This window comes from Coregonus lavaretus (genome assembly GCF_964263955.1).
Source record: "Coregonus lavaretus genome assembly, chromosome: 37".
In the NCBI taxonomy this organism is placed as follows: Eukaryota; Metazoa; Chordata; class Actinopteri; order Salmoniformes; family Salmonidae; genus Coregonus; species Coregonus lavaretus.
Window position 1 is genome coordinate 15,420,362 of NC_140024.1, and position 70,847 is coordinate 15,491,208.

The following is a 70,847-nucleotide window of genomic DNA, read 5'->3' on the forward strand; positions in this document are numbered from 1 at the left end:
ATTAATGTGTACTTATAAAATGCACTATCCATCCTGATAAACCTGGCCTAATTTTAAAGCTTCTGGTCCAAGTGGGAGGATAAACACGCTAGTACAACACAGAGTACATGTAATATCTGCATGTAATTACTAGGTGTTTCACAGGTTTCTGCTAGTTAAAATAATAATAATAATAATAATAATAATAATATGCCATTTAGCAGACGCTTTTATCCAAAGCGACTTAAAGTCATGCGTGCATACATTTTTTGTGTATGGGTGGTCCCGGGGATCGAACCCACTACCTTGGCGTTACAAGCGCCGTGCTCTACCAGCTGAGCTACAGAGGACCAAATGAAGTGTATCTTGAGGGGTACTTACTTGTAATTAATGTGTATACAGTACATTACCCATCCTGACAACCTGGCCCTCATTTGAAAGGTTCTTGAAGTTTCACTTCATTTTTATAAGTGAATCTTATATTTCAATATTTGATTTGGACGGGCAAGGAGGTACGGTAGGGCGGGCCAGGCCCCCTAAGTCCCGACCATAATGACGGACCTAGGGCCAAGACACATTTCTTCAGCCTCCTGAGGTTGAAGAGGCGCTGTTGCTCCTTCTTCACCACGCTGTCGATGTACGGGGACCATTTCAGGTCCTCGGTGATGTGCATGTTGAGGAATTTGAAGCTTTTGACCCTCTCCACTGTAGTCCACGATCAGCTCTTTCATTTTGTTGACATTGAGGGAGAGGTTATTTTCCTGGCACCACTCCACCAGGGCTCTCACTTCCTCCCTGTAGGCTGTCTCCGTTGTTGTTGGTAATCAGGCCTACCACTGTTGTGTTGTCAGCAAACTTGATGATTGAGTTGGAGACGTGCATAGCCACGCAGTCATGAGTGAACATGGAGTACAGGAGGGGTCTGAGCACGCACCTCTGTGGGGCCCCCGTGTTGAGGATCAGCGTGGCGGAGGTGTTGTTGCCTACCTTCACTACCTGGGGTCGGCCCGTCAGGAAGTCTAGGACCCAGTTGCAGGAGTTCAGAGCCAGGGCCCTGAGCTTAGTGATGAGCTTGGAGGGCACTATGGTGTTGAAGGCTAAGCTGTAGTTGATGAACAGCATTCTCACATAGGTATTCCTCTTGTCCAGGTGGGATAGGGCAGTGTGCAGTACAATGGCGATTGCGTCGTCTGTGGATCTGTTGGGGCGGTATGCAAATTGTAGTGGGCCTAGGGTGTTGGGTAAGGTGGAGGTGATATGATCCTTAACTAGCCTCTCAAAGCACTTCATGATGATAGAAGGGCGATAGTCATTCAGTTCAGTTACCTTCACTTTTTTGGGTACAGGAACAATGGTGGATATCTTGAAGCAAGTGGGGACAACAGACTGGGATAGGGAGAGATTGAATATGTCCATAAACACTCCAGCCAGCTGGTCTGCACATGCTCTGAGGACGCGGCTTGGGATGCTGCGGGGCTGTGGCACCTGTCCTCCCCTGTTGCTGATTTGAATCTGCAGAACATTGTCTCAGGGCTGCCTTTGTATAGGGGCAGCTCATTAACCCCAATGCTTCTCAGGTGTGGGGGGCTTGGCTCAGGTCCCTAATGCTGCGTTCATAACGAAGTGGGAAGGTGGTAATTACCAGTTGTGAAGTCGTGAATACCATTTGGATGCATCCACGTCCTTTGAACTCGTTGAGAAATGGCGATTGGCCAAAAAGCTGCATCAACCATAAACTAAAAGTACAGCTATCATGCTTGTAAACAAATTATAGTGTTAAAAAACCATATGAATAGATTGCCTCTTACATTTAACTGCCGAAAACCACCTTCCCACTTGGTTATGAACGCAACTAGGTGCAGGATTCAGATACCTTTATCGTGAAAAATATGGACTTTTGGGCATTTATTGTTATGGTGATAAACTGCACTACAGGAGTGGTTAAGAACTTGGAAGGATTACTATCATCGTAGCTGCAGCTGAACGATTCTTGGGAGTGAGGGATGTAAAGGGTGAACGGCTGCATGAAGTACTGGCAGGAGCATTGGCATCCTCTCAGGTCCCCGGATCTTTGTAGGGCTCTGAGTATTTTTAGTTTTGTATACTGTTTTCGGACGTTAGAGGGCGTTATACATTTTTGTTTTCCCATTTCTGTTTTGGATTTCCACCTTTTGTTTTCTGAGTAGGCCTGAGTAGGCCTAACCCTAACCCAAAACAACTTTTCAGGATGTAGACCTCCCTAAAACCCCACTGAAGAAGAAGGAGGTTGTGAATGCAGCATTATTAAAGGTAGACTCAGCGATGTGACATAGATGCAGAAAGTAAACAGCATAGTGGGTCAATTTCAGCAACAACTAAGAGCGTTGAAGTGTGAGGCTCAACTTCTTCGCTGTTTTGGTCCCTTGGCTTCCATACTGTACACAGTGTAAAGCGAACCCATGCACATGCGCAGATACTGTGTGTGACTGTGTGAGAGCGAAGTGTGGCATCTCACTCATTTAAATCTCCGGTGCAGCTCGTGGCTACGTCATTTCACTGAGTCTACCCTGAAGAAGGCACGGTGATGCTGAAACATTGCTGGTTTACCCAATAAATTACTTGGAGTTTGTATATAGAGTGTGCGACTCTCTTTATTTATTTTTATTGCTGAATCTACCTTTAACACTCATTCCCTCATTCACTCATTTGGGGTTGGTTGTCACTATCAACTCCATTATAACTATTTGGGGGGTTGGTTGTTACAATCTAACCCATTATAACTACATTATTCGTGGACATTGCCGTTGCCAGTATACAATATATCCCAAGCTCCATTCTGGGCTTGTGCTATAAAGAGCTCCCTTCCTTGTCTCTCTCTCACACACATATTTTTTCTGTCACATACCTACACACGCAAACATGCACGTGCAAACACACGCATACACACACACAAATGTAATCAAAACGTCATATGTTGTTCTCGATGAATGAAATGCTGCATTTTGTTAGGAATATTGTTCGATCAAAGAAAGGCTTTTTCTAAGACTGTATGGTATAGGCTATTGCTTAGTTTCTAAAGGAATAAGCCACTAGCAAACATTGTGACAACCAACCCCATACTGTGTGACATCCAACCCTGCTAATAACTCCATGTTTGAATAAGGAAGATAAACATGGTCCCCATTTCAACCCAAGACCTTGGTCTTTCTATTAATGTTGAAAAGATTATTGTAAGATATACTGGTGCCTGATAATACACATGAGTAAAGAGTGTGACAACCTCAACCCCGGTCCTGGTCTCCCCCACAGCCTTGATAGTCTATACTTACCTGTGGTTGAACAAAACTTTTTGAGTGGAGTAGTTATCCAAGCAACAAATTGTGATAACTGTGCAAGGGGGTGAATCATGGTGGCACTTTACCGGGCTATCAAGTAGGTCCCGACATTAATACGAATTCAGTTTCTCACAAGATATAAAAATAATACATAAGTGATTGGTATTTCCTGTAACTTTCTGAAGAAGCAATGGCATGGGAATGCCTGTCTGTGTGGTGCACGCTTGTCTATCACTTTGTGTAGCCAGTTAGCCAGTTCGCTCAACCTTATTCATGGTTTCCTTGCACATAAAGGTGGTGGAATTATGAGGGAATTAAGTCAAGATCAGAATATGTTTATCTGTAGACACACTGGTCCGCCACGCCTCCATGTCTTAGATCTCCACCTTGAAAGAAAAGTGGGGTGAATAGCATGCTATTTTCATGCTTAAATTCAAGGTCAGAATATGCATAGAGGAAAAGTGCATCAAAATAAATAACATTCTATTTATGGCTTAACTGGGGTCGGAATCAGGCCTTAGGTGCGGAATTAAATGAGAACCACACACATTTAAAAAAAAGTGTTAGTTTAAAAATTTTTGGGATTTTATTTATGCGTTGACATGGACTCAGAACATCTAATTTTGATGTTTCTTTATAAATAATTGGAATTTTGAGAGTTAATAACTGAATCCGAAACCAGGAAAAGTAAAACAGAGAAACTCAATTTGGGAAAAATCTCAACGGAATTGGGGGGAGGTATGACATGTCTTGTATGACAAATGGTGTGTTGTGTTCTTCTGTCTTGGAATATTAGTCACCCATCATCAGCTCCTACAAGATCATAGAAATCACGTTCAGTCCTTCAACCCCCTCCCTCATACCCGCTCTCAAATTTTTCTCCTTCTTTATATTCCGGCTCATTCTTGTTTTATTGCGAGGAAGAGGCCCTCTTTGTTTGTGCTGTTGTCTCTTTAGGATGGGGATGTTAGGTGGGAAATTCTAGTTTTGGTTTTGGAAGGAGAAGTGGGGGCATCTGGTTGGGTGTACTCACCAGATACCCTTATTCACCCCTAGTCCCTCATCCTCTGTCCCTTGGGGGGCCACATGCACTGTGGGGTGTCCTGGGCACCGTTAGCCTTTTGTCTGTCAAACAATGCCCCCCCCCCCCCCCCCCAACACTGGATAGGGACAGCACAGCGGCTTGGGCTTTCATGTTGTTCATTGTGCATTCATAGCATAAGGCTGTCCCTGACCCCCATTGCACCCCGTTTCCACACACACAACCAATGGATCACGGGTTGTCTCTCCAATGTGACCCACAGACCAGGGTATAACTTCGACCTTGGCTTGATCCAATACTCTGACCATAACTGTTCCATATTATGTCAACAACGTGGGTAATTTTTTTTTTAATGAACTCTGTTATTTATATGTCGCTTTGGATAAAAATAATCTGTTAAGTGAACTAAATAGTACCATACCATACTACCATGGTAATAGTACCATATTATTTCATTGTGCTGCCCCTGCATCTTGAAGCATTGCCACATTTTGGCCTCCATGCTGAATTGGGGTGAGGGGGATGCTACCCCAATTGGATGTCCCACTCCAGTCTTCTCTGTATGGGCTGGGCCTCCTAGGAAGGCTTCTTTGTGGTTTATAACCACGGTAGACAGAAATAGGTCAGGCTGTCATTTTGTGTTTGACCATCACACCTCTAGCCTCTGATCCAGTGGTAGGATGCAGAGGTATAGCACACACATGCACGCGCACACTCACACACACATTCAGACACAAAAACACACACATTTTAAATACTTCATTTGAATCCACAAATTACATTACAATCCAAAGACCACACTGTCAGTCTAAAGTACAAGGCCAAGACTGCCACACACACACACACACACACACACACACACACACACACACACAAACAAACACAAATACACAGACACACAACCCTAACCCTAATTATAAACCCAATCCTAAAGCTAACCCCTATGCCTAAAATAGGCTTTGTTCTCTTGGGGACCTGGGAAATGTCCCCACGAGTGAGAATTTTCCTTGTTTTACTATCCTTGTGGGGAATTTACCTGGTTAAATAAAGGTGAAATAAAATACAATATTTTTGGGGGGGAGATTTCTGGTACCCATGATTTCTGGTCATTTCAATCTTACACATGGGGACTCCCTAAAAACCCACCACTTCAATACAAGTGACTTTTTTGTAGAATGTTAGGAGAGCATTTTCGCTAACCCTAACCCTTTTCCTAACCTTAACCTAATTATTCTAACCTGCTACGTTAATTCTAGTGACCTGCTACGAAAAAGTTGTAGCTGTATCGAAGTGGCATGTTTTTAGGGAATCTCCTTACACATGAGTGACTTATAGAGGATAGGGGCTTTGCAAAGTTGTGGAAAAGAGTCCTTGACTTGTAAAAATGATGTATACTGTTAATCTTGTCTGTGGGTGAATGGGTTATTGGTCATTCTCTACATTGTCCCAGAAATGTGAATGTCATCTTGACATAGTTCTGAAAGACATTCTAATACCGTATTTTATCCAAGACACTGGGTCAATATACACTGAGTGTACAAAACATATAATATTGAGTACCCCCTGCCCCCCCCCCCCCCCCCCCCTTTGCCCTCAGAACAGCCTCAATTTGTCGGGGCATGGACTCTACAAGGTGTCTAAAGCATTACACAGGGATGCTGGCCCATGTTGACTCCAATGCTTCCCACAGTTGTGTCAAGTTGGCTGGATGTTATTTGGGTAGTGTAGACCATTCTTGATACACACAGGAAACAGTTGAGCGTGAAAAAGCCAGCAGCGTTGCAGTTCTTGACACAAACCGGTGTGCCTGGCACCTACTACCATTCACGCTCTGAATGGCACACATACACAATCTATGTTTCAATTGTCTCAAGGCTTGAAAATAATTTTTTTACCTGTCTCCTCTCCTTCATCTACACTGATTTAAGTGAATTTAACGAGTGACATCAATAAGGGATTATAGCGTTCACCTGGATTCATCTGGTCAGTCTATGCCATGGAAAGAGCAGCTGTCCTTAATGTTTTGTACACTCAGTGTACACTACAATATCGTTTCATTTTGCACAGTATCATGACACTCCTTTATGTGCGACGCTCCCTTAGCGCTAACGTGATTTCATTGGCTAAGATGAAGATCTGACCCGCTGCTCCTTGCTTCGTTCGCTGTCAAATTCGCTGTACGCGAGGCATTCGTGAACAGGAAGAAAAATGCTTGATTCTGTTGGATGAAAGATGCAGTAGGAGAGAGTTTCTAAACAGCCTTTCGAATATTAGTTAAATAAATGCCCTGAGTGATTAGCTAACGTTATATTGCTTGCTTCATACAATATATCGATGAAACTAACTCAATTTGAACAGCATTCCAATGTTGGAATATTGCCTTGATGATAACTCACTAACTCATTGGTAAGTACACATCCATTCATCGCGACGTTTGTGAGAGGAGATAGCTAATTTAGGTACTGTACTGTAGCTAGCTAGTCTGCTGCAAATCGGGTTAGCTAGCTAGCTAACGTTAGTTATCTCTTGCCACCTAACGTTTAGTTGATGGAAGCCGGTTAGCCACTAGCATCGTTGTTTTAGTTATAGTTATATGCATGTACCTAATGTACAGTATTGATTCATTAGCTAACGTTAACATTCAGCTGGTATCAGATACCTAACGTTAACTACCTAGTTAGTTACCTTGTTGTTCTAACTACTGTAGCTAGCTAAAGTAACTGGGTGGTTGGCCAAAGTTGCCAATCCAGTGGCGGAGGTCTAATCGAAACCGGCTTGCATTTCCTGCTAACTAGGTATTTTGCACTCATAAACAATCTGATCAAATCAAATTGGAGTAGGAACTGTAAGAGATATAGCTAGCTACTCTACTGTAGCTTCGTATCCGTGTGCAATGCATACAGTAGGTTATGGTACAGTGAGTAGGTATGTATTTTTCGTCTCACTTTCCCGTGGTGTCCTCTCTTTGCAGACGCTCCCTACGCTTCAAATCATCCCAGCTTTCAGCCCGCCTCCAACGGCTCGAGCACAGGACCTCATTGCTGGGTGGCTGCTTACTGTGTTCTGGCTCACGGGGAGACGAACTGGACCGACCACTGACACCGTAGTCGGCACAGCTTTCCCAGGGTTGCAACTCTCCCTGCGGTTGCACAGGACTAGGACGGTCGAGGGCATAGGCCCAGTGCTCGACAGCATTTAGGGAAACCTCCCATTCACTATCTCATCCAACCAATTCAGAGTGGTTATGGAGTTGGAGGTGAGCCGAACCGAGCTGGAAGGTCCCGATGCTCCCCAGTCTCTGAGACACGAGAGGAGCCTCGGACTGCTCACCACGAAGTTCGTTACTTTGCTGCAGGAAGCGAAAGACGGGGTGCTCGATCTCAAAGTAGTGAGTGATGATGGGCTTCATCTCTTTTGACTGTCTTGACTGTGAGAATTATTAGCTATGGGTTGTTTATGTTTTAGTGTCGTCGCAAAGTCTGCAATCTTATGACCTATATAAGTCTAAGGACTGCCTGGTTTGGTTGAAATTGATATTGCTGCATAGTGCTGTAACAGATGTGCAACAAACTCCGAGGAGATGCAGTCTGTGGAATATGACATAGACACAAACACCAGCGTTTCCGTTAGAAACATTTGTGACATGCCTCGTAAACAACAGGTGTAGACTAACTGTGTAATGCTTAAAGGGATACTTCGTGATTTCGGCAATGATGCCCATTATCTACTTCCCCAGAATCAGATGAACTCGTGGATACCATTTTTATGTCTCTGTGTCCAGTATGAAGGACGTTTGAGGTAGTTTCGCGAGCCAATGCTAACTAGCGTTAGCGCAATGACTGGAAGTCTATGGGTATCTGCTAGCATGCTAGCAGATACCACAGACTTCCACTCATTATGCTAACGCTATTTACCAATTGTGCTAGCACTAGTTATCAAATTCCTTCAAACTGCACGCAGAGACATTAAAATGGTATCCACAAGTTCATCTGACTCTGGGGAAGTAGATAAAGGGCCTCATTGCTAAAATCCCGAAGTATCCCTTTAAATGGCGAATGGGAGGCATGCTTCAATTACCAGTTGAGAAATTAAAAAATAGTTGCTATTTTTAATCATGGCCATCAAAACAGTTTTTAACACGTGATTGCATTTACAATTGTTGCGCAATGACACTCCAGCAGCAACGAGCTGAGGATCTGCAGCAGCAGCTCTAGCGCTGTCTTACAAGGGATCTTCCGCTCCAAATGGGCTCTGTAATAAGATACATGACGACTAACGAAAATACACACGTCCCAATTTAATTCCCCTAAATTTTGTAAATTAAAGCTGCACGATGCAGAAATCGATCCACCATTTCCTGGTTGCAAAAATTCTAATAGTTCGCCTAATTTCAATTTATGTGACAAAACAAGCAAGTATAGTGTAGAGAATCATTATACCATCTAAACCGCTGTGATATATATTTTCCATAACCAAAAATATTGTATTTTCAGCAGTTTGAAGCTGGTGTACAAAACTGAAAGTAAAAGATGAAAAAACGAAACTTAAGAACAGGAAGCATAGAAATAGCGCACATAGAACAGATCTACCGCTTCTTAGACTTGCTTTCAATGAGAATGACAGATCTGTAACTCACATTTCTATGTGAATTTGGTCGCGTTGCCCAAAAAGTTACATATTGCAGCTTTAACCTATAGACCGATGAGCATGACGGTCAAATGTATTTCCATCAACTGATATTTCAATCAATGAATAAAAATTATTATTTTGTAATGGGATGGCTTTTTCTCCCGGGCAATTTGACCAGCAACAATTTTATTTATCGGCATTTCATTTTTTTTATCGGACAAAAGCTGGCAATTACACATGCACTGCGATCGTGATGATTTATACTCTAAAATAAAATAGAAGCTTAAACTCTAATATAAAACAGTATAAAACTAAGTGTAAAACTGTTACATTATCTAGGTTAATGTCAGTAAGGAGTTTGAGAAATAAAAGAGAGGGTAAAACACTGAAAGAGAGTGTGTGTAAAAGAGAGACAAGCCGTGTCTCATCGCTCAGCGGGTGGCTTTGTCACGGTCTGTCATTATTGTCCGCATTGTTTAGTCCCCCCTCTGATAGGCACATAGGGTTGTGACCTCTCCTATTACTGGCTACCAGGGCTATGACCCATCCAGTGATTGGTTGACAGGCCTCAGTCTCACAGACTCTGACCTTTGTGATTTGTTATTAACCCCACGCTGGATGATGCATCCCCCCCCTAAGGAGAATAGCCTTGGTAGGGACATTTGGGTGCTTGCGTTTTAAAATAATTCATTAAGTTATTTTGCTCCTGATGAGAGAGGGTGACCTTTGACAGTTGCGTTGTGAGTAATGTTGTTTTTCCTGCTCTTGTAGGCAGCAGACACCCTGGCCGTCAGACAGAAGAGGCGCATCTATGACATCACCAATGTGCTGGAGGGCATCGGCCTGATCGAGAAGAAGTCCAAGAACAGTATTCAGTGGAAGTGAGTAAGTGTGTGTATGTTCGCGCGCTTGTATGTGTGTAGGTATGCACGCAGTATGTGCTTACATTTCTCTACACTCTCTGTCTAAGGGGAGTTGGGCCAGGCTGTAACACAAGGGAGATTGGTGACAGGCTGATTGACCTGAAGTCGGAGCTTGAAGATCTGGATATGAGGGAAAGTGAGCTGGATCAGCAGAGGGTGTGGGTCCAACAAAGCATCAAGAACGTGACCGAGGACACACACAATAGTCCATATCCTTACTATGTACCCACATACTCATACCTACACCAACATCTAAATTGTTACCCCAACCTAACCTTACATAGGTATCCATGTCAGTCCACAGTTCACACCATTAGAAACGTATTGAAAAGAGCTGCAGCTCCATCTTGTCTGTACAATAGCAGAGGATACACTTGCCAGCGTTAACACTGTTATAATACTCTGTTAAGTGTAAAGGTGCGTGTCTGACCTTAACTCTGACCAACTCTGGCCTATGTTAACCATGAGGACATCTGCAGCTGCTTCAAAGATGATACCCTCTTGGCGGTGCGTGCGCCCTCTGGTACGCAGCTGGAGGTGCCCATACCTGAAGCTGTAAGTTCGATTAGTTTCTGCCTCCTCCTCCTCCTCCCCCTAGTCAGTCTGTGTCAGTCTTCTGTGTGTGTTTGTCTCCACTTTTAGGTGCAAAACGGTCAGAGGAGGTATCAGATCCATCTGAAGAGCACTTCTGGGCCCATTGATGTAATGCTTATCAACAAGGACCCAGTTAACTCCACCCCCATGGTGCTGCCAGTCCCACCCCCTGAGGAAATGCTGCAGAACGCCAAGTCTGCTGCAGCCTCTGCTGACACAACCACTGCCACTAACACACCCACCCACACATATGTCAAGACCACCCAGAGTCTGGCCACCGGCAAGCCTAAAGCAAATACAGCAGCTAAGCCATCAGGTGACCTCACTGTTATATCTCTCATGGTCTGCTAAACTCTCAATACAATATCGTTGAATTGTCCCATGTCCACCTCTGTGTCCATATAACTCTCTCTCTCGCTCACTCCCTCTCTCTCCCTCTCCTGACCAGACACCCCCAGCACTGAAAAACCTGATCAGCAACCACCATTGGATACCCGGTCCCTCCAGTCTTCTGCTTCATTGGACAACAACTCGACTGTCTTTGAACCAATCAAATCCGATTCATCTGACTGTGAGTTAGAATTCAGTTTATCTGTGTGTGCGCGTGTGCATGTTGTGTGGTAGCAGCAATCGGGTTGGGCGATATTACGATAGTATCGGATATCGAAGATGATTGGCAGCCAGCGTCGACGGAGACGACATTGTGATGCGACAGATGATGTATAGCCTATTTCAACTTGACTGCATAACCTATTTCAATTAATATGTTATAAACAATTTACAGAATGCAAGAGAACAATTTAGACAGAGCTAAGATTTTCACCAAAGTGCCGCAAAATGTCCAGTCAGAAAATGTTATTTTTTTCCTCTCAATGTTGGATGATCTGGGCCCTATAGCCGAAGCCTATTTTATTTTTTATCGCAGACACTCAGGTGTGTAATTATTTTAAAAGCCAAATGTTGTCTCTTCTCTCCATTTGATATGAATATGACTTACGTTTTTATGCATGCTGGCTTTCTCCCGCAGTGCTACTTCATGATCTAACGGCGTTCTAGGCTATCTCAAAGTTGTAGCTTGTTTTTGAATAATGAGATGTAGAACAAACAAAAGCAAGATAGAAAAATCCAACGAGTCGTTTGAACAAACCTTACAGCTGAACAAAGCTTAGTCTATTGTCAAATGATGCATGCAACTCTCCTCCTTGCCGTTGTGAACCAAACGGCTAAAAGCCAAATCCTACTAATTAAAATAGCCTATCAAAAGCATGAAGTTAAAATGATGAAGACTATTTCCCAAATAGGCTATTCTAATGAAGTGTTTAACATCCTAAAGTTGCAGCTTTCAAATGGAAACATTTGTGAAAAGTAGTTTATAGGCAATTCTCTATCACAGCTTTATTTTGAATGACAAATATTACAGGCAACAATAAGTGAAATTGAGCAAACAATAACAAGATGGAAAAATCAAATGAGAAGTCAAAATAACTTACAGCTGAGCAAAGCTTATGAAAGAAACGATGTGTAGAGTTGGCCTATTTCCATAGCCTATTATTAGCAATGCAGGCTACAACCTACCTATACAACGTATAGAAGCCTAGGCCTAATAAGAGAGGAAGATTAGGTACAAATGTGAATCATTGAATAATTATCCAGTTCTGAGGACAGCAGAGTTGCATGCTCTGCAGCCGGCCCTTGATGATTTACAACCCATCACAGGACGTACAGCCAGCTAGGATCCTTGACTGTCACTTGTGCTTCGGCACACAGACTAGGGCAGGGCGATATATCGAATTTCTAATTTATGTTTTTGCGCGATATTCCAAATGCCTGTATCTCAGAATAGTGTTTATGTCCTTTTGTTGTCTTTTTGGTCCCGTCTCCTTCGCTCCTTCTGTGCTGTGTGCACCTTCCCATTTACACCAGAGATCTACAGTGGGGAGAACAAGTATTTGATACACTGCCGATTTTGCAGGTTTTCCTACTTACAAAGCATGTAGAGGTCTGTAATTTTTATCATAGGTACAGTTCAACTGTGAGAGACGGAATCTAAAACAAAAATCCAGAAAATCACATTGTATGATTTTTAAGTAATTAATTTGCATTTTATTGCATGACATAAGTATTTGATCACCTACCAAACAGTAAGAATTCCGGCTCTCACAGACCTGTTGGTTTTTCTTTAAGAAGCCCTCCTGTTCTCCACTCATTACCTCTATTAACTGCACCTGTTTGAGCTCGTTACCTGTATAAAAGACACCTGTCCACACACTCAATCAAACAGACTCCAACCTCTCCACAATGGCCAAAACCAGAGAGCTGTGTAAGGACATCAGGGATAAAATTGTAGACCTGCACAAGGCTGGGATTTGCTACAGGACAATAGGCAAGCAACTTGGTGAGAAGGCAACAACTGTTGGCGTAATTATTAGAAAATGGAAGAAGTTCAAGATGACGGTCAATCACCCTCGGTCTGGGGCTCCATGCAAGATCTCACCTCGTGGGGCATCAATGATCATGAGGAAGGTGAGGGATCAGCCCAGAACTACACGGCAGGACCTGGTCAATGACCTGAAGAGAGCTGGGACCACAGTCTCAAAGAAAATCATTAGTAACACACTACGCCGTCATGGATTAAAATCCTGCAGCGCACGCAAGGTTCCCCTGCTCAAGCCAGCGCATGTCCAGGCCCGTCTGAAGTTTGTCAATGACCATCTGGATGATCCAGAGGAGGAATGGGAGAAGGTCATGTGGTCTGATGAGACAAAAATAGAGCTTTTTGGCCTAAACTCCACTCGCCGTGTTTGGAGGAAGAAGAATGATGAGTACAACCCCAAGAACACCATCCCAACTGTGAAGCATGGAGGTGGAAACATCATTCTTTGGGGATGCTTTTCTGCAAAGGGGACAGGACGACTGCACCGTATTGAGGGGAGGATGGATGGGGCAATGTATCGCGAGATCTTGGCCAACAACCTCCTTCCCTCAGGAAGAGCATTGAAGATGGGTCGTGGCTGGGTTTTCCAGCATGACAACGACCCGAAACACACAGCCAGGGCAACTAAGGAGTGGCTCCGTAAAAAGCACCTCAAGGTCCTGGAGTGGCCTAGCCAGTCTCCAGACCTGAACCCAATAGAAAATCTTTGGAGGGAGCTGAAAGTCCGTATTGCCCAGCGACAGCCCCGAAACCTGAAGGATCTGGAGAAGGTCTGTATGGAGGTGTGGGCCAAAATCCCTGCTGCAGTGTGTGCAAACCTGGTCAAGACCTACAGGAAACGTATGATCTCTGTAATTGCAAACAAAGGTTTCTGTACCAAATATTAAGTTCTGCTTTTCTGATGTATCAAACACTTATGTCATGCAATAAAATGCCAATTTAATTACTTAAAAATCATACAATGTGATTTTCTGGATTTTTGTTTTAGATTCCGTCTCTCACAGTTGAAGTGTACCTATGATAAAAATTACAGACCTCTATATGCTTTGTAAGTAAGAAACACTGCCGATTTTGCAGGTTATCAAATACTTGTTCTCCCCACTGTATATATAATGACAAGATACTAATGTCTCTTCCCTAACAATGGGAGTCATTGTCCCAAAGGTGGGATGGCAGGTGACAAGCTTAGGTCCAAAATAAGCCCATAGAAACGCATTGGGTTTATTTTGGACAGATTTTTGCGAGTGAAACATTTGTCAACATTTGTCAAACCTCTCACTTCGCCTCTTCCTCTCTGTTTACACATACACACCAAGCCCCTCTCCCTGCCACTCACAACAACAAAGATGAGAGATCACTTCTTCCTCTCTGACAAGCGGGCTTCAACTCGCTATTTGCATTTGAGGTTTGGTCCAACAGAATCGGTCATATGGACACCGAAATACCTTGAGACATTATTTTACTGTAATTATTTTACTTTCTAACGGTACCCTTTTTATGTCTCAACTCCTCAAATTGCGCGCAGAGCAGACACTACTAAAAACGGGAGTATCAATGAACATTTCATTCTGCTCAGTTTGTCACACGCGCATTGCGGTACCATGTACCGCTAGCAGCATTTTAGTCAAATATTGTTATGCTAGCTGTCTAATTTGTTTATGAGACCTGTGTAAATGTTCTATAATGCCTGCTACAAGAAGTTAGTCATTATTAGTGAATGTGCATTATGCATGGTTCTGGTAAAATTTGTAACAAAAAGGCAATTTTCATAGACTGACTTGAAAGCCAGATCAGTGATTATTGCAAAAAAGCATGTTAAATTATTTAGATACAATTATATTATTAGTGGGTCTTATGGTTGTGGAAGGCTTATTTTTAGCCTAGGTAGAATTTCACAAGCCCTGAATTCATTCGATTATTGCTGACTGTTTGAAATGCAGTGTTATTTGCCCTTTAATTGTACAACAAAGCTTATTTTGAGAAAACATTTGTAAAAAATCAAAGAATCGAGATGATTTTTAGGCTATGTCGCCCAGACCTAATACCGGCACACACCTCTTTGGTGCCACAGCTCCAACCGAGAGGAATACACTATTAAAAAAGATTGGGCTCCAAAATATATTTTGTCATGATTCCTCTCGTCCCTCCCGTAGCATGCGAGCTCGCTAGAGGTCCTTTTTTGCAGATTAAAAAAAAATAATATTTGTTTAACCTTAAAAAAAAATAAACATTAATTAAATTGTGGGGTTGGCCAATAGGGGACGATACCATCGTACATCACAATGTTTTATGGGTACTTAATCACGATAGGACAATGGTTGACATCGCCCAACCATAAGCAGCAATGTGATGGAGGGAGATAAACCTTGGCACTGGGCTAGTACTCCAACGGTCTCTCACAAACACACACGTAACGTACATTGTTTATCTGTTTAGTAAGCACACACTTCCGACCACTGTTTTTTTTACATTAAAACCCTGGCTATGCCCAATGCACTGTAACACAGGAAGCATCTGTGTGGCAACAAATGATGTACAATGCCTGCCTGCTATAGAAATGTGTGTGTGTGTGTGTGTGCAAGCTGTTTTATTTTTGCTTGTTTAATAAATGTACACAGGAAAACGGTGTGTGAAAGGGCTCTACCTTATAAAAACAACCTCTCGTGTGCTTGTATGGTGTTCATATTGTGCCTTGTGTTTTTCAGTGCTGGATTTCCCCAAATACTTTTCTGACATGTTTGACCCCGCTAAAGGTACTGTTTGTGACTGCATGTGTGTGTGCATGTGTATCGTGTCTTAAACGTTATTTAAATGTATCCAAACAGACCCTTGCATTGTATTTCAGGTAATTAAGTTAATGATAAACCGTGTCTTTATGTGTACAGCAGACACTCTCTCACCCCCCCCCCCCTCTCTCTCTCTGTAGAGATGGTGAGTGCAGATCTACTAGAGGAACTTATGGCTTCAGAAGGTGAGTCTAAAACGGATGATGTTATAACCACCTTTACTTTGACTAGATGATTCCAGTTATTCATGTATATATCCCACTCTCTCCCACTCTCTCTGCCAGTGTTCTCTCCACTCCTCCGCCTCTCTCCTCCCCCGGGGGACCATGACTACATCTATAACCTGGATGAGAGCGAGGGCCTCTGCGACCTCTTCGACATCCCCATCCTCAACCTTTGACCTATGAACCATGGGTAATCAGGCTCACATGAAGAGGCCTTTTTAAAGAAAGAAAATAACACTTTTTTAAAACAATTCTTTGAGGACTAACAAACAGATGAAGTGGTCTATTTTTGGAGTCTTGTAGTAGAAGCTGAATTGATGAACAGTTTTTGATAATTTTCATACTCTTTATTTTTGTCGCGTCCCCTTCGTTGATGTCTGAACAGGAAGTAATTTAGGTGATGCAACTTATCCTGGAGAGCAGCCCTCCCTTACTGGCTTATAGGCTTTAATGATGTTGTGGAATATATTTTTGGATCTGTGCTACTGAAGCGGCAGTGGATGTGTTTTTAAAAGTTGAGTTGTGCTACATTTGGAGCGAGTAAAGATGGCTTGGGTTGAGGAAAGGAAATGAATGGGATGCTCAAGGCAAAATCAACCACTACACCTAGGCACTTATGTACATCTGAAACTGTTGGATAGGTAGAGCTATTACCATATTGTAGACCTAGGGGTAGGGAGGGATAGGTGCTGTGAGGAGCTGCAATGAGCTGTACATGTGAGGAGTGCAGCTACTCCAGTGCCCACATAGTGGTGCTAGAGTCACAGCAGGAAGAGAAGATCAGCTCCCTCACCTGCCGCACCATAGTCTCTCCTCAGGCACACAAGACCAGCCACAACACCAGCCACAACACCACAATATACTGACAACAACATGTAAATCCATTAAAAGCCTTTACCAGTCCTAATCTATTGATACTATTGATGAGGCTTACAGTTCTCTTCAGTTGCTGGTGCATTTTATATCTTGTCTGTTTCTCCCTCAAAGTGTATGTGTGTGTGTGAGCATGGGGAGAGGTTTTTTATTTGTAATTTTCACAAGTCTCAACTCTGAATTCTATTGTAAAATGCTCTTTATTTTGGTGTATTTTTATACTGAACTGACACTGTCAAGGAACAGTACATATATATTTTGTCTGTCTCTGTGTTTTGACATCCTTATCCAGATTCAACTATGATGATATGTGTTTGTTCAGGAAGTTCAGTAGTGAATATTTTTCTAATGTAGTGTCAAATCTGCTGTTTCATTTGTATTGTTTGGTTGTATTGCATATTTCTGTTTGTAACCTGCTCATGTTCTGATGAGTAAGTTCTCATGAGTTCACATCAGGGGTGAACTGGAACCAGAAATCGGTCTGGGAATTTTTGTCACCCCGGCCTATCTGTTCGGGGACGTATATTTTTGGTCAGAGTCTGTGAAATGGGACGTGTGTGTGTGTGTGTGTGCGTGCGTGCACGTCTTGTATCAAGCTCCTGTTTTGTAGCTTGTTGTGGGAGAGGAAAAGTTAAATAGAAAGGCTGAACTATTCTACAGGTGATATGTTGGTTGTATACATAAATGTGTTTATTTTTCTATATCAGGAATATACTAATTGTAACCCCTATCTCCTCCAATTCTACAATGTATAAGTTGCAGATTGACATACATGCACCAGTCTTTGTTATCCTATGTGCAAACAACCTCAGCATGCAGCCACAAATCCACTGAGTAAACCTGCCTATGTTTTTATACGCTAAGTGAGGCTCAGAGAATATTTGTTTTAGAAATGGGCGGTCACTCCTGATTACCGGTATGAATTTAAAAGATTATATTAAAACCTTTTTGAATTTTGTCTTTCTTTTATTGCATCACACAACAGGCACACCTTTGTCTACTTAGTTGACACCATGAGGAGCATAATATTATGTTAAGTGGCTGGCATGGCATGTGGCTGGCAAGTGGCCAGTATCTTTCAAACAGGCTGAGGCAATTTAGATTGGGTCAAGGATACTTTGGAGTTCAGTGGTGTAAAGTACTTAAGTAAAAATTATTTAAAGTACAACTTAAGTAGTTTTTTGGGACAACTTTTACTTCATTACATTCCTAAAGAAAATAATGTACTTTTGGTCCATACATTTTCTCTGACACCCAAAAGTACTCGTTACATTTTGAATGCTTAGCAGGACAGAAAAATTGTCAAATTCACGCACTTATCAAGAGAATATCCTGGACATCCCTACCTGCTTGCTACATTCTTTAGGGCTATCTGACTGAAGGTGAAATAGACCGACATTTGAGCTTGGTTGAAGCAGTGTACCTAAAGTAGCAGAGCAGTTTCACAATTGAAGAAGAGGGTAGTGTGTACGGCCCAGTACATCACTGGGACAGAGCTCCCTGCCATCCAGGACCTCTATACCAGGCAGTGTCAGAGGAAGGCCCTAAAAATTGTCAAAGACTCCACCCACCCAAGTCATAGACTGTTCTCTCTGCTACCGCATGGCAAGCGGTACCGGATCGCAAAGTCTGAGACCAAAAGGCTCCTGGACAGCTTCTACCCCCAAGCCATAAGACTGCTGAACAGTTAATCAAATGGCTACCTGGACTATTTGCATTGACCCCCTGTTTTTTGCACTGCCTCTATGCACACTCAGACTCTACCCACACGCTCACACATACTATACTGACACTCCAACACACACACACTATATATGCTCATACACATGCATATTGACTCCTCACACTTTCACACTTTTCACATATGCTGCTGCTACTCTGTTTATTATCTGTCCTGATTGCCTAGTCACTTTTAGCCCTACCTACATGTACATATTACATCAATTACCTCGTACCCCTGCACATTGACTCGGTACCGGTACTCCTTGCACAGTATATAGCCTCGTTCAAAAAGTTGAATGAACTCCATTTGAATGCAATTTTTAGTGGTGAACACTGTGTTCAACCACAGGTTCGTAATCCCCTAATAGGCTAAATAGGCTAGTCAATATCAAGACTGTAAACTCAGAATAAGCAAATATCCCTTCTCATAAACACTGTCTGACTGCTAGTGTTCAAAGCAGTCCAATGTGTGTGGGTGGGGTCTAAGAGTCAGCAAATATCCCTGGGTGGTGTGGTTGGTATCTTTAAATGGTGAAGAACACATTTCCTGCCTCCCAGTCACCATGATAGGGTCTGTGATGTTGTTGCTCTTTTTCCTCCTTCTGTTCTTCTTCATCAGGGTCCGCCGACCTAAAAACTTCCCCCCAGGACCCCGTCCCCTGCCCATCCTCGGCAATCTGCTACAGCTGGACCCTGTCAACCCCCTCAAAGACCTGGAAAGGGTAAGAGAACTTTACAAAAAATCCACAAACCTGGAAAAGTTTGGTTTACACTCGGTTGATTTGTGTGTCATATACTGTATGTTGTCAGTGATTGAATAGTTAACAGTAATTTGGTTTTGTTTGAAGTTGCCCAAACTGTGTGAACCAATATATGTTTTTGTAGCGTCCTCACAGACCTTTTAGCTTGAACAAACAACATATATTTTTTACAAGACTTTCAACTAAAGCAGCTTAGATACTAACTAAAATGCTATTGTGATTCATGTCAGAACAGCAACAGCCACTAAACTGTGATTGATCCTAGAATAGGTCAGATTCCGACAGGTTCCATCAGGCCTAAATCAACATGCACTGTGACTTTTGAAACAAAGTCCACTTAGTTCAGTGTGTTTAGAGATACAGTATCATTCATTGACAACCCTCAAAAGGTTATTGATGGGGATTTGTTTTATTACAGAAGTTTGTTCATCGATATTAATTTAACCCAGATAGAGAGAAGGAGTGTCAATGATACAATACAATAACTTTTCACAGGAGGTTGGTGGCACCTTAATTGGGGAGGACGGGCTCGTGGTAATGGCTGGAGCGTAATAGGTGGAATGGTATCAAATTCATCATTCCATTCGCTCCGTTCCAGCCATTATTATGAGCCGTCCTCCCCTCAGCAGCCTCCGCTGGAACTGTCAGTAGTTGGATGCTATGGTTTAGTCTCATCTTCAGATGTGTCTGACTTGTCACACAACTTACTGTTCGGCTTGGGAACTTTCTCTCCCTCTCTCTACCTCTGTGTTTCAGCTGAAGAGGCGCTATGGTAACGTGTTCAGTCTGTACATCGGATCACGGCCTGTCGTAGTTCTGAATGGCCTTGAGGCGGTTCGTGAGGCACTGGTGACGCGCACAGCGGAATTTTCAGGACGACCAAACCATCTCATGATCAGCGACATCACAGAAGGCAAAGGTATTGAGTTCTTGATCCCTAGTGTCCCCTAGGCTGGTCCTGGGTCAGTTTTATAATTTGTGATATAATATTGGTGTAGGTAGAGGTGGCCTTAAATCAGTTTAGATGAATGCAGAGCACAAACACACACTGCCTTGTCGGTACTGTGTGAACTGCGTATGTATCAGTGGAGGCTGCTGAGGGGAGGACGGCTCATAGTAATGGCTGGAATGGAGTCAAAGGAATGGTATCAACCACAGGGAAACAACATCTTTGATACCATTCCATTGACTCCATTCCAGACATTATTATGAGCCGTCCTCCCCTCAGCAGCCTCCACTGGTATGTATGTATGTGTGTGTGTGTGTGTGTGTGTGGGTATCTAACAGATGTGATCATACATCGTAACTCTCTTGCGTTGTGTTCTTAAAGAAATTCCCAGCCAGTTAATTGGTGTTTACTCACTTGCACACAGACTGTATATCAGACGGGGCATTTTGAAATCAAACATCATAACAATGACAAAAATAGTACAAAATACAATAGGTACCGTACACACACATAATATACATACTGTATACATATACACATATACATATACAGCGCATTCTGAAAGTATTCAGACCCCCTGACTTTTTCCACATTTTGTTATGTTACAGCCTTATTCTAAAATGGATTAAATTGTTTTTTTTCCCTCAACAATCTACACACATTACCTCATAATGACAAATCAAAACGGGTTTTTAGACATTTTTGCAAATTTATAGCAAATAGAAAATGGAAAGATCCACATTTACATACAGTACCAGTCAAAAGTTTGGACACACCTACTCATTCAAGGGTTTTTCTTTATTTTTACTATTTTTACCTTGTAGGATAATAGTGAAGACATCAAAACTATGAAATAACACATATGGAATCATGTAGTAACCAAAAAAGTGTTAAACAAATCAGAATATATTTTATATTTGAGATTCTTCAAATAGCCACCCGTTGCCTTGATGACAACTTTGCACACTCTTGGCATTCTCTCAACCAGCTTCACCTGGAATGCTTTTCCAAGAGTCTTGAAGGAGTTCCCACATATGCTGAGCACTTGTTGGCTGCTTTTCCTTCACTCTGCCGTCTGACTCATCCCAAACCATCTCAATTGGGTTGAGGTCGGGTGATTGTGGAGGCCAGGTCATCTGATGCAGCACTCCATCACTCTCCTTCTTGGTCAAATAGCCCTTACACAGCCTGAAGGTGTGTTGGGTCATTGTCCTGTTGAAAAACAAATGATAGTCCCACTAAGCCCAAACCAGATGGGATGGCATATCGCTGCAGAATGCTGTGGTAGTCATGCTGGTTAAGTGTGCCTTGAATTCTAAATAAATCACAGACAGTGTCACCAGCAAAGCACCCCCACACCATAACACCTCCTCCTCCATGCTTTACAGTGAGAACTACACATGCGGAGATCATCCGTTCACCCACACCGCGTCTCACAAAGACACGGCGGTTTGAACCAAAAAATCTTAAATTTCCATCCTTTTCTTTGGCTGTCCTCATGAGAGCCAGTTTCATCATAGCACTTGATGGTTTTTGCGACTGCACTTGAAGAAACTTTCAAAGTTCTTGAAATGTTTCCGTATTGACTGACCTTCATGTCTTAAAGTAATGATGGACTGTCGTTTCGCTTTCCTTATTTGAGCTGTTCTTGTCATAATATGACACTTGAAACCCTACCTCTTTAAGGAATACCTGGAATAGTATAAAGTAATCCTTCTACCCCCCCCCCCCCCCCCCTCCCCCACCCCTTCATAAAAAAAGAAAGAAGAAAAGTGGTTGTCCCACTGGCTATCATAAGTTGAATGCACCAATTTGTAAGTTGCTCTGGATAAGAGCGTCTGCTAAATGATGTAAATGTAAATGTAAATAATATGGACTTGGTCTTTTACCAAATAGGGCTGTCTTCTGTATACCCCCCCTACCTTGTCACAACACAACTGATTGGATCAAACGCATTAAGAAGGAAAGAAATTCCACAAATTAACTTTTAACAAGGCACACCTGTTAATTGAAATGCATTCCAGGTGACTACCTCATGAAGCTGGTTGAGAGAATGCCAAGAGTGTGCAAAGCTGTCATCAAGGCAAAGGGTGGCTACTTTGAAGAATCTCAAATATAAAATATGTTTTGATTTGTTAATACTTTTGTGGTTACTACATGATTCCATACATGTTATTTCATAGTTTTGATGTCTTCACTATTATTATACAATGTAGAAAATAGTAAAAATAAAGAAAAATCCTGGAATGAGTAGGTGTGTCCAATATTTTTGACTGGTACAGTATATATATCAAGCATATGTAGACATCAGGAAATTTACATAGTGAACTTGTACACATTGTAATATTATACAGTATTTCAGAGCGTGACCTACTGCTTGCATGTCAATATCAGACTGGGAAGAACTGACGTTCGCAATCTCCCCCTATCTGCAAGCATAGCCAATGACAATACACCTTATTGGCATCTGACTTGAACCAACCAATAGAAACACATAAACATTGAATATATATTTCTGCAGTGGCAAGTGGAAACATAACCAACCCTGTTACATGTGTTTATCAGGGGTCATCATGGCAGATTTTGGCTCCAGCTGGAGGGACCACCGGCGCTTTGCTCTGACCACGCTGAGAAACTTTGGTCTGGGCAAACGCTCCATGGAAGAGCGCATCCTCGAGGAGGTCTCCCACATCTGCTCTGAGCTGGAACGCAATGCTGGTACAGCCACACACACACAACGTACCACATAGTCATCACCATACATGTTATTGTCATTATCACCACATAGTCAGTATCCAGACTAAAATTCCACAATATCAACCAATTATCGTTACAATATTTACAATACTGTGTTAACATTGGGTATAAAGAATGTGGTGATTTTTTACTCTATCTATCCTATCAGTGTGTTCAATACAGAAGCTCTATTATCGGTGCTCTTCTCTTGTCTGTGTGTATTGCCTGGTTCGGTGATCGTTGCTGTGTCCTAGCAGGCAGTTCGATGGACCCTCAGCACTTGTTCCATCTAGCGGCGTCGAACATCATCTGCTCACTGATTTACGGGGAAAGGTTTGAATACGACAACCCGGTCTTCCTCACCCTCATCAGTAGGATACAGGATTTAACCAAAATTGCTATCGGACCTTGGGCCATGGTACAGAACACTATTATCACTACTGCTGCTGCTACTCCACTACTTTTAATTGAAATAATATATATATATATATATATATATATATATATATATATATATATAATAGAAAACCAGGGTCGTTCCACCAATAGAGTGCCTTTTATGTCCCTCAGACATTATGTGTGTACATTTTTATGAAACACTCAATTGAACAGTTCGATCACATACATCTATTCTCTAACTAAACTAATCCATGTCAAAATAATCCAATAGCAGTGTGTTTTCATTCAAATAAGTTATTTGTTTTCTCTGGAAATCCCCATTTTGGGATGTACCACGTCACGTTTGCCCAACTTCTAGGGAAGCCCAACATTTTTCAAGTTGCACCATCATCAAATCAAATAACATTTTACTGGTCGCGTACACATACAGTACCAGTCAAAAGTTTGGACACCTACTCATTCAAGGGAATTTCTTTATTTCTACTATTTTTTACGTTGTAGAATAATAGTGAAGACATCAAAACTATGAAATAACACATATGGAATCATATAGTAACCCAAAAAGTGTTAAACAAATCAAAATATATTTTATATTTGAGATTCTTCAAATAGCCACCCCTTGCCTTGATGACAGCTTTGCACACTCTTGGCATTCTCTCAACCAGCTTCACCTGGAATGCTTTTCCAAGAGTCTTGAAGGAGTTCCCACATATGCTGAGCACTTGTTGGCTGCTTTTCCTTCACTCTGCCGTCTGACTCATCCCAAACCATCTCAATTGGGTTGAGGTCGGGGGATTGTGGAGGCCAGGTCATCTGATGCAGCACTCCATCACTCTCCTTCTTGGTCAAATAGCCCTTACACAGCCTGGAGGTGTGTTGGGTCATTGTCCTGTTGAAAAACAAATGATAGTCCCACTAAGCCCAAACCAGATGGGATGGCATATCGCTGCAGAATGCTGTGGTAGTCATGCTGGTTAAGTGTGCCTTGAATTCTAAATATAGCACAGACAGTGTAACCAGCAAAGCACCCCCACACCAAAACACCTCCTCCTCCATGCTTTACAGTGGGAACTACACATGCGGAGATCATCCGTTCACCCACACCGCGTCTCACAAAGACACAGCGGTTTGAACCAAAAAATCTCAAATTTGGACTCCAGACCAAAGGACACATTTCCACCGGTATAATGTCCATTGCTCATGTTTCTTGGCCCAAGCAGGTCTCTTCTTCTTATTGGTGTCCGTTAGTAGTGGTTTCTTTGCAGCAATTCGAACATGACCATTTTTTATTTCAAAATTATTTTCTATTTAACCATTTTCAGGTCTTGCCATAGACTTCAAGTAGATTTAAGTCAAAACTGTAACTCGGCCACTCAGGAACATTCACTGTCTTCTTGGTAAGCAACTCCAGTGTAGATTTGGCCTTGTGTTTTATCTTATTGTCCTGCTGAAAGGTGAAATCATTTCCCAGTTTCTGGTGGAAAGCATACTGTACCAGGTTTTCATCTAGGATTTTGCTCCATTCTGTTTATTTTTTATCCTTAAAAATTCCCCAGTCCTTAACAATTACAAGCATGCCCATAACATGATGCAGCCACTAATTGGCTTGAAAATATGGAGAGTGGTAGTCAGTAATGTGTTGTATTGGATTTGCCCCAAACATAACACTTTGTATTCAGGACAAAACATGAATTGCTTTGCCACATTTCTTGCAGTATTACTTTAGTGCCTTGTTGCAAACAGGATGCATGTTTTTGAATATTTTTATACTATACTATACTATACAGGCTTCTTTCTTTTCACTCTGTCAATTAGGTTAGTATTGTGGAGTAACTACAATGTTGTTGATCCATCCTCAGTTTTCTCCTATCACAGCTATTAAACTCTGTAACTGTCTGATGGCGCCGGAGGGGATGGCTGCCGTTTTACGGGCTCCTAACCAATTGTGCTATTCTGTGTGTTTTTTTGCATTGTTTGTCACTTTTTTCGTACTTAATGTTTCTGCCACTGTCTCTTATGATCGAAAAGAGATTCTGGACATCAGAACAGCGATAACTCACCTCGGACTGGACGAAGATGTTTTCTTTAACGAATCGGAGGTGAAAGATTTACAGCTCCTCCGGACCAGGCCCAAATCCCCGTCATTTGCATGAAGAGGAGATGCCGATTCAGGGGGCGCAGATCTGGATGCTTGGTGAGAATTCGTCGGAGAGTAGATAATCCACCTTCACCATCCGTCCTACTGGCGAACGTGCGATCACTGGCGAATAAACTGGATGAGCTCCGTTCGAGACTATCCTACCAACGGGACATTAAAAACTGTAATATCTTATGTTTTAAGTATTTAGTCAGCCACCAATTGTGCAAGTTCTCCCACTTAAAAAGATGAGAGAGGCCTGTAATTTTCATCATAGGTACACGTCAACTATGACAGACAAAATTAGATTAAAAAAAAATAAAAAATCACATTGTAGGATTTTTTATGAATTTATTTGCAAATTATGGTGGAAAATAAGTATTTGGTCAATAACAAAAGTTTCTCAATACTTTGTTATATACCCTTTGTTGGCAATGACACAGGTCAAACGTTTTCTGTAAGTCTTCACAAGGTTTTCACACACTGTTGCTGGTATTTTGGCCCATTCCTCCATGCAGATCTCCTCTAGAGCAGTGATGTTTTGGGGCTGTCGCTGGGCAACACGGACTTTCAACTCCCTCCAAAGATTTTCTATGGGGTTGAGATCTGGAGACTGGCTAGGCCACTCCAGGACCTTGAAATGCTTCTTACGAAGCCACTCCTTCGTTGCCCGGGCGGTGTGTTTGGGATCATTGTCATGCTGAAAGACCCAACCACGTTTCATCTTCAATGCCCTTGCTGATGGAAGGAGGTTTTCACTCAAAATCTCACGATACATTGCCCCATTCATTCTTTCCTTTACACGGATCAGTCGTCCTGGTCCCTTTGCAGAAAAACAGCCCCAAAGCATGATGTTTCCAACCCCATGCTTCACAGTAGGTATGGTGTTCTTTGGATGCAACTCAGCATTCTTTGTCCTCCAAACACGACGAGTTGAGTTTTTACCAAAAAAGTTCTATTTTGGTTTCATCTGACCATATGACATTCTCCCAATCCTCTTCTGGATCATCCAAATGCACTCTAGCAAACTTCAGACGGGCCTGGACATGTACTGGCTTAAGCAGGAGGACACGTCTGGCACTGTGGATTTGAGTCCCTGGCGGCGTAGTGTGTTACTGATGGTAGGCTTTGTTACTTTGGTCCCAGCTCTCTGCAGGTCATTCACTAGGTCCCCCCGTGTGGTTCTGGGATTTTTGCTCACCGTTCTTGTGATCATTTTGACCCCACGGGGTGAGATCTTGCGTGGAGCCCCAGATCGAGGGAGATTATCAGTGGTCTTGTATGTCTTCCATTTCCTAATAATTGCTTCCACAGTTGATTTCTTCAAACCAAGCTGCTTACCTATTGCAGATGCAGTCTTCCCAGCCTGGTGCAGGTCTACAATTTTGTTTCTGGTGTCCTTTGACAGCTCTTTGATCTTGGCCATAGTGGAGTTTGGAGTGTGACTGTTTGAGGTTGTGGACAGGTGTCTTTTATACTGATAACAAGTTCAAACAGGTGCCATTAATACAGGTAACGAGTGGAGGACAGAGGAGCCTCTTAAAGAAGAAGTTACAGGTCTGTGAGAGCCAGAAATCTTGCTTGTTTGTAGGTGACCAAATACTTATTTTCCACCATAATTTGCAAATAAATTCATAAAAAACCCTACAATGTGATTTTCTGGATTTTTTTCTTCTCAATTTGTCTGTCATAGTTGACGTGTACCTATGATGAAAATTACAGGCCTCTCTCATCTTTTTAAGTGGGAGAACTTGCACAATTGGTGGCTGACTAAATACTTTTTTCCCCCACTGTACAGTTGGCTGGGTTTTCCGTGCATCGGCAAGACAGAACAGCAACCTTCGCTAAGATGAGAGGTGGTGGTCTGTGTCTATTTGTCAATGACAGCTGGTGCGCAATCTCTAATATTAAGGAAGTCTCAAGGTTTTGCTCGCCTGAGGTAGAGTACCTCATTATAAGCTGTATAACACACTATTTACCATATTTGCATATATATTTTTCGTAGCTTTCAAGGAGCGGGACACTAATCCGGATGCTTATAAGAAATCCGCCATGCCCTCCGACGAACCATCAAAAAGGCAAAGCAGGACTAAGATTGAATCCTACTACACCGGCTCTGAAGCTCGTTGGATATGGCAGGGCTTGCAAACTATTACGGATTACAAAGGGAAACCCAGCCGTGAGCTGCCAAGTGACACAAGTATCTATAAATCACTGCTAGGCAAATCCCCGCCTTATCTTAGCTCATTGGTCACCATAGCAACACCCACCCGTAGTATGCGCTCCAGCAGGTATATCTCACTGGTCATCCCCAAAGCCAACACCTCCTTTGGCCGCCATTCCTTCCAGTTCTCTGCTGCCAATGACTGGAACGAATTGCAAAAATATCTGAAGCTGGAGACTCTTATCTCCCTCACTAACTTTAAGCATCAGTTGTCAGAGCACCTTACCGATCACTGCACCTTTACACAGCCCATCTGAAATTAGACCACCCAACTACCTCATCCCTATATTGTTATTTATTTTGCTCATTTGCACCCCAGTATCTCTATTTGCACATAATCTCTTGCACATCTATCATTCCAGTGTTAATACTAATTGTAATTATTTTGCACTATAGCCTATTTATTGCCTTACCTCCATAACTTGCTACATTTGCACACACTGTATATATATTTTCTGTTGTATTTTTTGACTTTATGTTTTGTTTTACCCCATATGTAACTCTGTGTTGTTGTTTTTATCGCACTGCTTCGCTTTATCTTGGCCAGGTTGCAGTTGTAAATGAGAACTTGTTCTCAACTGGCTTACCTGGTTAAATAAAGGTGAAAAAAAATAAAAAATAAAAAATAAAACAAGTCTACCAGATGAGCTAAATGCCTTCTATGCTCGCTTCGAGGCAAGCAACACTGAATCATGCATGAGAGAACCAGCTGTTCCGGACGACTGTGTGATCACGCTCGCCGTAGTCGATGTGAGTAAGACCTTTAAACAGGTCAACATTCACAAGGCCGCAGGGCCAGACGGATTACCAGGACGCATACTCAGCGCATGCCCTGACCAACTGGAAAGTGTCTTCACTGACATTTTCAACCTCTCCCTGACTGAGTCTGTAATACCTACATGTTTCAAGCAGACCATCATAGTCCCTGTGGCCAAGAACGCCAAGGTAACCTGTCTAAATGACTACCGCCCTGTAGCACTCACATCTGTAGCCATGAAGTGCCTTGAAAGGCTGGTCATGGCTCACATCAACACCATCATCCCAGAAAACCTAGACCCACTACAATTCGCATACCGCCCCAACAGATCCACAGAAGACTCCCCACTGTACTTACCCACCTGGAAGAAAGGAACAGCTATGTGAGAATGCTGTTCGTTGACTACAGCTCAGTGTTCAACACCATAGTGCCCTAAAAGCTAATCATTAAGCTAAGGCCCCTTGGACTAAACAACTCCCTTTGCAACTGGATCCTGGACTTCCTGATGGGCCGCCCCCAGGTGGTAAGGGTAGGCAACAACACATCTGCCATGCTGATCCTCAACATGGGGGCCCCTCAGGGGTGCGTGCTTAGTCCCCTCCTGTACTACCTGTTCACCCACGACTGCGTGGCCACGCACGACTCCAACACCATCATTAAGTTTGCCGACAAAACAATTGGGGTAGGACTGAACACCAATAACAATGAGACAGCCTACAGGGAGGAGGTCAGAGACCTGGCAGTGTGGTGCCAAGACAACAACCTCTCCCTCAACGTGAGCAAGACAAAATAGTTGATCGTGGACTACAGGAAAAGGGGGGGCCGAGCACACCCTCATTCACATCGATGGGGCTGTAGAGGAGGTCGAGAGCTTCAAGTTCCTTGGCGTCCAGATCACTAACGAACTATCATGGTCCAAACACACCAAGACAGTCGTGAAGAGGGCATGACAACGCCAATTCCCCCTCAGGAGACTGAAAATATGGTATGGGTCCTCAGATCCTCAAAATGTTCTACACTAGGTCTACACTTGTTGTCTTCGGCACATGTGACAAATAAAATTAGATTAGATTTGATTAGATTTTTAAGTCACCATTGGCCTCATGGTGAAATTCCTGAGCGGTTTCCTTCCTCTCCGGGATCTGAGTTAGGAAGGACGCCTGTGTCTTTGTAATGACTGGGTGTATTGATACGCCATCCAAAGTGTAATTAATAACTTCACCAGAGGAGGCTGGTGGGAGGCGCTATATGTGTTGATAAAACGTAGTCTCCTGAGTTGGGCAGTGGTCTAAGGCACTGCATCGCAGTGCTAACTCTGCCACTAGAGATCCTGGTTCGAATCCAGGCTCTGTCGCAGCCGGCCGCGACCGGGAGACTCATGGGCGGCGCACAATTGGCCCAGCGTCGTCCAGGGTAGGGGAGGGAATGGCCGGCAGGGATGTAGCTCAGTTGATAGAGCATGGCGTTTGCAACGCCAGGGTTGTGGGTTTGATTCCCACGGGGGGCCAGTATAAAACAATATATATATGTATTCACTAACTGTAAGTCGCTCTGGATAAGAGCATCTGCTAAATGACTAAAATGTAATTGTAAAGCCCTAGTTATTTTGTTGCTTTGGGAAAGTAATATCTAAAGATTCTTACTTATTTACTGTGATTAGTGATTTTGTCAATATACATATACACTGAGTATACAAAACATTAACATTAAGAACACCTGCTCTTTCCATGACATAGACTGACCAGGTGAATCCAGGTGAAAGCTATGATCCCTTATTGATGTCACTTATTAAATCCACTTCAATCAGTGGAGATGAGGTCTACAGACAATTGAGACATGGATTGTGTATGTGTGCCATTTAGAGGATGAATCAGCAAGACAAAATATTTAAGTGCCTTGGAGTATGATGGAGTATGATAGTAGGTGCCAGGTGCACCGGTTTGCGTCAAGAACTGCAACACTGCTGGGTTTTTCAAGCTCAACAATTTCCCGTGTGTATCAAGAATGGCCCACCAGACAACTTGACATAACTGTGGGAAGCATTGGAGTCAACATGGGCCAGCATCCCTGTGGAACGCTTTCGAAACCTTGTAGAATCTCCGAAAATGTTCCTAATGTTTGGTATACTCAGTGTACATCAGTCCCTCAGCTCAAACCTGTAACGTCAACTGAACCCTTGTTTGAATATGGTAAAACTGTTCCTCGTTCAATTATCATTTAAAAAGAAACATTGAACATCTAATAGTCAAATCATAGTGTAAAAGCAAATGAGTTGGTTCTACTCTTTTTGGCAATTTTCTGGTGTTTTGTGGTGGAAAACTGAGCATGTCGAGCATAACACGTTCTAACAAGTTCAAATGTTTTGGTAGGCTTGTATTCAATTGCCCCTCCCTATTGCACACAACAAGCTTCAATTCCCGCAGTAACAAGGGGAGTTATGGCTGATTTACTTTCTCTTTAATAGTCACTTTTATTGTCATTTTTCTTAATAGTACCATGAGATGGGAAAATATGTTTATTATGAAGTTGAACATATGTTCTTTATGACAGAATGTTAAAATCAGGTGAAATAGATATTTAGTTTTGGCAAAATTACACTATCCAAAAGACACTCTATTTGTTGAATGACACATAGTGCCTTTAGTTGTAATCAGCCTGAGATCAGAAGAAGGCTTCAAGAAGCTAATTTATTTAGCTAAACCACACATATATAGCTATATTGCTCTGTCACTTTGATCTGCTGATCTATCTCTTGTAGTTCTATGAACTCATACCTGCCCTGAGGGCCCTACCCTTGCCCTTCAAGAAAGCCTTCCACATCTATGATGAAATCAAAGAACATGCACAGAAGGCTGTGACCCGCCACAAAAGTTCAAGGGTCACAGGAGAGCCCAGGGACCTCATTGACTGCTACCTTGACCAGATTGACAAGGTAACTAATCAGGAGAGAAATAGACCTATGCAAGTTCAGTAAACAGACAGACATTTTCAAAGTCAAACTTAGTAGTTGTGTTGTGCTGGCGCTCTAACCAAAAATTGGGTGCTCAGTCCTAGGAATGTGTCTGTGTCTGTGTTTGTGTTTGTGTATGTCTCAGACTGGTGATGGAGGCTCCACATTTAATGATGTTCAGATGGTGTTTCTACTAATTTATCTTTTCATTGCTGGGACAGACACCACTTCCAACACCCTCCGCTGTGCCATTCTACACCTGATGACCAACCAACACATACAGGGTGAGTAAATACACATACAACACACATACTGGTACACATTTTGTGTATGGTACACAAAGACTGTGTGTGTTCCAGAACGCTGTCACTGGGAAATTGAGGACGTTCTTGAGGGACGTTCATATGCCTCGTTTGAGGACCGACACGCCATGCCGTATGTTCAAGCCGTGATCCACGAGTCACAGCGGATGGCTGACACTGTTCCTCTTAGCGTGTTCCATATGACCTCCTGCAACACGCAACTACACGGCTACCAGCTGCCCCAGGTGAGCATTGATATGACAACTGATACTGTTACGTAACCGATTAACTAGCCTACTGATTTTGCTACACTCGTTATGTCTAGGTGTCCTAGGCCTAGCTAAATGGTCTGTAACCTAATTTAATGTGTGCGTTAATGTGAGAAGTAAACGTATCCGGACCAGGTGTTGAATGCATGTGCCCCAGGAGACAGCCAAGTTCCGAGTTCAGGGCCAGCTCTGTCTTGACCTCTTGAGTCTGCCAGCCCAAGCGGATTATCAGTTGTTGTTCAAAGTGGTGACCAAAATACATACACACTACCAGTCAAAAGTTTGGACACACCTACTCATTCAAGGGTTTTTCTTTATATTTACTATTTTTTACATTGTAGAATAATAGTGAAGACATCAAAACTATGAAATAACACATATGGAATCATGTAGTAACCAAGAAAAGTGTTAAACAAATCAAAATATATTTTATATTTGAGATTCTTCAAATAGCCACCCTTTGCCTTGATGACAGCTTTGCACACTCTTGGCATTCGCTCAACCAGCTTCATGAGGTAGTCACCTGGAATGCATTTCAATTAACAGGTGTGCCTTCTTAAAAGTTAATTTGTGGAATTTGTTTCCTTCTTCATGTGTTTGAGCCAATCAGTTGGGTTGTGACAAGGTAAGGGTGGTATACAGAACATAGCCCTATGGACCAAGTCCATATTATGGCAAGAAAAGCTCAAATAAGCAAAGAGAAATGACAGTCCATCATTACTTAAAGATATGAAGGTCAGTCAATACGGAACATTTCAAGAACTTTGAACGTTTCTTCAAGTGCAGTCGCAAAAATATTCAAGCGCTATGATGAAACTGGCTCTCATGAGGACCGCCACAGGAATGGAAGACCCAGAGTTACCTCTGCTGCAGAGAATAAGTTCATTAGAGTTACCAGCCTCAGAAATTGCAGCCCAAATAAATGCTTCACAGAGTTCAAGTCACAGAAACATCTCATCATCAACTGTTCAGAAGGGACTGTGTGAATCAGGCCTTCATGGTCGAATTGCTGCAAAGAAACCCCTGCTAAAGGACACCAAGAAGAAGAAGAGACCTGCTTGGGCCAAGAATCACAAGGAATGGACATTAAGGTGGAAATTTGTCCCTTGGTCTGGAGTCCAAATTGGAGATTTTTGGTTCCAACCGCTGTGTCTTTGTGACGCGGTGTGGGGGAACGGATGATCTCCACATGTGTAGTTCCCACCATAAAGCATGGAGGAGGAGGTGTTATGGTGTGGGGGTGCTTTGCTGGTGACACTCTCTGTGATTTATTTAGAATTCAAGGCACACTTAACCAGTATGGCTACCACAGCATTCTGCAACGATACGCCATCCCATCTGGTTTGGGCTTAGTGGGACTATCATTTGTTTTTCAACAGGACAATTACCCAACACACCTCCAGCCTGTGTAAGGGCTTTTTACCAAGAAGGAGAGTGATGGAGCACTGCATCAGATGACCTGGCCTCCACAATCCCCCGACAACCCAAATGAGATGGTTTGGGATGAGTCGGACGGCAGAGTGAAGGAAAAGCAGCCAACAAGTGCTCAGTATGTGTGGGAACTCCTTCAAACTCTTGGAAAAGCATTCCAGGTGAAGCTGGTTGAGAGAATGCCAAGAGTGTGCAAAGCTGTCATCAAGGCAAAGGGTGGCTATTTGAAGAATCTCAAATATAAAATATATTTTGATTTGTTTAACACTTTTTTGGTTTCTAAATGATTCCATATGTGTTATTTCATAGTTTTGATGTCTTCACTATTATTCTACAAAGTAGAAAAGAGCAAAAATGGAAAAAGCCTTGAATGAGTAGGTATGTCCAAACTTTTGACTGGTACTGTATATGCAAAAATGGTTCTAAGGTCACCAGTGGCAGCATATTGTTATGATATGGGGAGTGGTTTAGTGGTAGCAAATAGACAGTACACACTACCACTTCCACACCTCATCCCTAGGGCACTGCAGCAACCGGGTCCTTGATAAGCACAACAGTGCAGGCATTCAAGGGCATAGTCAATCCGTGAGAGAGAGGTGGCTTTGGAGCTTCTCGGCCTGCTAGTCTTTGTTTTGTTTTAGTTAACCTCTTTATTTTTGGACATGTATTTTGGTAAGTGTCCTGGGCTAGAGTGAGTGATGTCATGATGGGTAAAGAATGTAGGCTATACCTGAGATATCATCTGTGTAACCTCCCCATTTCTCAGTCATATGAGTACATCTCCTTCTCTAGTTCTCACCCTAACTACACTTTCCTCTTTGGTTCCAGGGCACGATGGTGATTCCTAACCTGTCCTCTGTGCTCCATGAAGAGGGCCAGTGGAAGTTCCCTCAGGAGTTCAACCCTGACAACTTCCTCAACGAGGATGGCGAGTTTGTGAAACCAGAGGCCTTTCTGCCATTCTCAGCAGGTACAGAGAGAGAGGTAGAGCGAGAGCGAGAGAGAGAGAAAGAGAGAGAGGATGCATAGAGACTGAACAAGAGAGTTCGTGTTGATATAAGATATATAAGAGTGTTTATACAGTGCATTCGGAAAGTATTCAGACCCCTTGACCTTTGACATTTTGTTACGTTACAGCCTTATTCTAAAATGTATTAAATATTTTTTTCCTGATCAATCTACATACAATACCCCAGAATGACAAAGCAAAAACTGGTTTTTATAAATTTTAGGACATTTATTAAAAATAAAAAAGATAAATACCTTAATTACGTAAGTAATAGACCCTTTGCTATGAGACTCGAAATTGAGCTCAGGTGCATCCTGTTTCCTTTGATCATCCTTGAGATGTTTCTACAACTTGATTGGAGTCCACCTGTGGTAAATTCAATTAATTGGACATGATTTGGAAAGGCACACACCTGTCTATATAAGGTCCCACAGTTGACAGTGCATGTCAGAGCAAAAACTAAGCCATGAGGTCGAAGGAATTGTCCGTAGAGCTCAGAGACAGGATTGTATCGAGGCACAGATCTGGGGAAGGGTACCAAAACATTTCTGCAGCATTGAAGGTCCCCAAGGACACAGTGGCCTCCATCATTCTTAAATGGAAGAAGTTTGGAACCACCAAGACTCTTCCTAGAGCTGTCTGCCTGGCCAAACTGAGCAATCAGGGGAGAAGGGCCTTGGTCAGGGAGGTGACTAACAACCCGATGGTCACTCTGACAGAGCTCCAGAGTTCCTCTGTGGAGATGGGAGAACCTTACAGAAGAACAATCATCTGTGCAGCACTCCACCAATCAGGCCTTTATGGTCGAGTGGCCAGACAGAAGCCACTCCACAGTAAAGGCACATGACAGTCCGCTACGAGTTGGCCAAAAGGCACCTAAAGGACTCTCAGACCATGAGAAACAAGATTCTCTGGTTTGATTAAATCAAGATTGAAGTCTTTGGCCTGAAGGCCAAGCATCACGTCTGGAGGAAACCTGGCACCATCCCTACGGTGACGCATGGTGGTGGCAGCATCATGCTGTGGAGATGTTCAGCGGCAGGGACTTGGAGACTAGTCAGGATCGAGGGAAAGATGAACAGAGCAAAGTACAGAGAGATCCTTGATGAAAACCTGCTCCAGAGCGCTCAGGACCTCAGTCTGGGGCGAAGGTTCACCTTTCAACAGGACAACAACCCTAAGCACACAGCCAAGACAATGCAGGAGTGGCTTCGGGACAAGTCTCTGAATGTCCTTGAGTGGCCCATCCAGAGCCCGGACTTGAACCCGATCGAACATCTCTGAAGAGACCTGAACATAACTGTGCAGCGACGCTCCCAATCCAACCTGACAGAGATTGAGAGGATCTGCAGAGAAGAATGGAGAAACTCCCCAAATACAGGTGTGCCAAGCTTGTAGCGTCATACCCAAGAAGACTCAAGGCTGTAATCGCTGCCAAAGGTGCTTCAACAAAGTACTGAGTAAAGGGTCCCAATACTTATGTAAATGTGATATTTTATTTATTTTTTATTTATACATTTGCAAGACTTTCTAACCTGTTTTTGCTTTGTCATTATGGGGTATTGTGTGTAGATTTATGAGAATGATGGAGGTCACTGTGTTCTTAGGGACATTCAATTCTGCAGACATTTTTTGGTACCCTTCCCCAGATCTGTGCCTCGACACAATCCTGTCTCAGAGCTCTACGGACAATTCCTTCGACCTCATGGCTTGGTTTTTGCTCTGACATGCACTGTTAACTGTGGGACCTTATGACAGGTGTGTGCCTTTCCAAATCATGTCCAATCAATTGAATTTACCACAGATGGACACCAATCAAGTTGTAGAAACATCTCAAGGATGATCAATGGAAACAGGATGCACCAGAGCTCAATTTCGAGTCTCATAGCAAAGGGTCTGAATACTTATGTAATTAAGGTATTTCTGTATAATTTCTAAACACCTGTTTTTGCTTTGTCATTCTGGGGTATTGTGTGTAGATTGATGAGGAAAAAACAATTTAATCAATTTTAGAATAAGGCTGCAATGTAGCAAAATGTGGAAAAAGTAAAGGGGTCTGAAAACTTTCCGAATGCACTGTAAATAGAAAAGGCTTGTCCACCATGTTTATTACAGCATGTGTATGAGGGTGTTGTCAACATAAATAACTGTGTGTGTGTGTTTGTGTGTTTGTGTTCCTCAGGCTCTCGTGTATGCCTGGGAGAAGGGTTAGCGCGCATGGAGCTCTTTCTGATACTGGTGACCTTGCTTCGACGTTTCCAATTTGTCTGGCCTGAACAAGAAGGTGCACCTGACTTCCGCCAGATTTTTGGCATAGCACAGGCGCAAAAACCCTACCGCCTGGGAGTGCGCCTGAGGAGCAGCCAGTGATGGTGAACTACACACAGTTTTCATTTAGGGTCAATATCACTAAAGCAGCACATTAAACAATGCTGTACCCTCCATTGAGTGCCTTATAGTTTTTGCTAAACACATTTTGTGACCTGTGAAGGACAGACTAAATAAAATGACCTCTTTTCATGTGAAACAAATGAACCTCCTCAACAGGGAAACATCATGTAACATGTAGAATTATGTAATATTCTGCAGCCAGTCCAGAAATAAATGGGATAGTGATTTTTTGTGTTTTATTTCCTCCTACCTATGACCCTTCAAACCACATTCCATACAGAGACACAGCAAACATACACAGACACAGATGCGATGCAAACATTTCTAATGAAACTATAGAATAGAACGAAATGTAAAAGTCCTAAAAACAACACTCAAACAAAACAACCTTCTAAGTATTTTTATTTCTTTATTAATTTTAAAAGAAAATACACAAAGCCCTCTGAACATACAGAAAGCTTGTTGACTGTAGAAACGGTCTATACAAAGGTGTGTAAAAGTAATCTTTAAGTCAGAGATCAATCTAATAAACAAATTGTTTGTTTTTTCAAAGCACAAGTACAGTAGCTACTCACCTTTTATTTGTTATATTATTATTAACCTTTATTTAAACAGGGAGTCACATTGAGATAAAACTATTTTACAAGAGAGCCCTGTATAAGTTTACAAATAAAACCCAATACATAAATAAAACACAACAGCCCTACAAAACACATTATAATAAAACACATAATACACAACATTAAATATATTTAAGAAAAGCAATCGCATTCTGTAACATAAAAGTCTCCAATCAATAATTTTCAATGCCTGAAAGGCACCAGAAAATCTAATTGCAAGGAATTATGTGTATTGTTCCACACATAAGAGCCAAAAAAAACTACAAGCAGATTTGACCAATTCTGTGGAGACCAAAGGGATCTCCAGTTATCCATACCTGAGAACGAGTTTGGTCATTTATACGTCTAAAATTAATCAATGAAGTAATGTACAGAGGAAGTTTCTGCAAGACTGCTTTGTAAATAAATAAAAGACAGAGAGGTCCATCCCACATGTTTGTAAAGAATACAATGATGAGTCATAAAACATTCCCCAGTGATAAAACGTATTGCTGAATGGAATACTGAGTCCAATGGTTTCAAAACAGAGGCTGCCGCGTGCATATAAATAATGTCACAGTTAATGTCACCATAGTCTATTACAGGAAGAAGCGTTGTTTGAACAATCTTCCTTCTATTTTCAAAACTGAGGCAGGATTTATTTCTATATAAAAAAACAATTGTAGATCTCAGCTTCTTTGTCAAGTTTTCAATGTGTGTTTCAAAAGACAACTTGTCATCAATCCAGATACCCAAGTACTTATAGTGAGTAACAGTGGCGGCTCCTGAAAAAATTCTCAGGGGGGGCAATTTTTCTGATGATTTAGGTGACCTACACACATTTTTAAAAAGATATGTCCAGCAACAACATGAAGACAGGGGCAGCATATAAGTCAATACCAGAAGCATTTATTGACTGATCTCAAAAGTGTTGGCTTACCAGGGTTGGTGGAGCCCTCAGTTTCATCTTTGCCTCGCAAAGCTAACTCAAACACTCCGCAAAACTTCACACACTGGATTAGCCGGCTGAGGATGTGGCGGTTCTTGCTAATGTCGTAGTAAATATATTTGTTATAGTGAATATGGAATATGATATGTTGAGTAAAATGTTGTGCTAAGATCTATTTAGGTCAGGAGCTGGTTATAAGTTCTGTTCCTATCCAATAACAATGGACAAAAGGGTCCTATCTTGTCAGCCTTGTCAGTTTCAGTTCTCCAGTAAACTTGTGATTATCAACACTAACCTCATCGTTGTGGCGGCGGACAGCTAGCCTGTATCCCTCATCCAGTTGAGTGGGAATGTTCACTCTCCCCAAAGCAGACAATCTCAAACAGCTATCCATGTGGGTCTTTGACAGCTCATGTTTCTTAATCTTTCCTGAAAGATGGTGCATGTCCGTTACACACCAGTCGCTGTCCAAGCGGTGCTGTCTGCCGTGCCGCCTTCAGGGTGAAAGAGTAAGCAGGGGGTAGCAGAAGACTGCATTAGCTACATCGCAGCCTGCTAGCCAGGTTTTTCGTTCGTACCAATTTTTGGAAAATCCTCGGGTGTAGGACTTCCCCCCTTTAGTAGAAACCTGTTGAATTATTAAATTTGGTCTGGGAGGTCCTAATTGTTTCGTTGCCAATTTATCTTCATTTGTTCGCCGACAAAAAGGAACTTCTTTCAAAGACACAATCGAGTTGCACTGAAGCCTAGCCATTTTGATAGAAGTAGTGAATTGATTGACGCTGCTACCCGCTCTTTTCTTAGTTACGTTCATGGTTATATGTTACGTATGACGAAAGCGCGTAAGTGCAAGCCCTCAGAAACCCATAGAGATTGTATTGAAAGCTCTGATATTTGAAAAAAATAGATTTTACATGGGAGTCTATGACAGACTTCTGGGCGATTTTCAACCTGACTGAAATCGCCCCAAAAGGGGGGGGGGGCCATTTGAAGCACGACTTTAGCCTGATTGGACATTTAGTGGCACTGTGGCAGATCAGACGTCTAGATTACAACACTGATAACTACTGTTGCCGTGATATAATTGATTAGAAAAAAAATCCCTTCCTTTTCCCGTTTGGCAGTGCGTCGCCCATATCGCCCTATTGAACACACCGCCCCTGGTGAGTAACTTACTCAATTTGGGCTCCATTTGGAGTGCAAATACGCAAGTCCTCAGGGTCAACATTACGAGACCTAGAGAACAGCATAAATGTGGTTTTATTTGCATTTAATACTAATTTAAGATCAGTATGGGATTTCTGGATTGAGTCAAAATCATGCTGAAGGTCACGAATGGCCTGCTGCACTGAAGAGGCACAGGAATAAATAACTGTCATCTGCGTAGAGTTTAATGTTACAGGTGTTAACAGTATTTCCAATGTCATTTATATACAATGTGAGCAACAATGGCCCCAAAATCGAACCCTGGGGTACCCCTTTAAGTACTTCAAGAAATGTGGATTTAACCCTGTCTATCATAATAGCATGAGTTCTGTCACTAAGATAATTCTGAAACCACAAACAGGCGTCAGTGCCAAGGCCTAACACAGACAATTTACTCAATAAGATAGAATGATCAACTGTATCAAAAGCTTTTGACAAATCTATAAATATGGCAGCACAATTCATCTTAGCATCCAAAGCATTGACAAGATAATTTACAACTGATGTGGTTGCAGTAATAGTACCGTGCCCTGGTCTAAACCTTGATTGATGTACATTCAAAATACAGATAAAAAAGAACGAAGTTGCTCATTCACCAATGATTCAAGAATCTTAGCTAGACAAGAAAGCCTTGATATGGGACGATAGTTGTCAAGATTACAACAATCACCTCCCTTGTGTAGTGGCAGCACATAAGGAATATTTCCTGATAACACAGTTAAATTAAAGATGTGGGTTATTACACCAACAATGAGGGATGCTGCACACTTGAGCAGACCTGGATCCAAATGTTCGGCCCCTGTAGATGTCTTAATGTCTAACGCTAACAACACATCAAGGACTTAATTGTCTGTGAATTGCCGAAACGAAAAACCCTGACCGACGTTTTCAAAATTATTCAGTAAAATTCCCCAATTAACATCCAGTACATTGTCAAAGTGAGTAGGTTTTTGAATACTATCAAAGAGAGAGCCTGCAGAAATAAAATGTTGATTAAATTCATTATATCACATTAATTTGTAAGGGAAGAGTAGAGGAAGTACAACCCTTTAATGATTTCACAGTTTTCCATTTCCATTACAGTCAGCTAGAGTGTTAATATAATAATCAGATTTAGCTTTCAAACAAGTTTTACATATACAGTGCCTTGCAAAAGTATTCACCCCCCTTGGCATTTTTCCTATTTTGTTGCCTTACAACCTGGAATTCAAAACTGCTCCAGCTCCTTCAAGTTGGATGGGTTCCACTGGTGTACAGCAATCTTTAAGTCATACCACAGATTCTCAATTGGATTGAGGTCTGGGCTTTGACTAGGCCATTCCAAGACATTTAAATGTTTCCCCTAAACCACTCGAGTGTTGCTTTAGCAGTATGCTTAGGGTCATTATCCTGCTGGAAGGTGAACCTCCATCCCAGTCTCAAATCTCTGGAAGACTGAAACAGGTTTCCCTCAATAATTTCCCTGTATTTAGCGCCATCCATCATTCCTTCAATTCTGACCAGTTTCCCAGTCCCTGCCGATGAAAAACATGGTGTTCTCGGGGTGATGAGAGGTGTTGGGTTTGCGCCAGACATAGCATTTTCCTTGATGGCCAAAAAGCTCAATTTTTGTCTCATCTGACCAGAGTACCTTCTTCCATATGTTTGAGGAGTCTCCCACATGCCTTTTGGAGAACACCAAACGTGTTTGCTTATTTTCTTCTTTAAGCAATGGCTTTTTTTCTGGTCACTCTTCCGTAAAGCCCAGCTCTGTGGAGTGTACGGCTTAAAGTGGTCCTATGGACAGATACTCCAATCTCCGCTGTGGAGCTTTGCAGCTCCTTCAGGGTCATCTTTGGTGTCTTTGTTGCCTCTGATTAATGCTCTCCTTGCCTGGTCTGTGAGTTTTGGTGGGTGGCCCTCTCTTGGCAGGTTTGTTGTTGTGCCATATTCTTTCAATTTTTTAAGAATGGATGTTCAAAGTTTCTGATATTCTTTTATAACCCAACCCTGATCTGTACTTCTCCACAACTTTGTCCCTGACCTGTGTGGAGAGCTCCTTGGTCTTCATGGTGCCACTTGATTGGTGGTGCCCCTTGCTTAGTGGTGTTGCAGACTCTGGGGCATTTCAGAACAGGTGTATGCAGTGAGGTAAAAAAGTATTTGATCCCCTGCTGATTTTGTACGTTTGCCCACTGACAAAGACATGATCAGTCTATAATTTTAATGGTAGGTGTATTTGAACAGTGAGAGACTGAATAACAACAACAAAAATTCAGAAAAACGCATGTCAAAAATGTTATAAATGTATTTGCATTTTAATGAGGGAAATAAGTATTTGACCCCTCTGCAAAACATGACTTAATACTTGGTGGCAAAACCCTTGTTGGCAATCACAGAGGTCGGACATTTCTTGTAGTTGGCCACCAGGTTTGCACACATCTCAGGATGGATTTTGTTCCAGTCCTCTTTGCAGATCTTCTCCAAGTCATTAAGGTTTCAAGGCTGATGTTTGGCAACTCGAACCTTCAGCTCCCTCCACAGATTTTCTATGGGATTAAGGTCTGGAGACTGGCTAGGCCACTCCAGGACCTTAATGTGCTTCTTCTTGAGCCACTCCTTTGTTGCCTTGGCCGTGTGTTTTGGGTCATTGTCATGCTGGAATACCCATCCATGACCCATTTTCAATGCCCTGGCTGAGGGAAGGAGGTTCTCACCCAAGATTTGACGGTACATGGCCCCGTCCATCGTCCCTTTGATGCGGTGAAGTTGTCCTGTCCCCTTAGCAGAAAAACACCCCCAAAACATTATGTTTCCACCTCCATGTTTGACGGTGGGGATGGTGTTCTTGGGGTCATAGGCAGCATTCCTCCTCCTCCAAACACGGCGAGTTGAGTTGATGCCAAAGAGCTCCATTTTGGTCTCATCTGACCACAACACTTTCACCCAGTTGTCCTCTGAATCATTCAGATGTTCATTGGCAAACTTCAGACGGGCCTATATATGTGCTTTCTTGAGCAGGGGGACCTTGCGGGCGCTGCAGGATTTCATTCCTTCACGGCGTAGTGTGTTACCAATTGTTTTCTTGGTGACTATGGTCCCAGCTGCCTTAAGATCATTGACAAGATCCTCCCATGTAGTTCTAGGCTGATTCCTCACCGTTCTCATGATCATTGCAACTCCACGAGGTGAGATCTTGCATGGAGCCCCAGGCCGAGGGAGATTGACAGTTCTTTTGTGTTTCTTCCATTTGCGAATAATCACACCAACTGTTGTCACCTTCTCACCAAGCTGCTTGGCGATGGTCTTATAGCCCATTCCAGCCTTGTGTAGGTCTACAATCTTGTCCCTGACATCCTTGGAGAGCTCTTTAGTCTTGGCCATGGTGGAGAGTTTGGAATCTGATTGATTATTTGCTTCTGTGGACAGGTGTCTTTTATACAGGTAACAAACTGAGATTAGGAGCACTCCCTTTAAGAGTGTGCTCCTGATCTCAGCTCGTTACCTGTATAAAAGACACCTGGGAGCCAGAAATCTTTCTGATTGAGAGGGGGTCAAATACTTATTTCCCTCACCCTCATTAAAATGCAAATCAATTTATAACATTTTTGACATGCGTTTTTCTGGATTTCTTTGTTGTTATTCTGTCTCTCACTGTTCTAATAAACCTACCATTAAAATTATAGACTGATCATTTCTTTGTCAGTGGGCAAATGTACAAAATCAGCAGGGGATCAAATACTTTTTTCCCTCACTGTATATACTGAGGTCATGTGACAGGTCATGTGACACTTAGATTGCACACAGGTGGACTTTATTTAACTAATTATGTGACAAGGTAATTGGTTGCACCAGATCTTATTTAGGGGCTTCATAGCAAAGGGGGTGAATACATATGCACGCACCACTTTTCCGTTATTTATTTTTTATAATTTTTTGAAACAAGTTATTTTTTTCATTCCACTTCACCAATTTTGACTATTTTGTGTATGTCCATTACATGAAATCCAAATAAAATCCATTTAAATTACAGGTTGTAATGCAACAAAATAGGAAAAACGCCAAGGGGGATGAATACTTTTGCAAGGCACTGTAGCATCAAAACCACCACCTTTGCCCATTCTATCAGTCCTGAAAACTTTAAAACCATCAATAGTAACCTCAGAATCCACAATCTTCTCAGATAACCATGTTTCTGATAAAATAGAAATATCTGGATCTGCCTGGGAAGGCAAGATCTTGATGTAGTCCATTTTTGGCAAAAGGCTGCGAACATTTAGGTGCATGAATTTCAAACCTTTTTTGGATTTGAAATCATCTGGAGTGTCAATAAAATCCGGATCATTACCTGCCAACCTATTATTCATAACCAAAGGCTGCATAGCAATGGAAATTAAATGGTCAAAATTGACCCCAATCCGCCCTACATATTGTTTATCTATCATTGTTTGCTGGGGGCATTGAGACGTAATAATAGAAGGGATTACCTGAGACAGCAGCGGCTTCACTTTACAATACAAATTAGTAAAAGTGCTAATGGCAATACCCTCCTTTCTAGCCATAGCAGGGCTAGTAAAAGAGCATAATAGTCAATTTCTCAGAGCTACCTTGTAGTGATTAGATAGTGTCCATGCAACAAGGTGATTTGGGTGAATTCCATCATCCCTGAAAAGTATCAAAATTGTCGATAAAAGTAATGCCTGCGGATCTACTGAATCTGCCACTTCTATGACCAAGCGGAGGAAGAGGGCCAGAGATGAACGGACACTTCTTTAAGTCTTTCACCTTGTTAACAAGGTCTTTAAAATATTTTTTAAACTGCTCCAATCTGGCCATCTTAATGCCATTCGACCTTAACATACATAAGACAATACTTGTCCAATCGTTTTACATTATCAAGTTCTCCAATCATTTTACACTACCAAGTTCTCCAATCATTTTACACTACCAAGTTCTCCAATCGTTTTACACTACCAAGTTATCCAATCGTTTTACACTACCTAAGTTACCAAGAAACGTAAAAAGTTACAAGCCATCATCAATGTTTTACAAAATAAAATGCATTATTATTTCCATACCATTATTTTAGAGAAACAGACAAATGATGCTACCCTCTGCCTATTAGCTACTTAGTTTATTCAAGCATGTCCCAAAATACAACATTGCCCTTTAAGAAAAACCTGACTTGCTTTTCAAAGATGTCTAGAAATGTAGGAAGCAATCACTCCCCTATTGCTGACTACAAATGATCTATAACTGGGCTAATAACTCACTAACTAGCAAAGGATATGAGCAAAATGTGCACACTTGGCTACCTGCAGCTCTCGCTTTGATCTCAAAACAAGCACATCTACTCATGACCGCTCATGCTGTAAACACAGTCCATTTCAAAGTAAATGGCACAGATCCATATATGACAATGGTCTATTTGTATATGCAGTACCAGTCAAAAGTTTGGACACACCTACTCATTCAAGGGTTTTTCTTTATTTTTACTATTTTCTACATTGTAGAATAATAGTGAAGACATCAAAACTATGAAATAACACATATGGAATCATGTAGCAACCAAAAAAGTGTTAAACAAATCAAAATATATTTTATATTTGATATTCTTCAAATAGCCACCCTTTGCCTTGATGACAGCTTTGCACACTCTTGGCATTCTCTCAACAGCTTTTTGAAGGAGGCCAGGTCAGTGTAGTGCTCTTTGCAGTACTTCTGAGCCTGCTGCCAGGTAATTTCTTGTTCCACATAGATGTACTCCTTCTCCAGACTGGAAACTACTGCAAACAGAGCAGTAATGAGGAGCCCAGTGAAGCTGATCTTCCTCTGCATGATGCCCCAGTGCTCAATCCCGGTGGAGTGAATCTCAGCCCTTTGCTGCTCTTGATCTATTATGTACCTGACATCAAGTACCTGTACACACCCACCAAACGGTTGGCTCAGTGCCTGTGCCCGTACAGCCCATCAATCAGAGAGGTCTCTCAGTACCTGTGCCTGTTCAGCCCACCAACGAGGAAGCTCTCTTTTGTGACATGTGAAGGATAGCTGAAGTCAAATGACCTCTTTTCCTGCTAAACAAATTAAGCTCCTCAACAGGTAAACATCACGTAACCTGTCAAGGTCACAAGGAGAAGCTCAGACTGTACCCACATTGTCTTTGTAGGTCCTATTAGTAAAATTAGAGAGCTCAGTACATTTGAATTTAGTCTCTAACAGTTTCTTAATGTGGTCCAAGAACATTGTTGACACAATAAGGGTAATATAATGATTCATAAAATCGCCAGGAATTGGCCTACAGATGCTTTGGAAAATAAAGCTGTTATAACATAGGTGTAAGAGGGTCCAGCACGGTCTCATAGAATAGACATAACATAGTAAATGTAAATCCAGGACATTCAAATTAATATGAAATGGATCGGTGGGCGTATAACCCTAAAGGTTGTGGGTTCGAATCTCATCACGGACAACATTTTAGCTAATTAGCAACTTGCCAACTACTTATTATTTTTTAGCTACTTTGCAACTACTTAGCATGTTAGCTAACCCTTCCCCTAATCCTATCCTTTAAAAAAAAAAATGTTTATTTTATTTAACCTTTATTTAACCAGGTAAGCCAGTTGAGAACAAGTTCTCATTTACAACTGCGACCTGGCCAAGATAAAGCAAAGCAGTGCGATAAAAACAACAACACAGAGTTACATATGGGGTAAAACAAAACATAAAGTCAAAAATACCACATAAAATATATATACCGTGTGTGCAAATGTAGCAAGTTATGGAGGTAAGGCAATAAATAGGCCATAGTGCAAAATAATTAAAATTAGTATTAACACTGGAATGATAGATGTGCAAGAGATGATGTGCAAATAGAGATACTGAGGTGCAAATGAGCAAAATAAATAATATGGGGATGAGGTAGTTGAGTGGGCTAATTTCAGAAGGGCTGTGTACAGGTGCAGTGATCAGTAAGGTGCTCTGACAACTGATGCTTAAAGTTAGTGAGGGAGATAAGAGTCTCCAGCTTCAGAGATTTTTGCAGTTCATTCCAGTCATTGGCAGCAGAGAACTGGAAGGAATGGCGGCCAAAGGAGGTTTTGGCTTTGGGGATAACCAGTGAGATATACCTACTGGAGCGCATACTACGGGTGGGTGTTGCTATGGTGACCAATGAGCTAAGATAAGGCGGAGATTTGCCTAGCAGTGATTTCTAGATGGCCTGGAGCCAGTGGGTTTGGCGACGAATATGTAGTGAGGACCAGCCAACAAGAGTGTACAGGTCATAGTGGTGGGTAGTATATGGGGCTTTGGTGACAAAACGGATGGCACTGTGATAGACTACATCCAATTTGCTGAGTAGAGTGTTGGAGGCTATTTTGTAAATGACATTGCCGAAGTCAAGGATCGGTAGGATAGTCAGTTTTACGAGGGCATGTTTGGCAGCATGAGTGAAGGAGGCTTTGTTGCGAAAAAGGAAGCCGAATCTAGATTTAACTTTGGATCGGAGATGCTTAATGTGAGTCTGGAAGGAGAGTTTACAGTCTAACCAGACACCTAGGTATTTATAGTTGTCCACATACTCTAGGTCAGACCCGTCGAGAGTAATGATTCTAGTCGGGTGGGCGGGTGCCAGCAGCGTTCGATTGAAGAGCATGCATTTAGTTTTACTAGTGTTTAAGAGCAGTTGGAGGCTACGGAAGGAGTGTTGTATGGCATTGAAGCTCGTTTGGAGGTTTGTTAACACAGTGTCCAATGAAGGGCCAGATGTATACAAAATGGTGTCGTCTGCGTAGAGGTGGATCTGAGAGTCACCAGCAGCAAGAGCGACATCATTGATATACACAGAGAAAAGAGTCGGCCCAAGAATTGAACCCTGTGGCACCCCCATAGAGACTGCCATAGGTCCAGACAACAGGCCCTCCGATTTGACACATTGAACTCTATCTGAGAAGTAGTTGGTGAACCAGGCAAGGCAGTCATTTGAGAAACCAAGGCTATTTACTCTGCCAATAAGAATGCGGTGGTTGACCGAGTCGAAAGCCTTGGCCAGGTCGATGAAGACTGTCTATTATCGATCACGGTTATAATATCGTTTAGGACCTTGAGTGTGGCTGAGGTGCACCCATGACCAGCTCGGAAACCGGATTGCATAGCGGAGAAGGTACGGCTGTACCACTTGTTCACTTTGAAAATGCATCCTTAAATCATCCCTACCTTGAAATAATCCCTGATCTGACATGACTAGATTGGTGAAAGCTATTTGGAAGAACCCTTGTCTTCACCCATCCAACCAGTGATTATTTCAAGAGGGGCGGATGGATGGATCATAGAGATAGATACAGAATCTATCTCAATGGGAAGGATGCCCTCTTCAAGTATTCAAACAGGTCCCTTGTCTCTCCAGCGCCCTCTGTTTTGAAGGCCTCTCCTGTGCACTGTGTGTTCTGCAGGGACACAGAGAGAGAGGCTGGGTGTCACGGTTTCGGCCGAGGCTGCCTCTCTTCCTTGTTCGGGCAGGCTTCGGCGTTCGTTGTCTCCGGATACTAGCTGCCACCGTTGCATGTTTCTATGTTCGTTTGCTTTTGTCTGTTTGTTGTGACACCTGTTCTCGTTTAGTGTAATTAGTGTCCTATAAGTTTCTCGTTGTGTTTGTCTAGTGTTGTGTGTGATTGATTTATTTTTGTCGTGTGTTGTGCTTGTCGAATTACTTATTCGCTCGGTTGAGCTTTACTCCACTGTGTTGGAGCGTTTTACGCACCTGTGTAGTGCGCCTTTTGTTTTGTCGCCTTCGTGCGTAGTTTCGCCTTCGGGCAAGTTTGTTCGATTTTTCCTTGTTGGAAATTGCACTAAAGTCTTTTGGACTATACTTCGGTGTCCTGCGCTTGATTCCACCACTACACCCACCTACAGCATTACTGACACTGGGCCTATCCTGTGTCTCATTATATATTCCTTTAGCCAACTGAACCCCACAGTGCTGACTGACTGCTCTTCCCTATGGCATCAATAATACAAAAGGAAGTTATTGTTCCACCACAGGCCACAGTGACACAGAGTTAAAGGGCCAGGGGGGCAGGGAGGGGTCCTTTCACTTGCCCCACTCAGGTTACGGGGCCTGCAGACAGCGGTCTGACACCAGGGAGCCTGCCGCTGTGGCCCAGTGCAGGGCCTGATTGTGTGGCTGCAGTGACCGGAGGATGGATGTGTCTGCTCTATGACAGCCCACAGAGAGGCGCTGGCTTGGCCCTTTGGGTAAACTTATACCTCCACAGACCCAGAGTCACACAGGATGAGCCCTGGCTGAGAGACAGCTCAATAGAGAATTAGTCAGTGGGAGACATGGGACAGCTAGAGAATGGGAGAGATAGTCTGGGTGTGATTAATACCATTCAGATTTTCACCCTGCTTGTGCAGCAAGCTGACAGTCCTGACCTTGGTATTGTTTCAAAACAACATTGAAATAAACATATTAGGTGCAAAGAACTATTGAAATATAGCAAAATAAGTTTTTTAAAATTATTTCCAAAAGTGGGTTGTTTCAAATATCATGGGAAAATGTAAACCTGGTATAGTAAATGCCCTGATAGAAGGGACCACCTCTACACTATGACATGGTCATAGAGGTTTGATCAAGTTGATTTTATTTTATACACATGCAACCTTAGCGCCGTACAGACAACACTTTATCCATTGTCCTGTCCATTCCATGGCTGCTGTCCTCCATTGCATTAAACTCACCTTAGAAAACAGTCTGCTGGCACAAGATAGGGGGATACCACTAAAATATGAGGCTAAGCTATGGTCCTAATGCATCCAACTGGTTCTCAGGGTCTGGGTTAGCAAGTGCACAAAACAGAGAGGGAGAGTAGGGGTGGGAGGGGCTGACAGGGAAACAGAGAGAGGGAGAGAAGTTGAAAGTGAGAGGGACAGACAGAGAGAAAAGAGGTCATATAATGTTTTAGTGCACATTTATACCTGGAAGTTGAAGAGATATTCACAAAGCCTAATAAACAAATTATCAAGGATTTGAGGAATTGAATGGAGCATCATTGGTGAGTACCATACATTCTAATTCTCTTTATACTCCTTTTGATATTGCAAATAACTGCAGTTTAGCATTTTTTGGGACGTCAAACAAATATGGATAGAGATGCATAGGTGGCAAATGTTAACCTATCTTCATACTCTCATCATTTCTATATTTGGATATTTGAATATTTCTTAACATGGATAGATAAACAACTTATTTAGTACCAGTATTTGTATTCCTTCTGTGCATTTCATATTTCAAAGTCTCACTCAAAACTGCTTCAAGTTCATAGAAAGGATAAAGAATATACCTCAGTTGATTGAAATCCATGGTAATACACCTATATTGTGAGAGGGAAGGTGGTCAGGTGACGGTGGCCTGTCATTAAGGTTTAATGTCCACTCTACAGTGAGACACTCTACTCCCCGTGTCCACCCCACTGACCCCAACCCATTGCCAGAGGAAGGCTGTAACAGGGGATGCAGTCCAAATACAGGGATATGACATCACTCACACAGGCCACAGACACAGAGACAGATGTGACATCACTGTGACATAATCAGCACTGGCTTGGAGGTGGTAGAGAAGATGGCGGTGTTTAGAGCCATGCGCATCACACTGTTGGTTGTTTTACTGGGCCATACATCCACCAAGAGTTCAGGTGAGGAGACTATAGCTTACCATTTCTTGTTATGATGTAGTGTAATGGTGTGATGATGCCTTGATATTAATCATGTTTGCGCTATCATGCTCAAAATATGGCTTTTCAACATCATTTTCAGCAAGTAAAATAGAGGATCAAAGAGAGCCCATTTTCAAGGAGTTGGTATCAATATGGCGTAAAGGAGGGGGGTGGTATCCCAGCAAAGAGCCTGCCTCCCTGGAGAGAACCCAAGACCAGCAGATCCACAGCGTGGTGAGGAGCATAATGGGAGGTCTGAAGACCCTGGGCCTGCTGCCCAGTACGAGCATGGGCCTCCCCTCCCTCCAGAAGCCTGTGGACAGGCACCGTCTGTCAGGCTTCCTCTACAATATCTCCATGTACCTCCAGGAGATGGGTGCTGAGCTGGAGGAGCGACAGCTTGTCTCTGACGAGGAACAACTGTGGGAGAAGGTCCTGCAGTCCTTTATCCAGTCAGAGGGGGGTGCTGCGCTGAACCAGTGGGACAGCCGGGTGCCCCCCAGGCCCAGCGTCAGACTCCAGGACTGGTTCCTGTCCCTGAGAGGCAGCCCCCACTGGGACGGGCTGCTGGGGCTGCTGCAGAGCCTCATGTCCCTGTCTGAGCGGCAGCCCCACAGGCCCCTGCTGGACTTCCTATCCCAGAACTGGAGGACAGTGAGTGCCCTGCTGGAGGCGGCCCTGCAGGCGCTGGTCAGCGGGACCTATGGCCAGGCCAGTGCCGGGGTGCAGGGCTTCATCTGTGCCCTGAGGGGCCGCAGTGAATGTGCCTTCAGCGTCAGCTGGCTAACACAGTTCCTCCGCTTCATGGAGACGCGCAACTGGAAGCCCGTGGTGAACCTGCACCCTGCAGGGATGGGGGCCGACCAGAGAGGGGGCTCGCCTGCTTTTGGGCGCCTGAAACCATTCAGCATGCCCCCCAAGGCCATGAGAGAGGAGGGGTTGTCTGGGAATGCCACTCAAGGGGACGTTGAGGACAGAAGGGACATGGGGGGAGACCTGGACTCCATTCAGACACTGCTCCTGCAGGCTTTATTGCGCTCTGATGGGGGGCAGAGGGCGGGGCAGCTGGCAGAGCAAAACCCTGCCCTGCTGCAGGGATTGGACGGCCTGAGAAGGGGATTCTTGCACAGGGTGGGCAGCTCAGTGTATCTCAACCTGAGGAGAAAGGTGTCCCGCGTTACCATGGCACTGCTTGATGATGTCAGCAGCGTGGTGGACGTGCCACAGCCCAAACATAAGGGCAGATGCTCCGTAGGTGAGTCCATGATGCTCCCCATTCACCGGAAGGTTGGGGTCAGTTCCATTTCAATTTAGTCAATTCAGTGGATGAGCTGAAATTCAATGTATGAATGGAATACTTCCAATTTCTTTCCTTGAGGATTTTTTTACTCAAGGATTCTCATCTTGTAATTTGACTGAATTCAACTAGAATTGAGCCTCAACCCTGGTGGCTAGCTATACTGAACAAAAATATAAACTCAACATGCAACAATTTCAAAGATTTTACTGAGTTACACTTCATAGAAGGAAATCAGTCAATTGAAATAAATTCATTAGGCCCTAATCTATGGATTTCACATGACTGGGCAGGGGCACAGCCATCGGTGGGGGGAGCCAGGCCCAGCCCAGCCAATCAGAATGAGTTTTTTACAGACAGAAATGTTTGTTCAGTATACATGCTGCTCTTATAAAACACATGTCAGAGACAGGTCATACATGTTGATCAAAGTCTCTTGAATTTCATTTCCCTTCATACTAAGCTGATAATATGTCTCAAACAGCTCTTACTCATTAGTCATGAATGATTTAGACTGAAACACATGACACATGAGAGTGTTTGTTTGGACTGACACTGCTTTAAAATCATAATGGCCATGTTAGTCATTGAGAGGATCGGTGTTACCCTGCATCCCATGCCCTGGCTAATCTCTTTGCCCTCTCATTGATGCCAGTAACACTATCTCCTGAGCATTGAGAGCCCAGCTATGCTGTTACATCAGGCCCGATTGTATGGTGCAAGTCGCTTTTTCCACCATTCATCTACCATACTATTCACTAGCTCTATTCCACAGTCTGTGATTTTCCATTAAAGTCCCTTTTATCTATCTTTTCAAAGGTGACCTGAGACAGCTAATCTTATGGTAAGTAATAGAGAAAAAACTAAGCTTATAATATAAACTACAGTATGGACAAACATATCATACATCATGATGGTTTCATTTCATAACCTTCCCTCACAAAGAATATGAGGTTAATAGAAAATATATGTTGTCTGTAGTACCATAGTTTATCATACTCTCTCCCCTTGTCTGTGACTTGTAGGGGGATCAGACATAATGTCACGTGGAATGCTCAGGCTCTGGGCTTCAGCTCGCAGGGCCCTCCCAGCACCCCTCCCTTCCTCTCCTGCCCCTCCACAGAGGGTGAGAGAGGGGACCCCAGACCCCCACCACGCCCCTCTCGCCCTAAACCAGCCCTGTCACCCCGCAGGATGCCCAAACAGAAACAACCACCCAGCCCAACCCCAGTACTCCGTCATTCCCGTCTCCTCAAGCCCCAGTCTGAGGCAGTAGAAGTTGGCCACAGCCACCTGAGAGAGATGGGGTACTTTGCCTCAGCAGAGATCCTGGAAGCAGCGTGTAACGCCTCTATCCCAGGCCTTACAGGGGTGTCCAACTTCACTGTGTTCCTCTACTGTAACCTGTTTGACGGGGACGATGGGTCTGTGGACCCGGAGGTCGGTCAGATGGGACCCGACCTACATGCCACATGTTCCGACGCCGCCTGGTACCTGTCTGCAGCCGAGGATGACTTCCTGTGGGTCCACATCTGCAGCGAGTTCTTCGCCCACCAGTTCAACAAAACTGTGTGTGCCAACTCCTCCTTTTGGCTGCAGAGAGCACACCAGGTACAGTCCATAATCAAACCCCACTTCTGAATGCAAAAGAGTTGCGTTCTCAACTCTCTTTTTTAACTTCTCCACAATGTCTAACTACATACTGCCTGTGATGTTTGCAGGCTGCAGAGACAAAGGACTACCACTACTTCAACCAGTCCAGTATAGATGACCTGTGTGTGCAGCTGTCAGTGGAGGTGGTGGAGGGCGGGGGCAGCCAAGAGCCTGACGAAGCCTGCCTGGCCCAGCTGGGCACCAGGTCCCTCAGCGCCCAGGAGTTCAGACGCTGCTTCCTGCCCAACACTTCTGCTCTGGTCTCAGCCCTGTGTGGCAGCGAGTCCCCTGAGGCCCACCCCTCCCACCCATCCCTTCCGGAGGGCAGCTGGGCTGCAGAGTACTGCTCCAGACTCCACAACTCCTCCCACCCTGAATCCACAGAAGACACATGTGACTACAGGAAGTGGAGCCTGCAGCATTTCACAAACGCCACCCTGCTGGAGCTCTGTGGCAGTACAGAGGGGCTGAGGGATTATGTTTGTAGCAACACCACCCTGTACCGCCGGCTACTCCCAGCCTATCCTCAGCTCTCTGACCTTTGTGTTGACCTGGATGTAGAACAGGAGGACAGGAAGTGCTTCCTCCAGTGGTTCTTTGACATGCTCCCGGCGCCGTACGACTTTGACACATCACAGCTGTGTGTGAGTCCTGCTCCGCTGCTAGTGGAGGCGCTGCACAGGCTGAGTGTGTGTGAGGTGGATGGGGGTGAGCGCGGGGGCTGGGTGGGGGCTGTGGGGTACATGCTGAGGGTACTGGACTTTGTGGTGGGGCTCTCGGCGGGACTGGATGAGGGGGAGGGGGAGGTGAGGCAGGGCCTGGGTCAGGCTATCCTCCTCTCCAGTCTCCTTGACAATGCCTCATTCTGGGCCACTCTGCGTCCCGACGCCTCACTGAGCGTGCTCCAAACCGTGGGCTTGTTCCTGCGCAGGGAGCAGAGCGCAGCTCTCAAAGAGGACCTGCTCAGCTGCTTCAGTGTAAGCCACATGCCTGATACACAGAACACATACACACAAACATAGACACATGAAGGTAATGTGAATGCCTCCTCTGTCCTGACAGCCTGTATTATGGGACCTCATTCAGAGAGAGGACAACTCCTCTGCCCTCAGAGTCCTAATGCAGGTAGTGTACAGCTTTATAAAACGGGTAGTTGGGATCCTGGATGCAGATTTACTGGTCACTTGTATTATGGTGCACATTGTTTTCTCTCCAGGAGTACCTTCAAATGCCCAGGGAGAGTATCCGCACACTGGTGATGTCAGCAGAGAAAGATGCGGTGAAGAGGTTTCTAACTCACATGCACCAGAGCTGGGACCAGCTGCACGTAGAGACCGCTCAGGTTTGTCCTCAAACACTCTCAGTTTAGTAATGGATGCTGGAAAGTAGGGATGTTACTTAGTTACTACTACTGTCAATAAAGACCACTGTCTCCCCAGGCCTCTCAGAGAGAACTGCAGGCCATGGAGACCATGACGTCCGCCTTCATCCACAAGTTCCCTCGTGTGACCCCTGACCTCTTCGTCGACCTATCACAGTTCATCCCTTTCATGTCCGTCTCTGACATCATGAGCTTCCCTGCCTCCCTGATGGTCAACACCAGTGTGTGAGTGACTAGGCCTGAGCTGCCATTTTAAGCCAAAGGTCAAAGGTAATCGTGTTGACTGGTTCTGTGTTGTATCATAGGTTGATGGCCATCCGTGACCACAGCACAGAGATGAAGTCTCCACAGAAACAGGCATTTGTGAAGAGGCTTCTGCAGTCCAGTGTGGTGGGAGATGTCCCTTCTTGGCCACCGTACTTCCTCAGCTCCATCCTCCCACTGCTCCCACACCTCCCAGTCAGCCAATTTCAGCAGCTGACATCAGATCAGGTTAGACATCTCATTCCTTATCTACCCTACAGAAATGTTCATGAAGTATTGTGTACTGTATTGGCATTACTCTGTCATCATGTCTCTCCTTAAGCTGAGTCCCCTGGTGGAGTTGCTGGGAAACACCAGTCTGGATGGAACAAGAGGGCGTCATGTTCTACGGACTCTATTCATTAAAAAAATGAACTTCTCCAGTGATAACATATCAAGGTAGGGTCTTTTGTCTCAAGTTGTAACCTATTCCATATATAGTGCTCTACTTCTGATCAGAGCCACAGTGTCCCTTTGTGCAGTTACCGGAGTATTAGACCAGAGATACCAGGGCATTATATCTCAACAGGCTGGGAGTTCTGGTTTGTTACCTGAACCCAGAGGAACTGCGTCCGTTTCTGCTGGCTTCCCCTGTGTCCTCTGCTCTTTGGCAGCAGCTAGCTCTCTGTGTGTCTGAGGGACACATCAGTGCTTCAGGCAGGGTGAGAGAGAATTGCATGTAAAAAAAATTGGGATGCACTCCAAAAGTTCCAAGTTCATTTTGTGGCTGTATGACAATATTTTTCCTACAACACTCCTGTTAGGATATCTGCAAAATATCAGTATTGACATTTGTATATGTATACAGTCCATATCATATGTGAGGGGCTCTGACCCTGTTGATCCTGCTCTTGCCCTGTGTCCAGCTGTCCCTCTGGCTGGTCCAGGCGGTGCAGCCTCTGAATGCCGGCACTCTGCCTCCTCCAGCACTGGCCACCCTCAGGGGCCTACTGCCCCAGCTAGGGGCTTCCTTCCTGCAGTCACTGCCCTCACTACAGCTCTTGGACCTGCTAACACAACCAGGCCTGCCCAGCTTCTCCCCAGCACAGGTCAGCACTGCATGGGCTATGCCTACACACTGAATCTAACGGTATGTTGTTTTATGCTGAGCGAACATTACATGTTGTTTTTAACTTCCCCCAGGCGTTCCAGATATTATCAAAAATTTCACAAGACACTAATGTAAGTAAAGGCTTATTAGTGACCTCTTCAGTTCTGTTTTAATCTACACAGCTTGTTGTGCATTCTAACAAGGCCATATTTCCATGGTGATCCTCTCCTTGCCAGCTCACCATGGATACACTGTGCAGGCTGAAGCCCTTACTGCCTGGCCTATCCCCTGCTGTGCTCAGTGGCATACACTGGTCTGAGATCAGTGGAACCGCTCACTGCCAGTGCTGGAGCACTCTACTGGCTGACCTGAAGCCTGCCCATAGAGCCATGCTCCACAGGGCACTGCAGGAGGTAAGTAAGGTGCTCTTGTTTCTCTGTGGGAAGATCACTTTCTCCTCTCTGTCAAACTGTTCTTTATTCATCATTTCCAGTGGCTCTGCATTGTCTTTCTTACCACACTGAGAGCAGATGATGACACAGTAAAGAGATGGTGGAATTTAAATACTAACAAACCAATTATGCTGTTAATCATCAACTACCTTATATGACTAAACGGCTAGTCAATTGAACTTACCTGGAAGTAATTCCATAAGTACAGTACTTAACCTATTGCCAATTACTATTCTTCAGGCACATATTCGAATTCCATTGTTTATGTTTAGCTTTTTTTTTTAAAGGCTTTAGCCATCAACTCAAGGAACTTGACAGAGCAGCTCCAATGTCTCCTGCCATTCGTTCCCCTGAGGGAGCTGATAGAGGTTCTGGATGGAGAGACATTCCTGAGAAATATGAGCCTGTACAGAGACCTGCCCTGGTCCCCGCAACAGGTGCACATCCAGCCCCACTATGCTCTGTCTGAGCCTACAACACTACATAAACACCCACTCCTCTGGCTATGGTATAGCATTATTACTGTTGTTGCTGTGGAGCGAAAGCCAAACTGCCAGTGCGGGCCTGGGCTCCCATTAATCTGCAAATCATTGGATATGCTTCAGATGAGCCATTCAGGATATTAATACTCCATATGCGTCAGCCGTCATCAAGCAAATTGGTTTGGATGTAGTACAATAGTCTGGAGGGGGAATATAAATTAGTAATGCCTACCTTAAAGAGATTTTGTCACAGCCAAGGGTGTATTAGATTCCTTTCACCACATGTTCTCTCTCTCACACACACTCTTGTCTTTCTGAATTATATAGGCTCAGCTCCTTTTCAAGAGGACCCATCAATCTGAAATCATTACCAGAGAAACTGTAGAGTAAGTCAAATGTTATTAGGTGTTATGGGTATGTGCTGTTATTGAATATCCTGTGATATTCATGCAAGTCATTACATGACAAAACTGGAGACTCAGTCAGTACCCAGTTTCATTCAGTTTCCCTCTCCTGGATTACAAATGCAATACAGTCTTCCAGATAAAATGTATTCATCCAATCATCTATTTGGTCTTTAGGGACTTGGGTCATATTGCTGGTGGAATGAGCTGTGATTGGCTAAGGCTTTGGACCAATGAAACCGACTTTTCAGAGTTGCTTCAGTTTGTCAGTGAGTTGCCAGGAGGGGTGAGACCAGCTCTGGTGAGGAACCACAAGCAACCCACATGGTATCCCTCGTGTCCCCCGCCCCTCCTCTTTCTCTCTCACCCATTCCTTTTCTTTATCTATATTTAGGTACATCTCTTTATCTATAGTATTATACAGTGGGGGAAAAAAGTATTTAGTCAGTCACCAATTGTGCAAGTTCTCCCACTTAAAAAGATGAGAGAGGCCTGTAATTTTCATCATAGGTACACGTCAACTATGACAGACAAATTGAGAAAAAAAAATCCAGAAAATCACATTGTAGGATTTTTAATGAATTTATTTGCAAATTATGGTGGAAAATAAGTATTTGGTCACCTACAAACAAGCAAGATTTCTGGCTCTCACAGACCTGTAACTTCTTCTTTAAGAGGCTCCTCTGTCCTCCACTCGTTACCTGTATTAATGGCACCTGTTTGAACTTGTTATCAGTATAAAAGACACCTGTCCACAACCTCAAACAGTCACACTCCAAACTCCACTATGGCCAAGACCAAAGAGCTGTCAAAGGACACCAGAAACAAAATTGTAGACCTGCACCAGGCTGGGAAGACTGAATCTGCAATAGGTAAGCAGCTTGGTTTGAAGAAATCAACTGTGGGAGCAATTATTAGGAAATGGAAGACATACAAGACCACTGATAATCTCCCTCGATCTGGGGCTCCACGCAAGATCTCACCCCGTGGGGTCAAAATGATCACAAGAACGGTGAGCAAAAATCCCAGAACCACACGGTGGGACCTAGTGAATGACCTGCAGAGAGCTGGGACCAAAGTAACAAAGCCTACCATCAGTAACAGACTACGCCGCCAGGGACTCAAATCCTGCAGTGCCAGACGTGTCCCCCTGTTTAAGCCAGTACATGTCCAGGCCCGTCTGAAGTTTGCTAGAGTGCATTTGGATGATCCAGAAGAGGACTGGGAGAATGTCATATGGTCAGATGAAACCAAAATAGAACTTTTTGGTAAAAACTCAACTCGTCGTGTTTGGAGGACAAAGAATGCTGAGTTGCATCCAAAGAACACCATACCTACTGTGAAGCATGGGGGTGGAAACATCATGCTTTGGGGCTGTTTTTCTGCAAAGGGACCAGGACGACTGATCCGTGTAAAGGAAAGAATGAATGGGGCCATTTATCGTGAGATTTTGAGTGAAAACCTCCTTCCATCAGCAAGGGCATTGAAGATGAAACGTGGCTGGGTCTTTCAGCATGACAATGATCCCAAACACACCACCCAGGCAACGAAGGAGTGGCTTCGTAAGAAGCATTTCAAGGTCCTGGAGTGGCCTAGCCAGTCTCCAGATCTCAACCCCATAGAAAATCTTTGGAGGGAGTTGAAAGTCCGTGTTGCCCAGCGACAGCCCCAAAACATCACTGCTCTAGAGGAGATCTGCATGGAGGAATGGGCCAAAATACCAGCAACTGTGTGTCAAAACCTTGTGAAGACTTACAGAAAACGTTTGACCTGTGTCATTGCCAACAAAGGGTATATAACAAATTATTGAGAAACTTTTGTTATTGACCAAATACTTATTTTCCACCATAATTTGCAAATAAATTCATTAAAAATCCTACAATGTGATTTTCTGGATTTATTTTTCTCATTTTGTCTGTCATAGTTGACGTGTACCTATGATGAAAATTACAGGCCTCTCTCATCTTTTTAAGTGGGAGAACTTGCACAATTGGTGGCTGACTAAATACTTTTTTTCCCCACTGTATCTAGCATATCAAATGTAAAGAAAAGTATTCATGGAATTCTTCAGAGCTTCCTGTTTCATACTAGTTTGTTCAGATGTTTTGTGTTTTGTTACCAGAGGAAATGCGTTGTAGAGGAGCTGCGGCAAAGACCAGAGGAAGACCTGGATCGTATAAGCCCCTGGTTTGCTGCAGAATTACCGTAAGACATCATTCACTCCAAAATATATTGTATAAATGGTCCAACATTTAATCTTTCTCTATACAAGATGAATCTGGTTATTCCTGCTGTCCCAGGGTGAACCTGATTGAGAACCTATCTAATACGTCACTGACAGCCATCCTGGCTCACATTCAGCAGCACTTTGTGGACTTCCTCAAGCTGCCCCGTCATAAGCAGATGGCCTTAGCAGAAAAGGCCATCACTGTGCTGGTGAGGAGAGACTATAATATTATTTGCAAGAAATCCTGATTAATAAAACATACACATTGATCAATTCACCCAAACATAATGATACAGGGGTGGAATGCATGGCATTACAATACTTAATAATCAGCTAAACGGATTGTGCTTTGTTGTCAGCTGTAGAGTCATTATACTGTAGTACCTGCAGTAATTATGCTGTAGTAACTATGTTCTGGTGTGTCCGTCCAGGGCACCTCTCAGGGCCTAGCTGAGGGGGAGCTCGGGGGGGCCTCTGTGGACCTCCTGGGGCCCCTGTTGCCCTTCCTGGACAGGGACACCATGGGGCTGGTGGACAGAGGGGCCCTGGGGCTGCGGCTGGATGAGCTGAGGGGATACTGCCTGCCTTGGGACACCCTGAGGGACATGGCTGCTCTGCTCACTGGGAGAGACCTGCTGGGGTGAGAGACAGCTGGGTCTGTCTTTCAGGAGATGGTAGTGGTAGTGGGAGGCCTGGGGTGGGTGTGAGCTGATTATGGCAGCACTGGGCTTGTGGGTATCTGTCATGTATGCATTTATAACAGAAAGCTGGTGTGTGTGTGTGTTTATTGTAGAGAGTCATCGGCGTGGACGGTTGGTGATGTGGAGCTTGTTGGCAGACTGGTGTTCACTCTCTCTCCAAAACAGATCAACTCCATCCCACTGGTGAGGGCGCCAATGGGCTAAACATCAAGTGCCTTTATAATGACATTACTTTATCATTGGGTGATGACAAATAAAGCCCTGCAGTACTGTATGTGATTGCATGCGTGTACTTGTAGCAGGATGTGCTAAGTGTGTGTTTTACTACCATTTATCAGGTGGTGCTGAGTGCAGAGACGGTGGAGGAGGTTCTAGCAGGTCAGTGGCGCTGGGAGAACAGTGATGTGGGTCAGGCCTGTGTGTCCCAGTGTGTGGACCAGCAGGGCCAGCGAGAGAGGATCCACAGCCTCATACGGGGGGTCGTCAGAGCACAGAGCAGGAGGAGAAAAGGTAATCTATTGATCCTCTATATCACAAATGTATCATACCCACTAGCTCTGAAGGGAAAAGCTTGATGATAATGTGTTGTGGTTCTAAACTCATTGCGGCCCCATGTCTTCTATCCAGTGCCAGTCCCAAGCTGTGGTGACATAAGAGGCACCTTCCCCTCAGCATGGACAGCCAATCAGCTGAGCCGGATGGCGGGGGAGGAGTTGGGGCAGTGCGTGGAGGTCATAGGTCAGGACGCTTCACTGAGCCCTGAGCAGCGCCGAGCACTGTGGGTAAAGCTCAGGCAGGTTAGTTTCAGAACGTCAGAGACGTTTTGGTTTTCATCACTGCCTGCTAAAGATTGACAGTGGAAATGTGTTGTGTATCTTGTGCACTATCCTTCACCCTCCTCCAGGACTACAGTCCAGTTAGAGGCCTGAGGCCAGAGCAGGTCCTGGGGCTGGGCTGTGTGGTCACTGAGCTGGGGGGGAGAGAGCTCCAGGATACTAACCTGACTGACCTGGGTGTCCTGGCCCACCTGGGGACTCTGACCAACTGGGGCCCAAAAAAGGTGACTAGGCTCCCATATTCCTATCTCATGTGTGATATTTGTAGACCGGAGGGATTGCCGACTCCTGGCGTAGGTTGTTTAACTCTCCATCCCTGTGTCTTGTTTCAGATGAGAGCAGCAGTTGTTGGTGTGATGCGGAAGTGGAAGTTGAAGGTGGAGCAGCTCGGAGCTGTAGAAGTGGCTTCTTTAGGACACCTGCTCTGTGGTTTAACACTGTCAGAGATCAACCGACTGGACCCCTACAACCTCAGGTCAGTCAAGTATTAGAAATACACCATTTATTTTCACCACAGAAATGTTAGATTACATTCCTTGTGAATAAAGCTCAGCCTATAGTGCAGAAAGGCAAAAATATGTCATTTTTTGCTGTCTTATTCCACTTTGTGATAATGCTTCCATCAACCCAGTCCTAATGAGGTCTCCTGCTCTTTGACTGACAGCATGGCTGCTATGTTCCTGAGGGAGCTGGCCCTGCCGTGTTCAGAGCAGCAGATGGAGGCTCTGACCGCCCGTCTCTCCAGTCCTCAGGCCTTTGGCCCCGTCAGTACCTGGGGCCCCGAGGTCTTCACTGAGATCGGCACACTAGCAGGTACAGCTATTCAAATGGGGCAGGGGTTTAAACTCAGAAAGATGTATTGTTGTATATTCAGAATATTTTATCCCTAAATCTAAGGAATAGTTAGAGTTGGTAGTGAGCGGTGAATCCACTCACACTCATTACCTGAGTCCTACCTCCCTGTCTGTCTCTCCCTCCCTCATTCTGTCCAGCGGGTCTGGAGGACATGGTTCTGTCTTCTCTGGTACAGGAGCAGGTGGAGGGGCTCATCCCCGAAGCTATCGCCCTGATTCCCCCCACGAAGATGGCTGTGAGTCTCTCTCTGTTTCACCTCAGGATACTTAAGAGCTGGTTTGGATAATGCTGTTTACATAATGCTCTCCAAACCACATCCCATTTTGTTAGTTGATGCACGATATGTGTGTGTGTCTGTCAGGTGGTATTCAGTGCGGTCCAGCTGTCTTGGCTGAATGTGGAGCAGGCGTGGGTGGTCACAGAAAAGCAGTGGGCGGAGCTGGACAGTGGGCAGAGACATTCCCTGGGCCTGGCGCAGTATGAGGGGGATGTCCTGCTAGAGCACAGAGGTAAGGATTTACAGGGGTAATGATTCACAGGGGTAATGATTCAAAGGGTAAGGACTCAGGGACATGGGTAAAGATAAGGGGGTTGGGATCATTTCATGAGAAAGAGGGAAAGATCCAGTTGGTCTTATTGATGGGTTTTGTTCAATGATTTATGTTTTTAGTATGTAAATTCATATCAATATCATCATAATGTCATGTTTAACAGTAACTATGTTTTGTCTGCGTCCACAGGGAGGAATGTGGCCCCGGCAGCACGGTCAGCTGACAGCCTCACTGTGTGCTTATTGTCTCTATGCTGTATGTTATGGCAACTATTGTAAAACACACAGTAACCCATTTGTATTTATTTGTTCTTTGACCTTCTTTTATCGAATTGTAACATTTGTACTTAAAAATAAACTTAACATTTTGAACTGTGTTCCATTTGTATCCTGGAATGAACCGTCCACCTCATGCTATTCTAATGCCTGACATACTCTACTTCAGGGTTCTTCAATTCCGGTCCTGGAGGGCCGAAACACCTCTGTTTTTCATCCTCTCCTTCTAATCAGGGGCTAATTCAGACCTGGGACACCAGGTGAGTGCAATTAACTACCAGGTAGAAATAAAAAACAGAAGTGTTTCGGCCCGCCAGGACCGGAATTGAAGAACCCTGCTCTACATGCATCATTCTGATGTGTCTGTGTGTTTGGGATTATGCTACTCTGTTACTATGGTTACAGTGTAGAGGGCACTCATTAAATTCGATTCAAGTATAAAAGCGCCTCTCGGGAAAATAGGGCAGTAGGACACAATTCAGAGGATTAGGTGCAATATGGTGATAACAAGCACCCATAATGACCTCATTTTGTATAGTACACAACAATTACTGGTCGATCCCCAAGTTTAATTTGAATGTATTGATATATAGCTGAAGAGTTTATATCTGCTATTCAGGTAAAGTATTTGGAGGACCACAGTTAATGATTTGGATTTGTTTGCTTTATTTAAGTATATTGTTTGTGAATGTAAAGCAGCAACAGCTGGGGATATCCTGATCTCTCTCCAGTCTTGTCTTACACTCAATCAGGCAGTTAACAGCATCAATCACATTCTGAACCAGCTGGACCTACATGCAACACACAAACACACATAACCTACTCTTTCTAAGCTCTCTACAACTGCCTATTAAAGCTGAATATTATGATTGTCACTGTCGGTTGCGTATCTATTCTGTGGTGTAGTGATGCAGTGTCTTACCTCTGACTCACCCAGTCTGGCCAGGTTAGAGATGTCAAAGGTTGTGCCCACAGCTGCTGAGTCCACGCTGCCCATACCTCGCTTCTGCAGAACGATGGACCTAGTAAAAAACAACAGAAAAACAAACAGAGAATTTAGGATCCTGGAATTTGAGAAGGACAGCTCAGCACAGGGATCCCCTTAGCACAGTTTCTTCATATGGCTGTTCGTGTGTCAACCCATAGGTGAGTGAGGTGGTAAAAGCCAGACCTTGCTGAGATGAGGCAGGTTGACGTGGACCCCTGCCCTGAGTCCAGTGCCCAGGTTGGAGGGGCAGGTGAGGATGTAATCCAGCCTCTCACTCCACATGAACTCCCAGCCTTTCTCCATGATCAGTCTCTCCACCTGGTGGTGATGACAACAAAGCATGAAACGTTTAAGTGTCATTTAAGACACAGTTAACGTGTGTGTGTGTGTGTGTAGGCAATGAATCCAATCATTGATTCTGCTGGGCTCACCTCCTTGAGTCCCCTGTAGAACCTCTCAAACACCCTCTTCATGTTGCTGCCCTTCTCCATCTAGATGACCCGGGTGTGGTCCTCCTCGTTGATCCACACAAGGAAGTTATTCTGGTTGTTGTGCCTTTCCAGACCAATGGGTTATCGATAGGTTTCAGCGCTTCTAAAATGCTTTCTATTGTTTGGTTTTAGAGTTGTGCTTTTATCAAACCATTATACTTACCAGGGGGGACACTGGTATATCGAACAGGAAGTGATCCTGTGAACTCCAAAAACAAGTGTTATGCATCTCAGTGATAGAATAAGGAAATTAAACAAATAAAAACAATTCTCCAAAGCAGTGTGTGGTGCAGACTGTGTTTTCCTCACATCAATGGGCAGCTGCTGCTCCTGGTCAGTCATCTGTACTGTCCATTGAGTTCCCCCTGCCGTCCGTTGAGGGCGTCCACCACCAGCTCCACCTCCCGGCGCTCCGCCCAGCAACAGGCAGGGGGCAGGCTCAGCCCTCGGATGCTCAGGCCCGTGACGATGACACGTAGCGCTCATCAAACTGACCTGCCCGGATCTGACAAGAGACTGTGGTAAGTACTGGCTCACTTGAACAGTTTAGAATGTAGATACAGTGGGGAAAAAAAGTATTTAGTCAGCCACCAATTGTGCAAGTTCTCCCACTTAAAAAAATTAGAGAGGCCTGTAATTTTCATCATAGGTACACGTCAACTATGACAGACAAATTGAGAATTTTTTTTCCAGAAAATCACATTGTAGGATTTTTAATGAATTTATTTGCAAATTATGGTGGAAAATAAGTATTTGGTCACCTACAAACAAGCAAGGTTTCTGGCTCTCACAGACCTGTAACTTCTTCTTTAAGAGGCTCCTCTGTCCTCCACTCGTTACCTGTATTAATGGCACCTGTTTGAACTTGTTATCAGTAAAAAAGACACCTGTCCACAACCTCAAACAGTCACACTCCAAACTCCACTATGGCCAAGACCAAAGAGCTGTCAAAGGACACCAGAAACAAAATTGTAGACCTGCACCAGGCTGGGAAGACTGAATCTGCAATAGGTAAGCAGCTTGGTTTGAAGAAATCAACTGTGGGAGCAATTATTAGGAAATGGAAGACATACAAGCCCACTGATAATCTCCCTCGATCTGGGGCTCCACGCAAGATCTCACCCCGTGGGGTCAAAATGATCACAAGAACGGTGAGCAAAAATCCCAGAACCACACGGGGGGACCTAGTGAATGACCTGCAGAGAGCTGGGACCAAAGTAACAAAGCCTACCATCAGTAACACACAACGCCGCCAGGGACTCAAATCCTGCAGTACCAGACGTGTCCCCCTGCTTAAGCCAGTACATGTCCAGGCCCGTCTGAAGTTTGCTAGAGTGCATTTGGATGATCCAGAAGAGGATTGGGATAATGTCATATGGTCAGATGAAACCAAAATAGAACTTTTTGGTAAAAACTCAACTCGTCGTGTTTCGAGGACAAAGAATGCTGAGTTGCATCCAAAGAACACCATACCTACTGTGAAGCATGGGGGTGGAAACATCATACTTTGGGGCTGTTTTTCTGCAAAGGGACCAGGACGACTGATCTGTGTAAAGGAAAGAATGAATGGGGCCATGTATCGTGAGATTTTGAGTGAAAACCTCCTTCCATCAGCAAGGGCATTGAAGATGAAACGTGGCTGGGTCTTTCAGCATGACAATGATCCCAAACACACCGCCCGGGCAACGAAGGAGTGGCTTCGTAAGAAGCATTTCAAGGTCCTCGAGTGGCCTAGCCAGTCTCCAGATCTCAACCCCATAGAAAATCTTTGGAGGGAGTTGAAAGTCTGTGTTGCCCAGCGACAGCCCCAAAACATCACTGCTCTAGAGGAGATCTGCATGGAGGAATGGGCCAAAATACCAGCAACAGTGTGTGAAAACCTTGTGAAGACTTACAGAAAATGTGTGACCTGTGTCATTGCCAACAAAGGGTATATAACAAAGTATTGAGAAACTTTTGTTATTGACCAAATACTTATTTTCCACCATAATTTGCAAATAAATTCATTAAAAATCCTACAATGTGATTTTCTGGATTATTTTTTCTCATTTTGTCTGTCATAGTTGACGTGTACCTATGATGAAAATTACAGGCCTCTCTCATCTTTTTAAGTGGGAGAACTTGCACAATTGGTGGCTGACTAAATACTTTTTTCCCCCACTGTATGTAGAAGGTCTGATACCTAGTCAACTGGGTGGTTGATGCAATGACATATCTATACTTATGTCCATTGACATTAACATCATTCTGTACCTTGCTTGCATCCAGGTCTGTGGGGTGTATCATTATCCTCGGGTCATAACCATTGTGTCTCTCTTTGATCATTGGGTCCAATAGCTCAGAAAACACCTGATATAGGAAAACATGAACCACAACAGAAGACACAGTGAGTAAAGCAACAACTCTAAATGACGAAGGAAGAGAAAGAGAGCAAAAGAAAGAGAGAGAGAGAGAGAGAGAGAGAGAGAGAGAGAGAGAGAGAGAGAGAGAGAGAGAGAGAGAGAGAGAGAGAGAGAGAGAGAGAGAGAGAGAGAGAGAGAGAGAGAGAGATTGTGTATAATAGGATTGGCTTGATGGATTAAAATAAATTCAACTTTAGTAACCAAAAGCGATCACAAAGCAAGGGCTTCTGTGTTATTCTTTCCTTTCAATACTTCTCCTCTCTACACACAAAGAGGTGGAATATTGGGAGACTCTGCTATTAAGAGTCTGCAGAGCACTTGCCTTCAATTCAAAGCAGAACTGCAAACTGCAGTTGATCCCCTTTCATCTAGGTTTTATCTGTACAACACATTTGTAAGGAATGGGTGACCCTCCAATATGTGTAGTAGCTTTAGAATATTTATTTCACGGTGACCTCCATTAGATTTAAAAAATGCATTGAAGTTCCAGCAAGATAGGAGGTACGCATACCAATTCACTGTGAACAGACGCAGGCGACACAGGCCGTTGTGTTCCATCACCTGATAGGACTCCTCGTCTCCGGCTACCATGCCAACAGTCTTTATGAAGGGGTGCCCAGGGTTGTCCACTCCTGTCTGGATAACATTGTCCATAGGCAAACAGCTTGGCATAGAGGGAAGGTGTGAGGTGACTGGCCTTGCAGTTGTTGTGTTTGTGTAAATCAGGAAACTATGCACTGTGAGAGAAATTGAAGGTTGGTAACACTATTGAGTACAGATAAAAAGGGGGTATAATGATAGCACACCCCTAACGAATGAATACAGTGGGGGAAAAAAGTATTTAGTCAGCCACCAATTGTGCAAGTTCTCCCACTTAAAAAGATGAGAGAGGCCTGTAATTTTCATCATAGGTACACGTCAACTACAGTGGCGGCTCCTGAAAAAATTCTCAGGGGGGGCAATTTTTCTGATGATTTAGGTGACCTACACACATTTTAAAAAAGATATGTCCAGCAACAACATGAAGACAGGGGCAGCATATAAGTCAATACTGATATACACATTACTTGCTTCAAAAAGGCCTCATGGTTGAATTGGAAATATGTGCACCTGAGCAAGCAGGAGCTTTTGATAGAGGCTACTGAAAACATTGATGCAAGTTATTGGTAATAAGAAATTTTTATAGACTTCCATATTCTGCCCTCTTGTATAGATTTGTGAAAATGAACAGTGATAGACATTTTGCCTGAAAACAGAATTTGAAAATAATTTCTAGAAAAGGTAAACACAGCTATCTGTATGGCTTTGTAAATATGAACAACCATATTCTGGCCAATTGTATAGATTTGTAAAAAAAATTGTTTACTTTTTTAAAAATGAAAAATAACTATTTTAAACAACATCAACTGTGAACTGATTTGGGCGTGTGTGTGTTAAAGAGACAGACAGGGAGGGACAAAGAGAGAGAGAGGCTACATTACTTGTACTGAAACTGTTCTCTTCTCTCTTTCAATGCAGCAAAGCGGTCAATGACTTTCTCATTGAAATCAGGCATGCTGAGGACTAGTTTACTAGTTACTTTTTAGCTTGCTGCATGATCAAATTCAGCTGATGCGCATAGCAATGCACGTAATGGCCTTTCTTGAAATGCTCACGCACCTTTTGCCTTCTCTCGCCTCATCACACTGGCTCCATCGTAAGCTTGCGCAATGAGTTTGACTTTCACGTCGTCGGCAAAAAGACCGTTCAGTCTCTCCAAAAGCACACTGGCGATTGAGACTGAGGTTGATTCCGAGATGGGAAGGAACTCAAAAAAGCGCTCCTGCACTTTGTGGTTGTCTCTTTGATGTGAACTTCTTTCAAAGAGACAATCGAGTTGCACTGAACGCTATAGCCATCTTGATAGTAGTACGTGAATTGATTGATGCTGCTACCCGCTCTTTTCTTAGTTACGTTCATGGTTACGTTACGTATGACGAAAGCGCGTAAGTGCAAGCCCTCAGAAACCCATAGAGATTGTATTGAAAGCTCTGAAATTTGAAAAAAATAGATTTTACATGGGAGTCTATGACAGACTTCTGGGCGATTTTCAACCTGACTGAAATCGCCCCAAAAGGGGGGGGGGCCATTTGAAGCACGACTTTAGCCTGATTGGACATTTAGTGGCAGTGTGGCACTGTGGCAGATCAGACGTCTAGATTACAACACTGATAACTACTGTTGCCGTGATATAATTGATTAGAAAAAAAATCCCTTCCTTTTCCCGTTTGGCAGTGCGTCGCCCATATCGCCCTATTGAACACACCGCCCCTGGTCAACTATGACAGACAAAATGAGATTTTTTTCTCTCCAGAAAATCACATTGTAGGATTTTTTATGAATTTATTTGCAAATTATGATGGAAAATAAGTATTTGGTCAATAACAAAAGTTTCTCAATACTTTGTTATATACCCTTTGTTGGCAATGACACAGGTCAAACATTTTCTGTAAGTCTTCACAAGGTTTTCACACACTGTTGCTGGTATTTTGGCCCATTCCTCCATGCAGATCTCCTCTAGAGCAGCGATGTTTTGGGGCTGTCGCTGGGCAACACGGACTTTCAACTCCCTCCAAAGATCTATGGGGTTGAGATCTGGAGACTGGCTAGGCCACTCCAGGACCTTGAAATGCTTCTTACGAAGCCACTCCTTCGTTGCCCGGGCGGTGTGTTTGGGATCATTGTCATGCTGAAAGACCCAGCCACGTTTCATCTTCAATGCCCTTGCTGATGGAAGGAGGTTTTCACTCAAAATCTCACGATAAATGGCCCCATTCATTCTTTCCTTTACACGGATCAGTCGTCCTGGTCCCTTTGCAGAAAAACAGCCCCAAAGCATGATGTTTCCCCCCCCTGCTTCACAGTAGGTATTGTGTTCTTTGGATGCAACTCAGCATTCTTTGTCCTCCAAACACGACGAGTTGAGTTTTTACCAAAAAGTTCTATTTTGGTTTCATCTGACCATATGACATTCTCCCAATCCTCTTCTGGATCATCCAAATGCACTCTAGCAAACTTCAGACGGGCCTGGACATGTACTGGCTTAAGCAGGGGGACACGTTTTGCACTGCAGGATTTGAGTCCCTGGCGGCGTAGTGTGTTACTGATGGTAGGCTTTGTTACTTTGGTCCCAGCTCTCTGCAGGTCATTCACTAGGTCCCCCCGTGTGGTTCTGGGATTTTTGCTCACCGTTCTTGTGATCATTTTGACCCCACGGGGTGAGATCTTGCGTGGAACCCCAGATCAAGGGAGATTATCAGTGGTCTTGTATGTCTTCCATTTCCTAATAATTGCTCCCACAGTTGATTTCTTCAAACCAAGCTGCTTACCTATTGCAGATTCATTCTTCCCAGCCTGGTGCAGGTCTACAATTTTGTTTCTGGTGTCCTTTGACAGCTCTTTGGTCTTGGCCATAGTGGTTTGGAGTGTGACTGTTTGAGGTTGTGGACAGGTGTCTTTTATACTGATAACAAGTTCAAACAGGTGCCATTAATACAGGTAACGAGTGGAGGACAGAGGAGCCTCTTAAAGAAGAAGTTACAGGTCTGTGAGAGCCAGAAATCTTGCTTGTTTGTAGGTGACCAAATACTTATTTTCCACCATAATTTGCAAATAAATTCATAAAAAATCCTACAATGTGATTTTCCTGGTTTTTCTCTCTCAATTTGTCTGTCATAGTTGACGTGTACCTATGATGAAAATTACAGGCCTCTCTCATCTTTTTAAGTGGGAGAACTTGCACAATTGGTGGCTGACTAAATACTTTTTTCCCCCACTGTAGGTGTTGGAGGCTGTGGACACTGGGCTCTGTCACTGTCTGTCTGGGATAACTAGATTACCTGGCAGGGTACAGCCTCCTGATTTGAGCTCCTGTGCTGACATGCTCTCTGTTCAGAAAAATCCTGCTGTGGCAAATTACCATACTCCAATAAGAGACAGGACTCCTATGTTGCTCTTCCTAGAGGACAACAGCTTGAAGAAAGTGCTTGCCATTATCCCTTTGAAACATGAAAGGAGGAGTGTGTCACTAATACTAGCTTCTGTCTTCTCAGATAGAGTTCAATGTGTCAAATCGGAGGGCCTGTTGTCTGGACCTATGGCAGTCTCTATGGGGGTGCCACAGGGTTCAATTCTTGGGCCGACTCTTTTCTCTGTGTATATCAATGATGTCGCTCT

The 70,847-nt window shown here is 43.6% G+C and overlaps 3 protein-coding genes and 1 pseudogene across 6 annotated transcripts; 3 read left to right on the forward strand and 1 right to left on the reverse strand.

The window, feature by feature from the left end:
* The first annotated feature begins 6,497 nt into the window (after window positions 1-6,497).
* Window positions 6,498-17,748, forward strand: LOC311111308 (transcription factor E2F4-like). The gene is made up of 10 exons (XM_084154029.1): window positions 6,498-6,741; window positions 7,307-7,723; window positions 9,736-9,845; window positions 9,935-10,092; window positions 10,330-10,442; window positions 10,530-10,797; window positions 10,930-11,052; window positions 15,621-15,668; window positions 15,842-15,886; window positions 15,986-17,748. Exons 2-10 carry the CDS (start codon window positions 7,580-7,582, stop codon window positions 16,099-16,101), a joined length of 1,125 nt encoding a protein of 374 aa, XP_084010155.1. The 5' UTR covers window positions 6,498-6,741; window positions 7,307-7,579; the 3' UTR covers window positions 16,102-17,748.
* A 1,285-nt stretch (window positions 17,749-19,033) lies between these two features.
* Window positions 19,034-37,061, forward strand: LOC311111787 (vitamin D(3) 25-hydroxylase-like). Of its 2 annotated transcripts, none has more exons than XM_084154618.1 (9): window positions 19,034-19,242; window positions 20,038-20,200; window positions 22,796-22,948; window positions 23,221-23,384; window positions 31,242-31,415; window positions 31,579-31,717; window positions 31,793-31,980; window positions 34,264-34,405; window positions 36,627-37,061. In XM_084154618.1, exons 1-9 carry the CDS (start codon window positions 19,084-19,086, stop codon window positions 36,812-36,814), a joined length of 1,470 nt encoding a protein of 489 aa, XP_084010744.1. In that variant the 5' UTR covers window positions 19,034-19,083; the 3' UTR covers window positions 36,815-37,061. The 2 variants fall into 2 exon arrangements, with proteins under 2 accessions (XP_084010744.1, XP_084010745.1); XM_084154619.1 differs by having other exon boundaries at window positions 19,035-19,242; window positions 23,224-23,384.
* Window positions 37,062-47,482: 10,421 nt separating this feature from the next.
* LOC311111194 (stereocilin-like) lies at window positions 47,483-62,852 on the forward strand. Of its 2 annotated transcripts, XM_084153892.1 has the most exons (29): window positions 47,483-50,262; window positions 50,384-51,538; window positions 52,400-52,424; window positions 52,606-53,191; window positions 53,302-54,210; window positions 54,296-54,358; window positions 54,450-54,575; window positions 54,673-54,839; window positions 54,920-55,106; window positions 55,201-55,316; window positions 55,447-55,579; window positions 55,784-55,966; window positions 56,061-56,099; window positions 56,205-56,381; window positions 56,708-56,857; window positions 57,230-57,288; window positions 57,484-57,607; window positions 59,429-59,511; window positions 59,607-59,742; window positions 59,965-60,173; window positions 60,327-60,417; window positions 60,573-60,744; window positions 60,862-61,031; window positions 61,139-61,294; window positions 61,403-61,545; window positions 61,735-61,883; window positions 62,063-62,160; window positions 62,287-62,434; window positions 62,666-62,852. In XM_084153892.1, the coding sequence occupies exons 1-29, from the start codon at window positions 50,190-50,192 to the stop codon at window positions 62,752-62,754; spliced, it is 5,916 nt and encodes a 1,971-aa protein (XP_084010018.1). In that variant the 5' UTR covers window positions 47,483-50,189; the 3' UTR covers window positions 62,755-62,852. The 2 variants fall into 2 exon arrangements, with proteins under 2 accessions (XP_084010018.1, XP_084010019.1); XM_084153893.1 differs by lacking the exons at window positions 61,403-61,545; window positions 61,735-61,883; window positions 62,063-62,160; window positions 62,287-62,434; window positions 62,666-62,852 and having other exon boundaries at window positions 60,862-61,012; window positions 61,139-61,251.
* Window positions 62,853-63,416: 564 nt separating this feature from the next.
* LOC311111360 (creatine kinase U-type, mitochondrial-like) lies at window positions 63,417-70,593 on the reverse strand (annotated as a pseudogene). Its single transcript has 9 exons — window positions 70,511-70,593; window positions 67,194-67,369; window positions 66,484-66,579; window positions 64,540-64,735; window positions 64,390-64,429; window positions 64,171-64,345; window positions 63,923-64,057; window positions 63,674-63,815; window positions 63,417-63,542 (listed from the first exon to the last, which is right to left on the reverse strand). The product of its transcript is annotated as a creatine kinase U-type, mitochondrial-like (transcript).
* Between the last annotated feature and the right edge of the window lie 254 nt (window positions 70,594-70,847).

What these genes read in the sequence shown, in the direction of transcription:
- LOC311111787 (XM_084154618.1), top strand. Translation starts at nt 19,084, where the DNA reads ATGATAGGGTCTGTGATGTTGTTGCTCTTTTTCCTCCTTCTGTTCTTC. An exon ending in CCCTCAAAGACCTGGAAAGG is followed by an intron (nt 19,243 to 20,037) that starts GTAAGAGAACTT and finishes TCTGTGTTTCAG; the next exon opens with CTGAAGAGGCGCTATGGTAA. An exon ending in ACCTTGACCAGATTGACAAG is followed by an intron (nt 31,416 to 31,578) that starts GTAACTAATCAG and finishes TGTATGTCTCAG; the next exon opens with ACTGGTGATGGAGGCTCCAC.
- LOC311111194 (XM_084153892.1), top strand. Translation starts at nt 50,190, where the DNA reads ATGGCGGTGTTTAGAGCCATGCGCATCACACTGTTGGTTGTTTTACTG. An exon ending in CTGAGACAGCTAATCTTATG is followed by an intron (nt 52,425 to 52,605) that starts GTAAGTAATAGA and finishes TGTGACTTGTAG; the next exon opens with GGGGATCAGACATAATGTCA. An exon ending in TGTCCTGCTAGAGCACAGAG is followed by an intron (nt 62,435 to 62,665) that starts GTAAGGATTTAC and finishes CTGCGTCCACAG; the next exon opens with GGAGGAATGTGGCCCCGGCA.
- LOC311111308 (XM_084154029.1), top strand. Translation starts at nt 7,580, where the DNA reads ATGGAGTTGGAGGTGAGCCGAACCGAGCTGGAAGGTCCCGATGCTCCC. An exon ending in CAAATCCGATTCATCTGACT is followed by an intron (nt 11,053 to 15,620) that starts GTGAGTTAGAAT and finishes TGTGTTTTTCAG; the next exon opens with TGCTGGATTTCCCCAAATAC. An exon ending in GGAACTTATGGCTTCAGAAG is followed by an intron (nt 15,887 to 15,985) that starts GTGAGTCTAAAA and finishes TCTCTCTGCCAG; the next exon opens with TGTTCTCTCCACTCCTCCGC.